General features: G+C 34.6%; 6 protein-coding genes, 2 long non-coding RNA genes and 3 pseudogenes across 15 annotated transcripts; 3 read left to right on the top strand and 8 right to left on the bottom strand.

Moving 5' to 3' along the window:
• Positions 1-836: 836 nt before the first annotated feature.
• LOC147950002 (F-box protein At2g21930 pseudogene) lies at positions 837-1,358 on the bottom strand (annotated as a pseudogene).
• Positions 1,359-2,413: 1,055 nt separating this feature from the next.
• On the bottom strand, positions 2,414-3,132 carry LOC147950001 (F-box protein At2g21930 pseudogene; annotated as a pseudogene).
• Positions 3,133-3,591: 459 nt separating this feature from the next.
• On the bottom strand, positions 3,592-4,732 carry LOC104742593 (uncharacterized). Its single transcript, XR_015562648.1, has 4 exons — positions 4,463-4,732; positions 4,252-4,381; positions 3,988-4,159; positions 3,592-3,816 (listed from the first exon to the last, which is right to left on the bottom strand). It is a non-coding gene; the product is annotated as an uncharacterized LOC104742593 (long non-coding RNA).
• A 2,034-nt stretch (positions 4,733-6,766) lies between these two features.
• LOC104793409 (F-box protein At2g21930-like) lies at positions 6,767-8,297 on the bottom strand. Of its 2 annotated transcripts, XR_015596236.1 has the most exons (3): positions 7,894-8,291; positions 7,228-7,469; positions 6,767-7,132 (listed from the first exon to the last, which is right to left on the bottom strand). XR_015596236.1 is itself a non-coding variant. In XM_010519765.3 (2 exons), exons 1-2 carry the CDS (start codon positions 8,192-8,194, stop codon positions 7,017-7,019), a joined length of 1,083 nt encoding a protein of 360 aa, XP_010518067.2. In that variant the 5' UTR covers positions 8,195-8,297; the 3' UTR covers positions 6,767-7,016. The 2 variants fall into 2 exon arrangements, 1 of the variants encoding a protein (XP_010518067.2); XM_010519765.3 differs by having other exon boundaries at positions 7,228-8,297.
• Positions 8,298-9,564: 1,267 nt separating this feature from the next.
• On the bottom strand, positions 9,565-10,945 carry LOC104793399 (uncharacterized). The gene is made up of 2 exons (XM_010519755.3): positions 10,613-10,945; positions 9,565-10,057 (listed from the first exon to the last, which is right to left on the bottom strand). The coding sequence occupies exons 1-2, from the start codon at positions 10,862-10,864 to the stop codon at positions 9,719-9,721; spliced, it is 591 nt and encodes a 196-aa protein (XP_010518057.2). The 5' UTR covers positions 10,865-10,945; the 3' UTR covers positions 9,565-9,718.
• Positions 10,946-14,326: 3,381 nt separating this feature from the next.
• Positions 14,327-15,959, top strand: LOC147950000 (uncharacterized). 6 transcript variants are annotated; one of them, XR_015562644.1, is made up of 6 exons: positions 14,329-14,413; positions 14,494-14,582; positions 14,665-14,763; positions 14,856-14,998; positions 15,236-15,481; positions 15,690-15,959. It is a non-coding gene; the product is annotated as an uncharacterized LOC147950000 (long non-coding RNA). The 6 variants fall into 6 exon arrangements; XR_015562642.1 differs by having other exon boundaries at positions 14,856-15,019; XR_015562647.1 differs by having other exon boundaries at positions 14,330-14,413; positions 14,957-14,998.
• Positions 15,960-25,646: 9,687 nt separating this feature from the next.
• Positions 25,647-27,299, bottom strand: LOC147949999 (uncharacterized). The gene is made up of 3 exons (XM_087511804.1): positions 26,908-27,299; positions 26,119-26,669; positions 25,647-26,025 (listed from the first exon to the last, which is right to left on the bottom strand). The coding sequence occupies exons 1-2, from the start codon at positions 27,267-27,269 to the stop codon at positions 26,270-26,272; spliced, it is 762 nt and encodes a 253-aa protein (XP_087367930.1). The 5' UTR covers positions 27,270-27,299; the 3' UTR covers positions 25,647-26,025; positions 26,119-26,269.
• A 5,720-nt stretch (positions 27,300-33,019) lies between these two features.
• On the top strand, positions 33,020-33,358 carry LOC109127714 (uncharacterized). The gene has a single exon (XM_019233076.2). The coding sequence runs from the start codon at positions 33,020-33,022 to the stop codon at positions 33,356-33,358; it is 339 nt and encodes a 112-aa protein (XP_019088621.2).
• Positions 33,359-44,019: 10,661 nt separating this feature from the next.
• Positions 44,020-47,222, top strand: LOC109124640 (uncharacterized). Its single transcript, XM_010519730.3, has 10 exons — positions 44,020-44,393; positions 44,725-44,792; positions 45,086-45,111; positions 45,407-45,497; positions 45,592-45,687; positions 46,042-46,110; positions 46,306-46,364; positions 46,443-46,565; positions 46,652-46,723; positions 46,813-47,222. The coding sequence occupies exons 1-10, from the start codon at positions 44,304-44,306 to the stop codon at positions 46,875-46,877; spliced, it is 759 nt and encodes a 252-aa protein (XP_010518032.1). The 5' UTR covers positions 44,020-44,303; the 3' UTR covers positions 46,878-47,222.
• A 251-nt stretch (positions 47,223-47,473) lies between these two features.
• On the bottom strand, positions 47,474-49,990 carry LOC104793377 (triacylglycerol lipase 1). 2 transcript variants are annotated; one of them, XM_087459980.1, is made up of 10 exons: positions 49,648-49,963; positions 49,451-49,555; positions 49,187-49,327; positions 48,876-48,986; positions 48,630-48,773; positions 48,514-48,554; positions 48,341-48,417; positions 48,141-48,236; positions 47,966-47,992; positions 47,474-47,507 (listed from the first exon to the last, which is right to left on the bottom strand). In XM_087459980.1, the coding sequence occupies exons 1-10, from the start codon at positions 49,792-49,794 to the stop codon at positions 47,488-47,490; spliced, it is 909 nt and encodes a 302-aa protein (XP_087316106.1). In that variant the 5' UTR covers positions 49,795-49,963; the 3' UTR covers positions 47,474-47,487. The 2 variants fall into 2 exon arrangements, with proteins under 2 accessions (XP_087316106.1, XP_010518035.1); XM_010519733.2 differs by lacking the exon at positions 47,474-47,507 and having other exon boundaries at positions 47,548-47,992; positions 49,648-49,990.
• Positions 49,991-50,558: 568 nt separating this feature from the next.
• On the bottom strand, positions 50,559-51,409 carry LOC104793363 (uncharacterized; annotated as a pseudogene).
• Between the last annotated feature and the right edge of the window lie 10,061 nt (positions 51,410-61,470).

Here is a 61,470-nt window from a genome sequence, read left to right as displayed (position 1 = left end):
ATGAGAAGAAGAAATACTTCTTAAGCTTTTTAATTGCTAGCTCTCATATTAGATGATATAAGACATTGCATATGAGTCGAGGGTTTGGTCATGTACGATTTCATGAAGTATTAGTTGCAAATGAAGGATGCACATTTCCTAGATAGGGTTTTAACATGTAATCCTTGAGATATTTCTATAACGTGATCAAGCAGAATCTGTTTTAAATTTTCTCCAAGTGTTCTTCGATCATATATAGGAGATAAATTTTTCCTTGTTTGACACCAAATTAAAGTGATCTCCCACGTTACATGTTTGAGATACCATATAAAATTCTCTGATCCCTAATCTCAGGGAAGTTGAACAAGCTTAACTTCTTAGTCGTTCAGAAAAAACAATTGGAAAGAAATAAATACTAGTTTTGATACTACTTTTTTCTCAACGGTTATTAAAAATCTGTTGAATCGCCAAAAACAGAATTTATGCAAGTCATACTAGTTTAAAAGATAATTTTGCTACCAATTCAAACTTAGTTAGCTCATTCGGAATTGAGATGGTTTGCTATATTTATTGATCTGTTACACGTATAAGGATCCTTAGATCATTAGGCACAATACTCGAAAAATTACTATTAGTAACTTATAATTAGATATGCATAAAAGGTATTTAATAGACGATGAAGAGCTTAATATCCAAGTTTAAAACAGAAAGACTACATACTACATACATGACGACACTATCAACATAAACAAAATGTCACCAAAAAACAGAAAGACAAAAGATCATCAAACCAAGTAAGTAGATGAAACACAACTATAGCTGAAGAACAAAGCATTCCAGTGGAGGTGAGAGCGCTCTTAGAGAAACATGAGATTATTAAACTAACCAAAGAAGACAGAGATTATGTTATGATATGGATCCTTATCCGAAAGTGGAACTTCAAGTTCTCTGATTCCTTCTATATAGACTGTTCTAATAGTATATTTCTTTGGATGATAGTAGAGAACATAAAATGGTTTTGAACAATCTCCCATGCATCATTGGTACAAAATAGATGGTGAAAAAGTAAGTGTTACGATCTATTGTAGACAAAACATAAGACTTCTTGGACCATTCGTGTCTCACAGGATCCTTTAGAACCCAAAATTTAATTCTAAAATCAGCAATTCCAGAGAACAAGACTGCAGACTTTCCCTCGTAGCTAGTCTGTTTGGTAGCACATAAGAGCCAGGTCCTTCTATAAGATGAAATTTTTCAGATCTAACATCAAAAATCATGACTACATGATTCACGGGTGTGTCGAACAAAGCCACATAATAGAAAACATCGTTGATACATAAATCAAGAGTTTCATGAGTAATGAAATGACCCGACCCATTTTTTAAAAAAATGCAATATTAAAGTAGTGATTGCATACTCACTAACATGCTAACCCCAATCATAACAAAACAGCAGAAATAATCATTAATAAACCAATAACAGTCAGCAATTATCGAATAACCAATCAACCAATAATAAATTCCATAAAAACTAACCAATATATCATTCCAACATAAACAACATTTTAAGGACTTAACTGTAGCAACCTCACAGAAGTCAGACTGCAACCAATCGAGCCTCTAGAAAATCTTCCTCTTCATCGCCTTAATTCCACGATCACACTTTGCCTTTACCTTCACCACAACACATATGAGATGCGTGAGTATTATCATAAATACTTTGTGAGATAATCCTCCCATCTATTGGGCTACACACACAAGCGAAAAGACAAGCACACGCAATACACAAAGAAAAACAAGCAAACCAGACACACGCGTCGACTCTGCACACTCGCGTCGACCAACAGATACCTTGCGTCGACTGATGCAATGTTGTTGCATCAACCGATGCACTCCTTGCATCGACCGATGCAACGTCTCTTGTCTCGACCGATCCAATGTCCATCGTCTCCATCAAATCCCTAATTGCATCGACCGATACACTCCTTGCATCGATCAATGCATTCGTGCGACACATCACGGAACACGATCTCCTCTGTCTCCTCTCGGCTTTGTGATGCCGAAAACAATCTTCAAAGGCCACAAAACTCACAACCAACACTCATATACGACCACATAAGCATTCAACACTCAAAAATCACATGAAACACTTATCAATTCGCTTAGTCAGCCATGGTCACACATTCAATTTTGACAATAAAGAAAATTGGATCTAAACTCATGAAAATGTCTTCTCAAGCTCCTACCATGATCCTAGCCTCAGATCTCCACTCCACAGGCAATATCTCAGAAAAATCATACTCGGCCAAGGAGTTTGAGATATCTCTTTTATACTCGACTCCAAGGGTTTCCCAAACCCACAACACGACCAAACGAGCGTTTCACTTAAGTCGTCCCGAAAAACCAACATTGCATCCACTGATGCATCACCTGCATCAATCGATGCACATTCCAAACCGAGATTTTGGTTCGCGGTTGTTACAAGTAAATAGGCAGTAAGGAGGAAAATCTCCAGTCGTCATCCAAAATTTTTCCTTTCCCAAAGTGAAAACACGAAGCTACTGAGCTAAATAGCGTCCATTATTAACATGCATGCCTTTCATCATACACAATACTTTGTAATCACCACTATTATGATCATAACCCTATTGGCGGTACATAGATACACTCTTGGTTTCAATCTTGGGAAGAGTAATGGATAGCGCTAGGGTTAGATACCATTAACCTAGAAGGAGGTCCATGGAAAATCAAACCATGAACAGAGGGAGCAATGATTAATTACGTTAGAGCACAACATTCATAAGGTAAGTTGGTACAGAAGATGATGATTCACCCTTATCTCAAAGATGAGGCAATGAGAAGAAAAAGTGATTCTCGGAACGCTCTCCTTCAAACGTGAAGATGAGGCTTTTCGGACGAGTCGAGGACTTGATCAAGTAAGATCTCATGAAGTATTGGTTGCGAATAATGGATGCATACTCTTTTGATATGCACATGAACCAGCTAGGGTTTTAACAGGAAACCCTCTGAGTATCTTCGGTATGAGCTTAAACTGAATCTGTGCAGATGTTCATTTGCATGTGATCAGATCATCGGAGATATTTTTCTTCTTTGTTATATGTACTAGGTTGTTTAGCCGCGATACTCCCGGCATGTTGCGTTTTGACTCTTTTTTTGTTATATTTGATATAATTTAAGTTATAGTGATAAGTTCATATCAATGATTTAACTTTTAGATGACTTTAGTACTAATGAAATAGTGAGGTTTCTGGATCTCAAAATTCCAAGATTTTGGATCACTAATTATCTAAATTTTTTTATTAAATTCATTTTTCTGACAAAAAAAAAAAGAATCCTAACCACACTATTTTATTAGTACTAAAGTCATCTAAAAGTAATTGTAATATTTTATTAAAATATATGTTGCATTACAAAAAAAAAACAAAATTAATTAGTATGTTTGTATTACACTTAGAGTTTTAAATTTGAAATATTTCAAGACATAAAAAGAGTAAAATTCATGAATGTAATATTGTCAAATACACTTACTCTTACCATAGCAATTGAACCATTAACAAACATAATTTTATATGCAAATGCCATAGATGATAGATGGATTATAAATTTTTCTTTACTACCGAATGTCCTACAACAAATAACATCTTGTATTATTAGATTACCATTATTTATACTATTACATATGTAAACGGATATTAATTCCATTATTGGCTCATCTGAACTAATCATTTAGATGATATTTATCTGTTAAACTATGATGCAACTTTTCATCTCCCAACTGCTGAATCTTCTTGACCCCAAATTTGACAACCATCCCCTTCTTCAAAAGTCAAAACATACGTCATATAACATATTAAAAACCTCATTAACATACTGGAAAATGTGAGCAAGAGTAAGGTAAGAATATTGAGATCTTAGGAAAACAAATTTCCACATGTTATTTTCAAATTTATAATTTGAGAAAAATATTGAAAGCTAAATGATGATTCACCTCAAAACTCTGCCACATATCTCTTTATCTATATGAAACGATCTCTTGAGAACCTCTCTTATACGGTCGAGTTCACACTGCATAAGTAAGCAAAAAGCCTCGTCCAATAATCAAAAACTTGAGAAGCAAACCCCTCTTTGTGAGGAGCAGCAAGTGTCTTAAAGAACTTGCTCTGCAAGCAAGCAAAGAACAGAATAACAATCAAAATTAAAAGTCTCAGAATTTGAAGAGCATATAGATCTAGGATTAAGTGTTGTTATAAACCTGAAGTGGGTTGTAACTTGTAAGGAGAGGAAGCATCATATCCACATACATCCCATTTTCCTGTTGTGTTACCCAAATCTTCTAAAACAAAGTAAACACTTTTGTCTCCATAGCCACAACAACACCAGCTCTACAAAAAACCCAAACCTTTTAATACCTATTTTCATCAATCTCAATCGAAGATTCCAAATTTAAAAGCTTTAGATTTTACCTGTGGATTTGGGTCTGAAGCTTTGACAAGAAGGGTCAATGAAGAGCTTAGCTCCGGCGAAAGAGCTGCCCCCAATCCTTTCAAGGCAGCAGAAGGTTGAACGGCAGGTGTTTGTTGCAAAAGACGCCATGTTTCTCTACTTGTTGTTATGAGTGGACTATGTATTTTGTTTAGTTGGAAAATCTGACTTAGCTCATTTGATGGTTTCTTCGTTTAGAGGTGGAAACATTTCGTTTACTTTGGTTAAGCAAACGAAATGTGGTGATGTCTTAATGTTTACTTACTATTTATAATTAAATAATGTAAAGCATTCGGAATTAATGCATGAGTAATGAGAAAAATTACAAACGGATAGAGACGTTCATAATTGTTAATGGATTGGTCTTTAAGGTTAGTGCATCCCACTTAAAAGAAAACAATAACTTAAATTAGGAGTAATTATGAAATTAATGTCTCCTTCTCTTACGACTTAATTACAAAAAAATAAAATTTCAGTTACACAAATTAGTAAATTACTACTAATAAGAAAATTAATTTGGACATTTATTACTATAAAAATTAGACAAAAATATAAAAATAAACAAAAAACCAAATGAACCAATAAAGAGAGAACAAAAGCTTACTTTTATATATATGATTTCCATGGCGGTGATAAGAACGAGAGAGAGGTCGATTTGACTTCCACTCACAAAAGACTTAACCAAAAAGAGAAAGAAATCAGAAAAAAAAAAGTTTGGGGAAATATGAGTAGACGTGGTGCCGTTTTCAATCATAAGGGAAAAACTCTTTTGTCGGGTGTCGGAGAGTTAAAAGGTACACGTTTAATCACTACTTAACACTAAAATTTGGAAATTTTTATACTAAGTAGATTCTTAAAAAACTATTTTTAGCTTTTTAATACAAATATCAACAAAAGTTAGAATTCATTTAATTTGATATTTTACGAAAATTTTACAATACTTCTCTTTTTGTAAATAGACAAAAATTCAACCAAAAATTAAAATCTATTATAAAATAATAATAATAATCAGAATTTATAATCTAAAAACAATTTAACTCAACCATTCATAACTTTTATTTCCTTGCATTGACTTTTTTATTTATATAGTTTAATATAGTATTCTTTTTTTCTTTTCTTAGTGTAATGCTAAACTTTAACAATCCATATAGCTATTATAAAATGTTTCGAAAGAATGAGGAAAATTTGAAAAATGAAGAGAATGAAGAAAGAAGTATAGAAGTACAACGTAGCCCCCGCGTATCAAAACCAGGTCTTTAGAAGGTTATCATACCAATGAATCTCCTTGGCCTTTGGATGGAAATGAGTTTGTTAAGAACTGTTTATCAATAATGCTCACGAGCGACCTACGGGTCTTGGGTACTGTTTTCAAAAATTCTGCAAAATTCATAAGTCAAGTCAACCAACCGAGGATTGAGACTCCGGAAATATCGCCGAGGAAGTATTTCAAGAATAATTAAATTAAATTTTGTAATAGAATTATAATATATTATAAAATCATTTGAAAATAATAAAATAGTTTTAAACTATATATTAAAAAAAACTCTTATTTTTCTTATCCTAATAATTGTAATTCTCGAAAGTAATTGTTGTTTCATATTTTACTTTGATATTGTTTTCTTTTTGTTTATATTTTAGTTTAAATTATTGTAATTATTTTTTAGTAATAATAAAATATTACAAAAATAAGTAAATTAATCGTTGCATTAACTTTAGATTTTAATATTTTAATTATGTGAATTAATTTGTTAAAATTGAAAATAAAAAGTAATTGGGTAGAAGAAAGGAAAGAGAGAAAAACCGACTTTATATATATATATATATATATATATATATATATATATATTAAGTATCAAATACTCCCCACATATAAGTGCGGCTCCAAATCTAGTTTAGATTTAATTGGATACCTTTAATTATCTAATATTTAAGCAAGCATGACATATGGCTATGAATGTGCATCTGGTAAAGACTGTTTCAATTTTGCCCTGTGAATAAAACCCTCATTTGTCGCTTTATCTCTCCTCATATTTTGACCGACTAAACCTCTCTCACCCTCCTTGCCTCCTTATCTCTCTTTAATATTCATGCTATGAATGTGCATGTGGTATGAACCTACCCTCTCTTTAATATTCATCTCTCTACGAACAAAGGGAAGCTAAATACATCTTTCCAAATTTTTCTATCAAATAAGACATTTAGATGAAAAAAGAAAACTACATGAGGCCTACAAATTAAATGAGATGAGGCAGCAATACACAAGTTCAATACATAGAGGCACCCCATGAACATTCAAAAGATGCAACACTAATTAAGCAAAACCAGAGACAATGTCGAGAGTATGAATACATAAACAAAGTTTTGCCAAAAAAAAAAGAAAAAAAAAAGATCATGAAATCTCCCAAGTAATTATTATAACTTAATTAAGAACAAACATTTCAATGGAGATAAGAGCGAAAAAACTTAAAGAAACATGGGATTATCAATCTGACCAGGGAAGATAGATTGTGTCATATAAAATGGCTCCTCATCCAGTTATGTGAATATTCCTTCTATGAAGACTCTTTTCACAGCATTTTTCTTGATATCATAATAGACAACAAAAAATGGTTCTTCAATATGAAACAGTCGGGGTGCCAAAACAAATTCCCCTGCATCATTGGGAGAATGGGGTCGAAGCTAAGCCATGACATCTTTTGTAACCAAAACATAAACGTTTCAAATGCCAAAGAAAAAAGAAGCTTACCTCCATCAGTAAAACAAAAGGCAAGAAAATCATCATAAGTATGGCCATCTAATGGAGGTGGAACGTACAAGTGTTTCGACCATTCATGTTTCACAGCATCCTCTAGAACCCACAAAATGAAGTTAGAATCACCATGTCTTATATTGCAAAAGAATGTAAGCCTTCCCTCGTAGGTTGTGAGAATTGGATGCATGAGATTGTCTGGTAACTCTGGTAGGTTTATGAGATCAAATTTTTCGGACCTAACATCAAAACTCATAATCACAGGAATCAAATGATCAGGGTGGAGAAGAATTCCATCATGGAGATCATGATAAACTCCATAATACAAAACACCATTGAGAGATAGATCAGGAGAATAAGGAGAGCAACGAAAGTGAGGAGAAAAATCTTGAATCTTCCTCCAAAAAGTATCCTTTACCACAGTCAAAATATGTAAGTCTTGTGCTTTTACCAGACACAACACTTTGTAATCACCATTGATGGGATCATAACCCAAGTAAATGTAATCTGCGGAATTATTAGGCAAAGTAATGGATTTTGTAGTGCTAGGGTTATATATCTCCATCTTACCATGGCAAAACAAACCATGAACAGAAGCAGAAGAACTTGTGTGCAGTTGATTTAGGCAACTCATATGGTAAGTTGCTGAAGAAGATGATTCACCTTGATTTTGAGGTTGACTGGCTGAGAAGACGAATTGATTCCCCAAACCGTACATCTCCATGAATGTGAAGATGAGGCTTCTGAGAGGACGAGTACAAGACTTGATCAAGTGCGATTTTATGAACTCTCGACTGCGAATCATGGATGCATATTGCGTCGATACGCAGCGAAACCTCGCTAGGGTTTCAACACTCGATGCTTTGAGTATCTCCTCGATGGAGTCATCTGGAATCGGGTTTGTGCTTGTCACATCAGTACAGATCTTCTTGTTTGCCTCTTGTTCTTGTTCTTGTCTTTCCATGGCGGTGATACCAATGAACCGTGTTGAGTGGTCTCGCTCCACAAATCTTATCTTCTAAACCAAGAGAAGAAGGAAATGAAGTATAATATCTAGCAAATTTGAGACCATTCAACTTTATATTAATAAATAATCAATTCCATGACACTATCTATAAAATGCAACTGAGATTATTTTTACATAATCCTTTTTAAAAATGTGAAACTTATTATTCAACAAAAATAAATATTTACATGGTAAGAAATATAAACTTGTATGGAAAGGAAGTCTAAATATGTAATAAAATCAATAGAATCAAAATGTGTTGACTAAGCATATACTTCACCATGTAAAAAAGACACAATTCCAAGTTAAAAATTATTAAATGGAAAGTCATAATGAATCGAGACAACCTTTTAGAGTTTTTTTGTATGTGTTAAGTATTAGATATTTTAAGAAAAATTTTGGTAAAGAGTAACAAGCATCATAATATATAGTGATATTTATATTACTAATAAACAAATATTATGACGAAATGATCCTAAATGAAAATATCAAACAAAATATTATAAAAAAATAAACACAAATTTCTGATAACATAATTTAAAAAAAGAAGTGAAATTTCATCTTGATTGAAAATTTATCAGCCAATAATTATAATAAAAATACAAACTGCTAAAAATAAAAGATTAAATAGTTAAATCTTAAAAACACATATTTTAAAACAGATTTAAAATAAATAAGCGCAACTATAAGTTACATAATTATAGTTGATTGAATTTATATATTACCAAAATCATTTCTAAAATCTTTAAGTTAAATTATAAAATAATATTGGATATTGGAAATTAAAATTCATATTATATAGAATCAGCATGAAACGAGATTTATGTCAGCGAACAATGTTTTGTTAGTTATCTAAGAAAAAACAATATATATATATATATACATTTATATACATAAACATTTAGATAAACATAATTATTAGAACGAAAAGTTATGAATAAGATATGATGAGAAGACACAACTCTGTCATAAATAGAAGCAACCATATGATTTTCTTTATGGTAAAAAACACAACTCTAAAATGAATAGACGCAATCGTATGACTTTTTTAATATTAAATAAATACAAATATTTAACAAAAATGCACGACAAAAAATCTGAACTGTATTTGACATTTATTCAAATTGTTATTATATACAGTTTTTATACATACGTATACAATTTAAAAAAAAATAATTTGGAATTAAATCTTATGTTTGGTTCAATTTGAAAAATTTTGGTCCACTTTCAGAATTTCATGATTTTAGTTTTTTAAAATAATAAAACCAAACAACTTATAAATTTCTCTACTAAATCCTGATTTGGGTTTGGTTTCGTTGCAATTTAGCTGCAGGGATAGCCGGTAATATTACACTGATTAAACAAACCTGCTCCGTTTGTTTTTCCCCATAATACATTGTTGAAAACAAAAGGAAAGAGAGAAACTCATCTTGCAAAGAGAGTTTTGGATTCATGTAACATGTTTTACAATTAAAAAAGCTATTAACGGTTCTCTTGGAACTTGATATTAAACATCGGACGTAAAGGTTCTACCACAGATTCTTCTTCTTCTTCTTCTTCATCGCCACCGTTGTCAGATGATAATTCCTCTTCTCTAGGTTGCCTTTCTTGTTCCTCAGCTGCAGTGTTTGGTTTTATCTTCTTCTCCTGCTTTTTCTGCTTCTTCTTTTGGCGTTTCAAACGCTTCTTTGATGTTTTTTCCTCTGCAGCTTTCAGTTTCTCTTCTCTTCTTATAGTAAACTCAGCCATTTTTAACCGCTTGTTGTAGTCAATATCCATCCTTGTGAGTCGGTCTTGTTCTCTTCGCCTCATTTGCCGGTACTGTAAAAAGAGAGTGATTCATCCGTTATCACACAAGTCAAGATATCTAGTAAATATGCAAAGGATGTACACAACCAAGCCATAACCAATAGACTTAAAACATAATAATGCGCACTAATCAATTACTTAACCAAATGAGCTTTCAGCAAAGACTCTTGAGTTCAAGCTCTATCAAACTTTTAAAACAAGGCATAAAGACATTGTGAAAAAAACAAAGTCAGAAACACACATCTCGACTAAGAAATTTCAGATTCCTGTTATGTACAACAAGGACTTCTCTTGATTAATCAACGGTAGCTTCAAAACCACACCTAACCATGCTGAGAACAAAAGACCAGGCACTGAATCCAGCCATTTCGAGTTACGAAAGAACAGGATTCGTATTTTTGAATTAACGTTTACAGTTTTCGATCCTAGAAGTTGAAATCTATCCCAGCCGATTCAAGTAATTACATTCCTTCCGAGTTAATCTACAAGCTAGTTTAGCTACTCTCACATGAGCATCCCCCATATAATACTCAAAAGTCCATATTCACACGGCTAAGATTAAATTACCTGATGAAAATCGCCGGAACCAGAACCAGCGGAACTTCCAGAAGTATTGCTAACGCGAACAGGAACGTTCTCGAGGATTCGTCTGAGCTTTACTTCTAGATCTTCTTCGTCCTCAAGCATCACCGGCGGTTTATACTCAACGATAGATGAAGATCCTCCGTGCTCAGCCTTCTTCGCTTCCATCAATGCTGACGCCGTCGTGGCAGCAACCACCAATCGTGTGTCGCCTTGCTTTGGCTTCCCGGACGACATCGTCAAAACCCTAATTCCGTCACAATTTGGGGATTTTTTTTGTTTGTTTGTTTGTTTGCGATTTCACGTGGGGGGGACGATAGATAGTTTTTGCTTTTAAGGTCTATAAGAGTATACCAGAAGGGCTTTTTGGGCTTGGGCTGGACTTTATCTTCTTTTTTTGGGTTGGTGTATTGGACTTAGCTCCCCCTCCATGGTTTTTTTTTTTTTGTCAAGATATTGGGAAAAAAACATGTATAATTTTTTTTTGGAAAAATAAGTGAATTTTATTTATCAATAAAGAAGAAAAAGAAAATGTAATATTTTTCCCAAGATAAGTCTTCTTCAGAATTTGCTATTTTGAATTAATCTTATAAAGCTCAACCAAAAGGTCTAATTTTTGTCATAAAAGAAAGGATTTTGTGCAAAATACCATTTTTTTGCAGCTTCAACTTCTATTTCTAAAAAAATGCAGATTAATCATATGTATTCAAAAATAGTATGCGATATAACTCTTATATGTATCTTCTAAACGTGTTTCTACGCTCACATACATTAGATTTTTAAAAACTTCAAATGTAGATTTGATATATTATTTATCAATATTTTCAATATTTGACGATGATGACATGGGATTATATTACGTATTAATTTTTATTTTCTATAATTGTTTTGTATATTTCTAAAAGACAAAATTGCAAAAAAAATGGTGAATTAAAAGGTTTTTTGCACAAAACCCTTAGGATTAGGAACTTCTCTTACGTCGGTGGTACCTTGGCTAATGGCTACTAAAATAAGAACTCTCATCGCAGCAAAGGATTGAGGGGTGAAAGAACATTCTACTAAAAGAAAACCTTCATGGGAAAATATGCTCTAACCCAATAGATTTGAACCTCTTTAACTTTTTAAGAGAAGACATGAAGTTTTAATTTTGCCTAAGTTGTAAAACATAAGAGTTGTTTTAAATAAGGAGTGGGGAAGATCCTCTTAACTACCCCTTACACTCAACAAACTAGACGAGAAATTAAACAACATCACCACAAAACAAACAAGATAAAGAGGCATCAAATCGATGGAATAACCTAGGGTTAAACCCTAAGAAGAGATCCCGATGAGTCCATGAACCTTCAACACTTGAGACAAAAAAAAAAAAAAAAAAAAATCTAACCAACAATACCAATAACATAAACCAAGTCATAGAACAATAAATCAGCAACTTAAATAACCGTTTTAGACCATTACATTCAATTTTAACAACCTAACAGCAGCATAGATTAACAACCAAGTCTTTAGAACATTTTCCTCTTCATCGCCTCCGAAAATTCGTTGAATGGTCACTTTAAGTTGTGATGTCGAGAAACCATTTGAACCTCCGGTTATCAACTAACAAAGAACCGTTGCATCTGTAGAACATATGTAAAGAGTATAAATGTAACCCCCAGTTGATGTAAATATTACCCGAAAGAATAGAGCTGTCCTAAGCGTTCATAAAGTCTATAAGATACACAAAACATGATACAAAGAATACTCTACACATGACCTAGTTAACCAAACATCCATGAAAATGTTGTTTTGGGTTTTTAGCATTAAAGAAAAACGATATGTTAAATATTTTAGATGAGGTCAATTGTAATTAAGACAAGCATCGTTTTTGTTGAATGACGTCATTCATCTAATTTAAAACCTGAATCAAATGTTACCAAATCAGTGAAGAATCCCGGATCAGTTTCTTTTTTTTTTTTTTTTTTTTTTGACAACTGGATCAGTTTCTTCTTCTTCTACAATAATCCAATCCTCGTCATTGAAACCTGGGATCGAACGAACACCACCGGTTGCATACCGCCATTGACCTAGTTCTATTTTCCTACAGTTTGGGCATTGCATTAAACTCTTTTCATTGACCATTGAAAGTTGATCCAATACAATACGTACACAAAGAAACCTAAAACATCAAAACTAATTAAACTCGTGATACTGAATGATTATGATATAAAATGAAGTTAAAAGTACTATTAACTTATGCTGCAAACTAGCTTACACTGATTAGGTAAATAATCCTAATTAAAATATCTTTGGACAATTGAGGTCGTCTAAAACCCGGATATAACTGTTTGAACATCCAATATTGTAGTACAAAGAAATGAAAGAATATTAAAAAAAAAATCATATATTTGTGGATGATTAGAAATGGCCTAATATTTCACATCATAAATAACAATTCCTGAAAAATAATTCTTTCAAAGTATGTATTATTTACAACAAAAAGCCTAAAAAGCTATCTTCAACACTTGAGAAATTAAGGATCCATACAAACGAACTAAAAAGGGAGGCAATTTATATTACACATCAATGATTTTTTTCCGTTTTCAAATGAAAATTCCACAAAATAAAATAAAATTATTTTGTGTACAAAAAAAAAGCTTACCAAAATGAAACTTGTGATCATATTTAAGTATAACAAATGTTCGATGATCATCATTATTGTTAACTAACGCGACTCGAGACAAACTGAACACAAATCTGATCCCTCAAGAGGAGAATCACAATTGGCATCATCAACCGTTTTGACTTTGAGGTCACTACAAGAAAAGTTCACATTGATAGCAGTAGATTATAGCTCATTTTCTCTAACTGCTATGAAAAATAAATTTTTTTTTAATTACTATACAATAGCATTAGAAAGACGCTAAGATAAAAATTCATTAAGTGAGAACCTAAAATCGTTTGTTCCACCACTACTTTGATGAAAATTTTCGTTTAAGCGCATTTCAGATCCAATTTTTTTTTGTGTCAATAGAACCAAAAAAGATTGTTTTTGTTTTTTTATATCAAAGTGCCAAGTTTACAGCAAAAATAAAACCTTATCTCTTCTCTGTACGACGAGACGAACAAAACATCAAAAAAAAATTTCTTCCCCCAAATTGAAATCTAGGTCTTTTGAGTCCACCATAGACTCCACCGTGAAGCTCGTCGGCGGCCTCATTTCGCGTCCATTCCGATTTCATATCTCGGCGAAAAAGTGATTAACACGAATCGTTATGTCTCCCTCTACCTCAATTTTTATTTGCTTCCTTCTCTTATTATCTTTCTCTATCTAGATCCAAGTTTGCGAGATTTCAAGCTACCTTAACAACAAATTCCTCCATTTTTTCAAATTTCTTTCAACTATTTAAGCTCCAGGTTCTTATTTATATGATTTTTCTTGTTTCTTCTTCTCTGTGATTTGTTCCTTTTTGTGTTTAGATGAACGATTAGATCTCGAGTCTGATTTAGTCTCTTTGCGATGGATATGGTTCGGATCCGGTTTCAAAGTTTTAGTATTTTGATTGCTTGTAAATCAATAGGTGGGTTAAGCTTTTGATTGTTCAACATTTCTCTTTATTATATGTTTTTCTGGAGAGGTCGATATATTGAATTGTATCTATGATATTGGATGACATATATGATATGCTTATTTCTCTCATGACATCGAATTAAATTCATAAGCTTGTTATTTTTTTCTTGTTTTAGTGCACAACGCTTGCATGATTTGGGTGATAAGTCGATTCAACAATAGTTTTGTGTACAGAGGTATTGTAGATTGTTTCTCGAGGACATACAGAGAATGTGGATTATATAACTATGGTTTTTGTTTACTTGTTCTTATTTAGGTCAATGGAGATGGAAAGTATGAGCGGATAAGTGGAACAAGCCTTTGGTGGAGGCACAGTTTTAGGTCCTCAAAAGCTTTTAAGAAAACGTAAGAGATGAATTTTCCGTTAACTCTATTCATGTTTGTAGTTTCCTCCTTGCCTGAGTAACTATTAATCTCTTAATTTCAGTTTTGATGAATTGCTTTGAGTTAAGTCAACATGGAAATAAGACAGAGTTTTTGACATGCTTGTGGTGGGGATATCTACGGTGGAACAAATTCTTTAAAGGTAATTGATTAATTTTGGTTTGCTAAAGTTATAGATTTGATTCATATATGTAAATTTCAAACCTTCTATTTTCATTATCTTTTTTTTGGTAGATTGGTCTCTCCTCTACAAGTATCACTTCGAGCTTTGGGAAAGCAATTTTCTGAATCATTTGTTTGGATTGCTAAGTGTAATGAGTTGTTTCATTCGTTAGGATCAAGATGGAGCACAGTTCAGAGGATACCTCAAGGAGAAGGTCTTACCTCCTGTTGAGCAAGTACTACCTTTTCCATTCTCACAATTGGTTTGATGCAGTTTTTGATAACAACAATCACGGAGATAAAAATTCTAAAGCTGCATCATGAGAATGTTATTCAGCTGAAAGACATTTGGTTCCTTTTTAGCTTGTTTCAAAACTTTGATGTTTTTACATGTTTTTTTTCTCCGTTATGGATCTATCTGCATTTTCTTACTGTGTATTGACAACAATCAGATATATCTAGACTTGAAGCCAAAGCACAACTCCAGCATAAGGATAGGGAAATTGCAGCTCAAATTTCAGGTAAGATGTTTTTTGCTTAGGCTTTTGATTGACATTAGATTGTTTTCTCTTCCTACGAGAAGCCAAACGAAGCCTTATGATCTTAGCAAAGCAACGATGCGCACAGCTGGAAGAAGAAAATAAGGTTTGAGGGAGAACCGTAGTGGTGGGAACAGCCAAATGGATGATGATGATTTGGTATTAATTCCTTATACTCTTTATTGTTCCTTAAAGGTTAACAATTTTCATGTTTATTTCTGATATTGAATTGTGTCTCGTATATTTTCGCTCATGTATAGGTAAGACTTACAATTTATGGTTTATTTATCTCTATGTGATTGATATGTGCTTATAGGGTTAATGGCATATTGTGGCTTCTCACGATTCTTTTGTTTCATATGAGCAGATACATATGGAGAGGATAACTAACATGTCTTTTTCATATATTCAAAGTGAACTAGTAGCTGTTCATTGGACTGTTTCAAGAAAGGCTGAGTGAGCAGCTAAAAGAGAGTCTTTGCTACAAGTAAGAAAGGCTTGGATGGGTTACATGTACATGTCAAATAGTGTTTTTATTTTATTTTTAATGTTAGTTTTATTTTGTTTAAGACTTGGTGACACTTTGTTATGTAAGACTTATTTTGGTTAATGTAATTTATGTTATGTATGTTGATTATTTTATGAAATGTAAAAATATAAATATATTTAAACAAATTTTGAAAAAAAAAATTATAATAATAAATAAAACAGCATGAATTTTGTGATCCAATAAAATATATTATAGCATTTGATTAGTGCTATGATATAATTACGGTAAAAACTCCTAACATAGCGTGTAAAATGACTTATAACATTATCTTTAAAAATTTGAAAAGCAGGATAACATAACATTTCTGTACTGCTATGGTATAATACTATACCATAGCATACGAATTATGCGCTATCATATGTGAGGTACCTACAATAACAGTGACCTAATATAGCGTTTGTAAAAGAGCTATGAATTACATATTATAGCGTTTCTCTCGTGCTAACAATGTACAGATTTGTTGTAGTGGGTTAAACCCCAATTGTTTGCTCTCATTTTCACTCTCTGAATTCAAAGTTCTAAATAGCTTTTTGTTTTCTTTTCTCGAAATTGAAATGAAAAACAACAATAGAACTCCAACCCAATCTCAGATTTTGTTTTAATTAGATAATCATAACAAGCTATTTTAAATCAAGAACTCTTCACAAAAAAAAAGAAGAAGAGAATATCTCTCAACTCTTGATAAAATGTATGAAAATCCAAAACATACATATCATGATTATATAGACGGATGTTACAGAAATTTTTTACTCTGTTTTTCACACTCTTTTGACACTTTTGAAAGATGTACTTATTACTCACTAATCCGGAAAATGGCCATTTCTAACATGTACAATATTGAAAATGCCTATTTCTATTTGTACAAACTATCGGTGTCAATTTATACTTGCACTCGAATAAAATTAAAATTTCATACCCAATTTTAAAAATAGTGCCAATTTCAAAGTCAACATCAGCAAATATTGGTCAAACGCTGACTCAGATGATACATGGCTGGGGAGGTGGCATCATATATCAAAACGACGCCGTTTTGGTGTTTTAATTTAATATTTTTTGAAAAAGTAAGACCGGGGGTACTATTCATCCCCTCCGGGGAACTAATCATTCCCTAGGAGAACTAATCATCTCCTCTGCCGCTCTCAGGATCGAAACCCCTCAAGCCCATGGTGAATTAGGGAAACTAATGATCCCGTCAGGAGAACTAATCATCTCCCCAGGAGAACTAATCATCTCCTCTGGAGAACTAATCATCTCCTCCAGAGAACTACTCATCTCCTCATGAAAAAACAAGTCATAACGTCTATAAGCATCTCCCGAATGGAACTACATCCCGTGGTTTGCGTAGAATATCGCAATTTCCTACCAACCACCATATTCTTTTACCGGAATATCACCGCCACCATGACTACTCTTCAGGCCAACTCTAAAACATCCCAATCACTCGGGTGTTCACACACGTCCATTCCAAAAATATACAACTTCTAACTATTCATAATACTTACTATTTTAACATCCATACTTTCCAAAACTAGCAAAGCTCTAACTCCTAAAAAATTTCCATTTTTAGAAACACTACACAACTAAGAACAAAGAAAACAACTTACCGTGGAATCTCATTGAAGGCTCGAAGAGGATGACACTAGAACTCCATACCACATGCAAATTGACTAACTACTCATAATCAATTCCATCACAAAACATCATGCATCAAGCAATAGGAAAATAATTCCACCAATTAAATTCCCTTAAACCACTCTAACACCAATCCACTTAACTGCCATAGAACCATAAGGGCTCTGATACCAAACTGAAACAACCCGACCCGTCTTAATTTTTTTAATTAATAATAATAATATACCTAAATACCCTTTAATATTTAATTAAAACTCAACCAATAAATCAATGATAACCCAAAATACACCGCAAAAGATATTATCAAACCAACTCCAATATATTAAAATACAATACCAAATATAACCAATATAAACCAGCAACCTAGCATGGTTCTAAACCAGGTTCCAACATAAGTAGCATAACCAATAATACAACCGATACCCTACATCATCCTCCTCCTCATCGTCATGATTCCACGCTACACATACATTACTTGCACCACAAACACAATGATGCATGAGTATTACCAGAAATACCCAGTGAGGCGATCCTCCCATCTACGAGCTATACTCACAAGCAAATCAAGAGTACACCCAAAAATAAAACATAACAAACCATTCATTAAATAGAACACCCAATAACACATTCACCACACCTACATCATCACACAAAACAAGTCATACAACCCAATTGCTTAGATAAGCTCATGGTCCCGCACTCACCTTAACAAGCTGATTCTAACAACAAATACAACAAACAGAGACTCTCCTTCCGTCTGCAACAGTCCAGCCACACCCTACCACAAGCCACACAGCCAAAAAAAACCTTGAAGCAAACTGGACAGAAACATCAGAAAAGAACAGTCGCAAAGACGAAACCCTAAAATAAAAACAACCTGTTAACTATCAAATCCCTCCGGTGAAAAGTTACCCCTAGACGTCATGAAGCTTCCCACAAAATCAGAAACCAGAAAATACCACGATCTTATTTACAATCTCTGATAGTCCTAACTCGCGTCTGAGAAAACGTGTCTCACGAAACTGCCAATAACTCATCGAGTTTAAATCCAATTCCACTTCTGTAAAAAGTAGAATGACGATGAAAGTATTGGGAATAATTCTACCAAATTTCGTTACTTTTGACGACGATTTGATATGTCGAAACGATTCTGCTCCTTCTCCTTCTCTCTAACACACAGCTTTGTTGATCTCTTTCTCATTCTCACCAAATAACCATTATTTCTCTTTGTGTCTCTCCTCTCTTATCAGCAAAATGTCAACCACAACACACCCAAAAGAGAGAAGAAGAGGTGTAGACTTGAGAAAAATTAGGGTTTTGGTTTAATTAGATTAAACCAGGATTTAATTAAACCGAAATTAATTAAAATTCATTCTTTTGGTTTAATCAACACAATCCAAAATATAATCCCGGATCATGGATGTTACAAAAATTTGGATGAATTTGTTGTAGATCAAATTTATTTATGGATGGAATAGTCCTCCATTGACTCTCTCCGCATCTCCGGTCTTGTGGGATGCCACTCTTCGTATTGGAAATGTCGCCTCGGGACACCTTGTTCTGGTATGGAAAGTTTGTTAGTGTATCCTGAATTATTGTTCAGAAAAAAATCATATTAAAAATTTGTTTAAAACACATGTTTTAATTTAAATTGGTGCTTAAACAAAAAGAGAGAGACATTTAATTGAAGTAAAAAGAAATATGCTGTAAAAAAATAAAGTAAAAGGAAAATATGGATGGATGTATAAACTTATTTTTTTACTATCTGTTCATAACAAATAATAATTGCAATTACGTTTCTCATATTTTCTTATTAATTGCACATATTTTTTTTTATTAATTGCACATATTTTCCTAATAAAATTAGTAATTTATTAAAAAAAATTTCCTAATAGATTTAGTTATATAATAGATTACTTTTGGTTGTATAAACTTTTAAAAAATATTAACTACAATCCTTTTATCTTTAGAATTTTTGAATTTTTCCTATAATTTTTAAATAAAATTTATTTTCACATGTGTGAAAATATAATCGATATAATTTGACATATGTTGCGATTATATGAATTAATAATTATAAAAACTCAGTTTATATAATGAAATAACATATAAGGACAAGCAAAGAAAAAATGTTATGTGGTACAAAGTCTATATACTAGATGGCAAGTCAAGTAATTAATAATAGAGAATCGAAGAACCCTGAGTGAACCAGACAAATCCTGTTTAAGAACAAAAAAAGTTCGATTATTAACCAATATAAACCAAAAACACAATTTTAAGTTTTCTAAAATCACCAAAAAAAAAAAAAAAGAGATTCCTAGTACGGCTTAGTCCAATTTGTAACTTTTTCACGGGGAAGTGTCTGAGGTTACCAGAGCTACAAAAGAACTTCCCCGGCGATGACACATTTTTTTTCTTGGGTTGCCTAAAATCTTCTCACCAGTTTAAGGTCTTGTGTGTGCGCATGGAGAAGACACCTCGTGAGGTTCTTGTAATGCCTCAAGCTTTTCTTAGCCATTCCCTAATTTGATGATACTCTCGTACTCTGTGTCTAAATGAAAGCTGGTTTGATCTCGTTCTGGTTTCTTGTTTTTTTTTTTTTTTTTTTTTTTTTAACTAGGTAATATCCCGCCCATGCGCGGATTATTGTATTAATTATGTTAATTTATTTTAGGTTATGTTATAATCATAAAACTATGAAAATTTCTGAGGAGATCTTTTTAATAAAGTTTTTAAAAATGGTATTTTCTGAAAAGCTGTATTGAAAGATATACCAGTTATATAAAAAATATTTCTAATGATAAAAAATAAAAATTTACTATGATAGTGAAAATTAACCTCAAAAATTTAATAATTAAATTGCAAAATTATTTTTTAAGTATCAATTAAATATATTTCCTATAAAATCATATGAAATGCAATTAAAAAATTCCAAATATTAATTTAATTTTTAATCTCTTTTATATTCACCTTAATTTAAGCTATATTGCTAGGTTAAATTTTAATGATTTCTTCTTTGTAGTAAAATTTTGGAAATGGAACATCAAATTGCTTTTTATAGAAAATTATTAAATTAAATTTTTTTGACTAAATAAACATTATAATGGTATTTATATAATTATATTTTGGATCACAAGAACTAAATATAATGATGAGTATACAAATCAATCTACTCTTTTGGATGTAAGAGAGAGTTAACAATTTTGATTTAATAATTCTATTATAATATTTTATTTTGTTAAAACATTGCATGCTTTTAAAACTAAAATAAATTTACATGAATGAAGATGATTTCTTTAGCTTGATCTTTGATCAAAATTAGTGTTGATGAATTTGTATCAATAATTATTTTTTACAGCCACCAAAAATTTATTATACATATGTAATTGAAAATTGAAAATAATAAGAAGAGAAAGAAGGAAGAAAGAAATACATAAAAACAAAGAAATAAAATTGAATAATAAATCTAACAAAAGCTATAATAACACTCTTACCATGAGTTTTGAACTCATGCAAGAACATAAACAAAACAAAGAAAATATTTAGAATGGCTTAGGGTTTAGGGTTTTTAGGTTTAGGGTTTAAATGAAAATGAATGAAAAAAAAATAGTCAATTTATAATTTATGTAATTTCAGTTACAATTTAGTAGTAAAGTGTATATTTAAAGTATATATTAATGTACATTATTACAATTTTTATTTAATTAAAAATAAAAATATTTTTTTAGAAATTAAATGCTAAATAGACCAAATAATAAGAGAGTGAAACCATACTTTTGTAGATATTTTTATATGCATACAACGGTATAAGTCCACATTAGATATATTCTTACTTTCGATTCTCTTGTTTTGTTAGAAAATATTATAGCAAGTGGCTCTCCAACCTTTACTTACCTCTCCTTTTCGTTTTATAACAACATTTATTTACTAACCACAACATAAATTAAAGAGAACATAGATTTTTTTTTTTTTTATGGCAGTGAGAGAACATATATAGATTATATATATATATATATACGAAATTGCATTTGGTATTATAGAGCTTTTAGGATATATATAGTTTCTTCGGTGTTAATAAAACAAGATAAAGATGCTTAGTACGGCTTATTACAGCCACATAAGCTGCTACCACAAACTTAGCTTTAGCCACTTATCCCATTGCCATTGCCATATCCACCAAAGTTGCCAATTCCTCCGTTTCCATTGGTTCCTCCACCTCCATCGCTTCCGCTTCCACCTCCCATAATGTCGTTTCTGTTGCCACCGGTGTCGTATCTGTCGGTAGAACTGTCACCATAAACCATGGTGTAGATCTCGCTTTCCATCTTGATGTGTTGCACCGGCTCCAAGAAAGACTGATCAGTCACCCATACGTTAAATGGGTTGGAGGACCCAATGCTAATGACTTGGTTCGAAATAACAAAACACATAAAACATCAAAACTAATCTCATGATACTAACACACAATAGTTAATGTATGATATAAAAGGCCCGATATGTAATGAAATTAAAAGTATACTATTACCTTTGGCTGCAAGCTATCTTACACACTGATTAGGTAAATAATCATAATTAAATATCTTGGACAATTAGGTCAACGAAAATCCCAGTATTATTGTCGGAACATCCAATATTTAATTGTAGTACAGAGAAACCAAAGAAACCAAAAATTGATGTACTTGTGGATGACTTGACTAAGAAATCCTTGACAAATAATTCTTTCAAAGCACGTATGTTTTACAACAAAAGCATATAGAGGGAAATCTTTTATATTACACAATCAACAAGAGCAAATCAATGATTTTTTTTTTTTTTTTCCTTTTTCAAATGGAAATTCCATTTCCAAAATAACATAAAATTATGTTGTGTTCAAAAAAAAAAATTACCAAAATGAAACTTGGTGTCGCATTGAAGTGTAACAAATGTTCGATGATCATCATCATTGTTAACTAACAGTTCGAGACAAACTAAACACAAATCTGAGCCCTCGAGAGGAGAATCACAATTGGCATCATCAACTTCTTCGACGTTGAGGTCAAAAGCGCGCTGATGGTTTGCTCTCATTTCCACTCCTTCAATTCAAAGTCATAGTATTACTATTATCTTTAAAAAATCACAACCTAGTTCTATATAGCTTTTCGTTATCTTTTCCCGAAATCGAAATGAAAAACAACGAAAAACTCCAACCCAGTCTCAGAATTTGTTTTAATTAGATAACCATAACAAGTTATCTTAAATAGAACTCTTCAAAAAAGAAGAAGAATAAGAGAATCGCTGGACTCTTGATAAAATGTATGAAACTCCAAAAGATACATATCATGATTATATAGATAAGATTTTACTAAAACTTTACTTTGTTGTTCATACTCTTTTGACACTTTTGAAAGATCTAATTATTAACAATTAATAACATATTTCGCGCCAATAATTTGTTTAACAACTTTTTCTGCAAATCAGATTTTCATTAAATGCAAACAAAAAGTAATTAGAAAGACGTTATACAGAATTACTATAACATAATTTTTACATACGCTGATGTATGTGCCATACACTAAGAAAAATACAGCATAAGGGAGATTGACAATGCTTTCCGAAGAGTAGACTTACTCGCTAACCGTTCATAAGATCGGTTATTGTCCAACTTCATATTTAATTTTTTTTCCTCTTACGATTCGTACACAGCATCTTGTGGCTGAACTTTTTTTTTGCGAACCATAACTGTAAACCAATGTGTCCAAACATAACTCTCGAATATAGGCATAATGGTACCAATGATTCCGTACCAAAGTCTTTATGATATATCACGACTTTGTAATATTTTTCGACATATTCACAAATAGTTTCAATATAGTAGTAGTCTCCACCATAACATCCTTTGAGAATATTTTCTTGATAAAATTCAACAAAACTCTAAAACTAACCGGAGAAAGCCACAATACTTTGTTTGATCTCATACTTCGACCAACACCATCATCAACAACACCCCAAAAGCGATGAATTTGAGTAGCCATAGAACGAAGTTTTTGATTCTGCAAATGTAAAATCATTCCCACTAGAATAAACCAAGTAGTCTCCATCTCTTGTACAAACTCGATCAACAACGTAACATGAACATCAACTAACACAACACAAATTTCGCGTGACATTATCTTGACAACAGAGTCCCATCTAAGCTTTGTTAAAACATTTTTCAAACTCCAGATCTGACCATTAATACCAATAATATATAGTCGCATATATGTGATCAAGCACTCATTCAATTTTGATAAGCCAATACAACAATAGCCAAATCGATGTAGTCCTAAATTCATCACCCAAACCGTGGAATCACCAACATTCACTCCCGGATCTCAAATCCAAATTTGATCTATGTTTCTCATGTTGTTAAGATACAAATTAGATTGAAACATCCATATATGGGAGATGAAACAACAACCATCAATAGATGGAAAGAAACTGACACAATTACTGTTGGAGTGAGGCTTGAGTAAGGTCAAAAATACACTCTTCTAGAAGAAAAAGAGAATGAAAACGTGAGTCTGAATAAAACTCCAGCCTCGATAGAGACAAACGACACAACCCTTTTCCGCCTCAAAAACATGACTTCCAATGAATTTTGGGTGTGATGAAAAACTACATAAGTCGAGAATGGTGCTAGTAAAGTCGAGAATTTATTTAACAACTTTTGCATGATAATTTTACCTAAAAGAGATCACTAAGTACCCTTCAAAGAAAAAAAAAACAAATAAAGAGATCACTAAGTCAAAATATTTTGTGCCAGTTTAGCTAACAATTATTAGGTGCTAATTATATCTAAGAAATATATAGCAGATTTCTATTTAAATTATTTTGCACCACCTGTATAACAGACGAAATCATATGCATATTATATCGAACAATATTACACCTTGATTTTGACAGTATATATATATTACACCTTGATTTTGATTACTAATTAATCAGTATAATAAACATATACTAAGAAATGATATTAATGCATTTTTTTTTTTTTGAAATTTCAACTTGTTGCTTGATAAAAATAATTATTTACAAAGGAGGGGATGAATGAATTATGAATAAAAATCTAAGTGCAACAAAATTGGGATAGAGAAAACATTGCATCGTGTGAATAAATTTAAGAAACAGAGCAGTCCCTTGTACATATCATTTCCAACCAGTCTAGGTTCAAAGAAGAGCACTCCACCTAGTGATGATCAGATTGTGTAGTTTTAACTTATAAGGGAAAATTAGGAGGAATTTTTTGTAGATCAAATTTATTTATGGATGGAAGAGTCCTCCGTTGACTCTCTCCACATCTCCGGTCTTGTAGGAAGCCACTCTTCGTATCGGAAATGTCGCCTTGGGACACCTTGTTCCGATATTATGCCATATTTTCCAGTTAATTTCATCTTTATTTTTTGTCATCTTTGAAAATTTTGTTAGAGTATCCTGACTTATTGTTCAAAAAAAATCAGATTAATAATTTGTTTAAAACACATGTTTAAATTTAAATTGGTGCTTAAAAAAAAAGAGAGACATTTAATTTAAGTAAAAAGAAATATGCTGGAAAAAAATAAAGTATGAAGAAAATATGGATGGATGTATAAACTTATTATTTACTATATGTTTATGACAAATAATAATTGCAATTAAATTTCACATGTTTTTCTTATTAATTGCACAAATTTTTCTTTTTAACTGCATATATTTTTCTTATTAATTGCACATATTTTCATATTAAAATTAGTAATTTATTAAATAACTTTCCTAATAGATTTAGTCATATAATAGATTACTTTTAGTTTTATATACTTTAAAAAATATTAATTGCAATCATTTTATTATTAGAATTTTAGAATTTTTCCTATAATTTTTAATAAAATTTATTTTCACACGTTTCAAAATATAATCAATATAATTTGACACATGTCGCGATTATATGAAATAATAACTTTGAAAACTAAGCTTCCACATAACAATTTTAAGAACAAAACATTTTTTTTTTTGCGTAGTTGATAACAATTTAAAGAACCCTAAGTGAACCAGACAACTCCGAATTAAGAACAAAAAAATCAATTATTAACCAATATAAACCGAAAAAACAATTTCAAGTTTTCTGAAATCACCAAAAAAAAAAAAAAAAAAAAAAAGAAGACAGTTCATTTTATTTAATAAGACAAGATAAAGATGCTTAGTACAGCTTATTACAGCCACATAAGCTGCCACCACGGTTTCCATTGGTTCCTCCGCCTCCATGGCTGCCGCTTCCACCTCCATGTCGTTTCCATTGCCATCGGTGTCGTCTCTGCCGGCAGTACTGTCACCATAAACCATGGTGTAGAACTCGCTTTCCATCATGATGTGTTGCACCGGCTCCAAGAAAGTCTTATCAGTCACCCATACGTTAGAGGAGCCAATGCTATTGACTTGGTTCGAACCAGGTAATATTGTGCTGCTGCTTGGATAACACTGAACCATTTGTGTATTAACTGCCTTTGAGTTGTCGGTTCTTCCAATGGTACTACAACAAATAGAAAAGAAAAAAATGAAGGTAAATATATATAGGGAATTTTATTGAAAATAGTCTATCGAATACGTGATATATTTTGTTTACCTGTGATTGAGATATGGATGGCAAATATAATGCCTAGCTATCATCACCCCAGGACGTGAGAGCCTCCAGAAGATTCTTCTCTCAGATGGTACAGGAATATGCGGAAACAACGGATATGAGCCAGAGCTGCGATTAGAGAATCTTGGTGGAATCACAGGTGATACATTGCGATTAGGGACTTCTTCAGTGTCGATGTTCCCTTGCTCTCTTGGATCTGAAGCCTCAAAGACTCGAGGACGAGGAACAGAAAAGTGTTGAGCAATGAAGAAAGAACACTCCACATACATACATTGTAGACCCCTACGATGTTTTGAGAGAGAGAGAGAGAGAAGAATCCAGAATCATTGTCAGCTTCTTCTTCTTCTTCTTCTTCTTCTGCTGCTGCTGCTTCTGCTTCTGCAGCATCAATAATCTCTTGAATCAAATCGCCGTTTGCAAACCGCCATTGACCTGGTTCGACATTCCTACAGTTTGGGCATTTCATTAAGCCATTTGCATTATAGGCTGAGCCAAGACAATCTGCATACACATGAAATATATCAACACAAAATTGTTAGATGTCTATGAGATAACAATAACGCATCAGACAACAAAAACAAAACGTACTAAGCTAGTGGTACCAACACAAAAGAGTGCATGATCTATGGTATATGATTGGGAAATTAAGGATTTATGTATATGACTCATATCAACAAGAGAAAATTGTATTTGTTTCCTTCACCACAAATAAAAAATTATATTCAATAAAAATAAAATAATTTGATGTGCAAAGAAGTTCAAAGAAATTACGTATCCAAGTGAAATCTGTGAGCACACTTAAGCGTAACAAGTGTTCGCTGATTACCACCATTATTATTGACCAGAGCCTCATGACATACCGAACACGAATCCGGATCACTGGCAGAATTCGAGTTATTCAGAGAACCACCATTGTCTTCACCAACAGGATTTCCTTGTTCAACAGGATTAGCTTCGTCAACAGGATTTTGAGAATTGTGATTCTCTTGATGAGCAGGTTCCACGTTCAGGTCCTCTTGATGAGCAGGTTCCACGTTCAGGTCAAAACTTTCATCAGCAGGTGGTGCTACGTTGAGGTCAAAAGGGAATCCCTTGCCTTCATTAACAATGTTGCTGCTTGAATTCTTAGCCATATCTACTAAAAATCTCAAACCCAATTCTGAAATCCCTTTTATCTCTTTACTAATTAAACTCTATGGAACTATGTAATGGAGAGTTTGAGTTTATATAGATGGGCGTTACTCAAACCTTTATTTTTCTTTTAGTCTATTCTTCCACCTTTTTCAAAGATGGAAACCTTATCAATTAGTATTTAATACGCGCCAGTATGTATCTAAAGACTATATGTTTAGTGTATTTTATTTAATAACTCGTCAAAGATATCATTAAGTATCTTGCACCAATTTTAGTCAAGTATCTAACTCCATATTTATATACAGTGACTAGTGTCATATTGTATTTATTGTATATGTAACACGTATCTTTTTAATTATTAACATCTAATTAATATATATTAATTAGCTAAAACTAATTTTATGAATAATTAATTAATGTATGCTATTTTTCAACTTTTTTATTTAATTTTATTTTTATGTAAAGTATTTCTAAAAAGCTAAGATTTTAATAAATAGAAAAATATTATAAATCATCTTATATTTATTATGAGTTGGAAAAAAACACCAAAATAAGCTTCAAAAAAATATTAATGGTTTTACCTTCTTTCTATTTAAATGCATTGAAAATTACAGAATTTATTACTGCAAATAGAAATAGCTGTTTGAAGCCTTTCAATATTTCCACAAAAGCAAAAATAAAATTAAAACAGCTCATTGTTTTCTTTCTTTGTATCGACCTACGTGAATGCATCATTGAAAAACCTAGCAAGAAAAAACTAGCAAGTTTATTTAGTGACTCTCATTCCCGTACATGCCCGGTATAGCCCAGCAAACTGGTGCTTCAGGTATCATATTATATGTTCACTTTAAGAAGCGTCATTATAACAAACGTCTTATGATACAGTGCTTATTGTCATATATATTGCGCTAGAGGTGGCATGTTCAAGTAGCAGTAACTTAATTTTTATTTGTAAATGGGCAACCAACTTTTATTAGGCTTTAGGAATCCATATAGTTTGGCCGGCCTAGCCATGTCCCTCCAAGCCACAAAATTTCTCATAACATTTTCTTTTTTCTGGACATAAGTGTGTTTTTTCTTTAATGACGTAAATGTTATATGAAATGTTTAAATCACAAGTTTTGTCCTTACCCACAAAAAAAAGAGAGAGGGAAAAACATGTATATCACATTTGACATATGTTTCAAACAAAAGGCTTCCGTCGTATCGTATCGTCAAGGTTCTTCTGTTTTCTCAAGTTCTATCGTGGATTTGATCACAGATTAAACTATGGGTAGAAACCTCCTTTTACATGGATTGTTCATGTTTCACTGTTCAAATCATTAGTTGATTCCCTCCATTTTTATATGCTTGTAATTGGATTTCTAGCCCTTATGATTGAGAGGTAAAGTGCCATTTGGACTACAAACGCTCATTCATCTTAGAACAATATGTAATGAAAATTAATTAAGCTTAAAGAATCTTAAGGACTTAGATACATTTATATAAATTCAAAGTTCTTAGAAGAACTCTTGTTGACATGCAATTTAATATAACAAAATCTAAGTCTAAGGCAGCTTTTCCTCATAGCTTCCATGATATCCACATTCAACCTGTATATGAGATTGACATGTGCTGGAATATGATGGAGGTGATTGAAACTGGGGAACACGATATGAGAAAGATGATGACCTCTGTAAGCGGGAACAGAAGCGAGATTTGTCTGACAAACGCGACTGGAGACAATTGTCATCATGTGGAAGAAAACCATGAGCAAAACGATCACCTGCAAACTGTATGTTTTAAGATAGACAAAGATAACTAGTAGGATATGAAAAGATTGTGAGGTGGTGTAGAGTCGTACAAAGAGTAGAACAGAGTAAAATAGAGTAAAATAGAGTAGAAAGAGTGTGTGATTTGTAGAGTGTAATGGAGAAAGAGATGGTCTCTCTTCTTACTTCATTTAGTCCATGGATACAAGCTAAATATAGACAAAATACAAAGGGAATATCCTATACAAGATTCTACGCACAATTACTCATGGGATAGTGACATCTCCTTAACATAAACATCTGATAGTTAGTTGACTTTGGTTCCCACTTGTATCAACTTGCAAACGGCTCCAAGAGGAAGGATCTAGAGAGTTTGTGACCGTTGGTGAGGCTTCTCTTCATGGGCTTAACTTGTTGGATCTTTGAACTGTACGGACGGCCTGTCTTAGCTCCTTGTACGGATGATGGTGTGAATTCTAATACTCCCCTTCAAGCTTAATTGATTGGAATCTTTGATTATGCTTGGATTCACGACCATCCACCTCGTTAAAAACCTTCGTAGAGAAAACCACATGGGACAAACTATACACAAGGGAAAAAGACTGTAGGTGTCATGACCAGAGATTTCATGGCTGAGTGAGATCCATGAGTCCAAGTTTAGAGTGAATATACTCACAAACTTGTGGACTAGCTGCTTTGGTGAGAACATCAACTAACTGTTCCGAGCTTTCGGTGTAGCATGGGAGTGTGACGCCGAGTTGAATTTGTTCTCCAACCTTATGGCAGTTGACTTCAATGTGCTTTGTTCTTTCATGGAATACCGAGTTAGAGGAAATATGAACGGCAGCTTGATTATCACAATGCATTGTTATTGGCTTCGATGACTCAACACCAAGGTCTTTGAGAAGAGCTTTAAGCCACATCAATTCGGTAGTGAAATGACCCAACCCGTTTTTTTTTTTAATAATAATAACTAATTAGCTAGTGGTCCCATACCTACTAGCCACCTAACCACAACATTCAACAGCGGAACAACCAACTCAAACCAATATTCAATAAATAACCAATAATCAATATTAAAACATAATAAGTATCCAAACATCATGAACCAAATAACCTGCAATCCTAAACAATGTTCTAATGACCCAACTCTAGCAACCTAGCAAGCCAGACAACAACCAAGTGCATGAACATCCTCCTCTTCATTTCCTTGATTCCACGATCACACTTTGTCTTTACCTACACCACAAACACAAATTGCAATGCATGAGTATTTTATAAACACTCAGTAAGGCAATCCTCCCATCTACTGGGCTATACACACAAGCATAGAGACATCTCTAACCATCAACCAAAAATCAATAACCAAACAACAACAAACCAGGACTCTGCACCAACCGACACCAAACATGCATCGACCGACACCAACTGGGGTTGCATCGAGCAACACAAGCTTGCATCGACCGACACAAGGTTCACTTGCATCGACCGACACTCACACTGCATTGACCGACACTCACACTTCATCGACCGACACTCACACTGTATCGACCGACGCATGCTCGACATTACGTGAATTCCCTAATTGCATCGACCGACGCCTCCACATGGCATCGACCGATGCTTCTAGATCAATCCGCACCGTCCTCGCATTGCATGGAACGACGCACATGCCGAGCATCGTTTTCCCAGAAGTTTCTCGTCGGATCTTCGTTCCTACAACCATCAAACTCGATCCCAAGCCACAAGAAAGCCTCACAAAGTCCAAAATAACATTCTAACAAGCCACACAACACATAAACAAGCAGATCAGAGAAATCTCCAGCTTAGATAAGCCATGGTAATACACTTACCTTTACCTCAAAAGATTTTGAACCACAAACATGAAAAAACACGCTCCTAGGAAGCTCTTACAACGATCCAGCTACAAATCTCCACAGAAACCTCCTCGAATCTCCCAAAAACCTCAAGAACAACAATAACTCCTTTTTCTCTCTTTTCTTTTCTCCAGAAACGGCCATAACTCGGCCTCAACACGACAAAACCCTTTTATAAGCGGTTTCAGGGTTTTTGTAACGTCCGTCTCCACGCACCCTGGGGCATGGCTGGCGAGCATTGTCGAGTTCTAAACTTGACCCTGTTCGAGGGAATCCCAATGATCGAGAGATGGTCGATCATATGAACTGATCGAGTGATGGTCGATCGAGACGGTCGATCGTTGAGCTGAACTCCGAGATATCCGCATCAAGTCTCGGACATGCGAGTTCTGCGGAACAGTTGATCGGGGAGCTGACGAGCGGCTAACGGTGGTACGTGAAACCGCGGGTAGACTCTTGATCTTGTACCATGGTCCACATGTATGTACTTGATTTTTAGTAAAATTACAGATAGATGCGCGGAAATGGTTACTCATGCGGGAGAAAGGACGTGGAGCGTGTACTGGGCGGTTTTGAGCGGTTTTCTTTGGTGTTAACTGTCAAGACTCGATTATAAAAAGAATAGAGTGTCATTCTTTGCGAGCTTAACCGAAAAACATAAGAACTCAGAAAGAATAGAAGTTTTTACAGAAACCAAGAGAGATCGTCGAAGTTTGGGCATTGATCGTTGGTTAGTTCGGGTAAGTATCGACTGAACTGTGTGTTCATCGAAAGTTTGTCAAGTATCAACTAAGGGAACGTTAATATGGTCTCTTTGTCTTAGATTTCTGGGAAGCGCGAGCGGTTGGGAGATCTGGTCGAGTGTCTAAGCGACAAGCGGTGTCAGAAACTGTATCCGAGAGACTAAGGTGAGTTGTGTGACAGTGGCAATGAGTCTTGTATCGTTTTATTGCGTAGATTCACTTAGTCTCTAATTGTCCTGTATAATCTGTATGATTGCTTGTCCTATTCTGATTATATGCTGCTTAGTCTTGGTGATCGATGCGGTTTATCGAGGATCTAGACCGGCGCTATGCTTGGGGGCAGTAATGCTTGCTAAGGACTGCTCTATTGCGGGAAGATTGCTTGGTAACTCCGAAAGGTTATCCTGGACGAGTTTCTTTTCGCGACTTGCAATATTGACTAATTGAATATACTGTTTGATTGTGATTGCTTGCTTGTGGCCTGGTTAGACGGGAAGACCGATCTCACTAAGCAAATCCTTTTGCTTATGCCTCCTTTGTGATGCAGGAAAGAACTGTGATCGGAAAGTAATTGGGACGCTGAAACCAGTTCACGAGACTAAGGCAAGGAAAGGAAGGATGGTTATCTATGGGTAGTTGTACTTGGTCTAGTATGTAAACGTGTAATAGCTTATTTTCAAAATCACCGTTGTACTGGAACCTCGTTATTAATTCAAGTAATCTGTTTATGCTTAGAAATGACTTGTCTACAATTTGAATCGTCATTGGTAAATAGTTCAGTTAATCGGAAAATGTTAAGTGTTCAATTAACATTTAACATTGAGACATTTAACAATTAACAGTTAACGGTGAGAATGTGGACGCAGCTGCTGTCGATGATGGTGCTGGTGCAAATGTTGCTGCTCCTGTTCAGTTGGGACAAGTGTTAACTGTACTGGCGCAGACCTTGGAGCGTTTTGTCGAACAATCGAAGTCATAGGAGTAATCAAAGTCATAGGAGGAATCCTGAAAATATTGATGAGAATGCTGCTGAGAATTTGTGGACGCGGCTGCTATCGATGATGGTGCTGGTGCGAATTCTGCTGGTCCTGTTCAGTAGGGACAAGTGTTCACTGTATGGTAGGTCTTGTCGAACAATGCTATGTTGGACCCAAGTAGGGGAGCGAAGTGTTTATGGGTGGGACTTTGTGGAAGAAACAATAGAAAGAATCAAAGTCTTAAAGATTAAGATGATGGAAGCTTAGGACCGCCAAAAGAGCTATGCGAACAAGCGTCGGAGAGAGTTGGAGTTTGAAGTGGGAGATATGGTTTATCTCAAGATAGTCACATATAAGGGTAAAGACCGTGCTCCTTGAACACGAAGTTGACACCAAGGTACATGGGACCGTACAGGGTTTTGGAGAGGATCGGACCTGTTGCGTACAGGCTGGAATTGCCACCAGCAATGGATGCTTTTCACAAATTTTTCCCTGTGTCCTTGCTACGGAAATGCATAACACATCGGGAGAATATTATCTCTGAATCGCCGCCAGACTTGCAGGAGAATATGACTATTGTAGGCAGACCAGTTCGGATAGTGGATCAGAAAATATGGACCAACCAAAAGAAGATGGTTAAGCTGATTCAAGTAGTTTGGGATTGTGATGGCGGAGAGGAAACGACTTGGGAACCGGACGAGGTGATGAAGGCTAACTTCAAGAAATGGTTTGTAAAGTAGAAGGTTCCAAGGAAAAAGGTTTGGATTCGAGGACGAATCCACTCTAAGGGGGGGGGGGGAGAGTTGTAACGTCTGTCTACACGCACCTTGGGGGAAGGAATTTGAATGATCGAGTGATGGTCGATCGAGAGGGTCAATCATTTGAACTGATCGAGCGATGGCTGATCGAGACAATCGATTGTTGAGCTGAACTCCGAGATAATCCGCAGCAAGTCTCGGACATGCTAGTTCTGCGGGACAGTTGGTCAGGGAGGTGACGAGCGGCTAACTGTGGTATATGAAACCGCGGGTAGACTCTCAATCCTATACCATGGTCCGCGTGTATGTACTCGATTTTTAGTGGAACAGTGTCGTTTTACAGATAGATGCGCGGGAACGGTTACTCATGCGGGAGAAAGGACGCGGAGCGTGTAATGGGCGGTTTTGAGCGGTTTTCTTTGGTGTTAACTGTCAAGACTCGCTTATAAAATGAATAGAGCGTCATTCTTCGCGAGCGTAATCAAAAAACATAAGTACTCAGAAGGAATAGAAGTTTGTCGAGAAACCAAGAGAGATCGTCGAAGTTTGGGCAGTGATCGTCGAGTAGTTCGGGTAAGTATCGACTGAAATGTGTGTTCATCAATAGTTTGTCAAGTATTAGCGAAGGGAACATTAATCTGGTCTTTTTATCTTAGATTTCTGGGAAGCGCAAGCGGTTGGGAGATCTGGTCGAGTGTCTAAGTGACAAGAGGTGTCAAAAACTGTATCTGAGAGACTAAGGTAAGTTGCGTGAACGTGGCAACGAGTCTAGTGTCGTTCTCTTGCATAGATTCACTTAGTCTCTGATTGTCCTGTATGATTGCTTATCGTATTCTGATTATCTGCTACTTAGTCTTGGTGATCGATGCGGTTTATCGAGGATCTAGACCGGCGGTACGCTTGGGGACAGTAATGCTCGCTAAGGACTGCTCGCTTGCGGGAAGATTGTTTGGTAACCGCATGGTTATGCCGGACGAGTTTCTGTTCGCGACTTGCAATTTTGACTGATTGAATATATTGTTTGACTGTGATTGTTTGCTTGTGGCCTGGTGAGACGGGACGACCGCTCTCACTAAGCAAATTATTTTGTTTATGCCTCCTTTGTGATGCCGGAAAGAGCTGTGATCGGGAAGGTAATTGGGATGATGGAACCAATTCGTGGGACTAAGGCAAGGAAAGTAAGGATGGTTAGGGCATCTGCAACCCTACTCTCTTTTAGAGTCAAATCTCTATCATAGAGCAATATTTGCTCCAATATTACTCTATATTTTACTCTAAAATAGAGAAAATGATAGTATTGCTCTATATATAGAGCAACTCTATTCTCACCTCTATTTTTTTACACTACCTCTATTTTAGAGTTGTAAATAGAGTAATACATTGGAGTAAAATAATGCTCTATTTTTGAGTTACTCTATTTTAGAGAAAAAAATAGAGATATAAATTGGAGATGGTCTTATCTATGGGTAGTTGTACTTGGTCTAGTATGTAAATGTGTAATAGCTTATTAGCAAACTCATCGTTGTACTGGAACCTCGTTATTAATTCAAGTATTTTGTTTATGCTTAAAAATGACTTGTCTAGAATTTGAATTGTTACCGGAAAATAGTTCAGTTAATCAGAAAATGTTAAGTGTACAATCGGATTAACTTAGCAGTGAGTTGTCGTGGCGAGGTAGAATACGGGTTGGGGCATTTCAGTTTTCCTAACCCCAAAACGCAATGTTTAACTTAAACTCGTCCACACAAAACCAACATTAAATCGACCGATGCACCCTCTAAACCGGGATTCTGGTTTGCGTATGTTACAGGTAGTGAGTTTTCTCATGGCCTGATACTCTGCTTCAGCGCTTGGTAGGGATACCACCTTTTGTTTCTTGCTTTTCGATGTGACCAGGTTTCCTCCTAGAAATGTACAGTAACTGGTGGTGGAGCAATGGTCTTCACGATATCCGGCGTAGTCAGCATCACAATATTCGACAAGTTCAGTGCTCTCATTGCATCCCATCCAAATTCCTTGTCTCGGTGATCCCTTGATGTATTTAAGAATCCGGTTCACCATGTTCCAATGGCGCATTGTTGGTTCGTTCATATGTTGGCTCGCGTGGTTCACTGCAAAACAAATGTCAGGCCGTGTAATAGTGAGGTATAAGCTTACCTACTAAATGACGATATTGTGTGACATCTTCAAATGTAGTCCTTTTCGAGTGGTGTCGAGACTGCCTTTTATCCAAGTTTTCCTGCTTCACTTAAAAGATCAAGTACATATATTCTTTGTGATAAGAACAATCCTTCCTTAGACCTATATACTTCTATTTCCAAGAAAGTATTTTAACTCTCCAAGATCTTTGATGTCAAAAACTGATTTGAGGAATAATTAATTATCTTGGATCCCTACCTTGTCATTCTTGGATATGATGATATCATAACATACACTAGAATGACTACAATATGTTACTTGTTAGTGTGAAGAGGGTGTGGTCGGCTTCTGATCGCCGAAATTCTCTTCCAACCAAGGTGGTGCGTTGCTTGTGATACCACGCCCTCAGTGACTCTTTTAAGCCATAGATAGCCTTGTTAAGTTTCAATACTTTTCCTGGGCCAATGGTGTCTTCTAAACCCGGTGGAGGTCTCATGTATACTTCATCTTCTAGCTCCCCTTGTAAAAATGCATTCTTGACATCCATTTGCAAAAGTTCCCAATCAAGGTTTGTGGCCAAAGAGAGGACCACTCTAACATTATGGAGTTTAGCAACCGGTACAAACGTATCTAGATAATCCTCCCTATACGTTTGTGTAAATTCTCTTGCTACAAGCCGCGCTTTATAGCGTTCAATCTCTCCATAACTCTTGTACTTGATAGTGAATATCCAGCATGATGTCACGCCTTTCTTTCCCTTGGGTAGATCAGCCTCATCCCAAGTGTGGTTAGACTCCATTAATGACCGTTCATCGTTAACAGCATCACGCCACACTTTATGATCTTTGGCTCATCATAACTCTGTGGTATCCAATGCTTATCAAGCTGACCAAGAAACGCCTGATGATCCAAGGGAAAGTGTGCAAGAGTGCAAACAGCTTGGGTAGGATGAGCTACGACAACATTGTTGTAGTAAACTCTTGTATTACGCCTATTCTGGATACGTTCACTCTTTCGTAATGGGACTATAGATTCTTGAACGCCACTCTCCTCATTGTCATCTTCTGTTGGCACGAATTCAGCTTCACCGGAGTTGTCATCACCATGAACCAAGTTTAAATCATTTTCATCATCGATTGGTATTTGTGGTGTGTTTTCGATTTGGAGATTGTTGTTCTTGATAGGTGTTTGGTGAGTGTTGTCGCAGTCTTGGTTAGATGTTTCAGGTGGTGTCAGCTCTAGTGGAATTGGTCTGTCGCTAGTAGTCTCAACACCAAGCTTCTCAAGAATAATGCGGAGGTTGTTGGCATGATCAGATGAAGACGTGTCCAGATCCTTGATGTTGTTCCAATTCTTCTCATCATAGTATCCCTTTGATTCCACGAACTTAACAACTCGTGAGACAAGAACTCGCTTCATTTTAGGTTCATAGCACTTGTATCCTTTTTGAGTTGTAGATTAGCCGATAAACATACTTTTGGTGTTGTTTGCATCCAGTTTGTCTCGCTGTTCACCCAGTCTCAACAAATAGCATACACAACAAAAATCTCGTAAGTGATCAAAAGTTGGTTTTTCTTTGTTTAATACCTCAAATGGCGAGATGTCCTAAAGAATCTTAGTCGGAGTTTTGTTGATAAGATAGCATTCGGCCAGTACAACATCTCCCCAAAAACATTTTGGAACATTGGTGTGAAACATTATAGACCTTGCAACTTCTATGAGTTGTCTATTTTTCCTTTCAGCTACACCATTTTGTTGTGGTGTGTAGGGATAGCTTGTTTGATGAATAATTCCATGATTGGCTAGATGTTGTTTGAAGGCATGACTTGTGTACTCTCCACCATTATCTGATCTCCAAATTTTAATCTTGGCATTATAGTGGTTAGTCACATAATTTTGAAAATTAGTGAATGCCTCAAGAACTCTATCTTTAGAAGGAAGTAGTGTTAACCAAGTATGTTTAGACTTCTCATCAATAAAAGTGACAAAGTATTTTTGATTTTCTCTAGATAAACAAGGAGATGTCCAAACATCTGAATGGACCAAATCAAAGCAATTTTCATAAATTTTCCTAGACTTAGTAAAACAGACTTGCAATGTTTACCAAGAATAGAAGCTTCACATTGATAATTTTAAAAGATATGTTTGGTAACATAATCTCTAGAGAACGAAAATGAAGGTGTCCTAGTCTAGCATGCCAAATAGCACTATTAGCTTTAACGATAATTGAACAAAAACAAGAAGATAAAGACGGAGATAGGTTCAAATTCTCAAGCACATAGAGGTCATCTTTTGTGACTCCTTGGCCAAGCACTCTACTTGTGTCAATATCCTGAAAACGTACATTGATAGGACCAAAAATTGCATAATAATTTAAATCAGTAGTAGCTCTTTTGACTGATAACAAGTTTAAAGTAAAGCTAAGCATGTAGAAGGCTTTAGAGGTTTTATCAAATAATTTTAGGTTCTCAATTCCTTTTACTGGTACTTTTTCTCCATTAGCTATAATCACATTCCCTATAGATGGTTTAATTTCACTCATTAACTTAGACTCACTAATCATGTGATGAGAGGCTCCTGAATCAATAATAAGAGGTTTAGTAGAGTTAAAGGCAAGATAGGAGTTACCGGATGCCTCTTTGAGGGCTTTGATGAGGGCATCTAGGTCTGACTTCTTTACTAGCTCCGAAGACGCTGATAACGCAGCTCCGTTAGTTTCTGGAGTGTAACTGTTTGGTGTGGAGGCTGTTGTATCTCCCACCATGTTCGCTTGCTGAGCTCTTGGTCCTCCACGGCCAGTCATTGATCTGTTAATACGAAGATGGGGATGGAGGATCCAACATCGACTCTCGAAGTGACCAGGCTTCTTACAATGTTCACAAAAAGGTGGGTTCTTATCATCATGCTTGTAGTATCCTCTGTTTGCAAATGCAATTTCCACCTTGTTTGCAGTCACCAGTTCCCATTTGCCTCCAAATATCCCAATAGAGCCATGTTCTTTCTGAATCTGATTGCGTACATCGTCAAGGCTTGGGATTTTGTCCGATCTCAGAATATGCTTAATGAGATCGTTGTAGGAGGGGTTCAACGTCAAAAGTAGGACCAATGGTAAAAAAAATGAGCCTTGTCTTTTTCACGCCTTTCGTTTAAGCCTGCAGGACCAATGGTCGCCGGTCGGAGCATCTATAGGTCAGCCCAAAGGGATCTGAACTTTCTAAAGTGTTTAGTGAACTCCATGTCTTCTTGGTTGAGATTGTTGATCGCTCGCTTAATCTCAAAGATTCGGTTTACATTAGTGACATTCCCGAACACGTTTTGAAGTGTGTCCCATAGATCCTTCGCAGTTTCACAATAGGAGTATGCTTCGAGAATGGGAGCATCAAGAGAGTTTTGAATGATGGCTAGAACTCCTTGGTCTTCTTGAAACCACTTGTATTCTCCACTAGTAACAAGATCCTTGTTGTCTTCAGTGTTTTTATCTTTTGGAGCTTCAGTTGTAGTGATATGAGACCAAAGCCCTCGGCCACATAGGGCTTTTTTTGTGGTTCTTGCCCATAATAACTAGTTCTCTCCTTTGAGAGTAACTGGAACAGTCAAAGTTTTGGTGTTCTCTATGATAAACTGACTATTGGTTAAGTGTATTGCTTAATGAGTATAGAGGAAGAGAGTAATTTTAGCGGAATAGATGAGAGAGTTTTAAGCGGAAGTGTTTGGTGGGTGTGAGATCTATAGAAAATGAGCGTTCTGCTATGATACCATATAAGTTTTAAGATAGACAAAGATAACTAGTAGGATATGGAAAGATTGTGAGGTGGTGTAGAGTCGAACAAAGTGTAGAACAAAGTAAAATAGAGTAGAACAAAGTAAAACATAGTAGAGGAGTGTGTGATTTGTAGTGTGTAATGGAGAAAGAGATGGTCTCTCTTCTTACTTCATTTAGTCCATGGGTACAAGCTAAATATAGACAATATACAAAGGGAATATCCTATACAAGATTTTATGCACAATTACTCATGGGATAGTGACATCTCCTTAACATAAACATGTGATAGTTAGTTGACTTTGGTTCCCACTTGTATCAACTCGCAAACGGCTCCAAAAGGAAGGATCTAGAGAGTTTGTGTCCGTTGGTGAGGCTTCTCTTCATGGGCTTAACTTGTTGGATCTCAACCGTACGGACGACCTGTCTTAGCTCTCTGTACAGATGTACGGATGATGGTGTGAGTTCTCATACAAACAAGCCAGAAATTCCATCAAGACCTTTTGCGTCTACTTTATTTGTATTAATAAAGTATTTCGTGAATCCATGAGAACCATGAATCCAATTTCACATTTCTTGATATTTTATTTATATTAATAAAATATTAGATAATGTATTAGATGTTTGAAAAAAAGATGAAAAATCAAATGAAACTGAGAACTTCTATTGAAATTTTATACGAAATGACTTTTTTAATGAACTAACAAAATGTTAACGTGAAATTAAAAAAAGAAATAGTATGACATCTGTAAGTCTATTTTATTTGATACTAGGTTAACGGCCTGACTGGTTTAAACGCAGCATTTGCGGTTGCAGTTGCGGGAGATTACGGAAGCGGGTGGTTGCGGTTTCAAGCGTTATTAAGCGTTTTGAATTACTGGTTTAATGTTTTAAAATGGGTGCGTTTGCAGGAGTTTTACGACTGGTTGACCAGCGGGTACAATAGCGGTTAAAACATAATAAATGTAATATATAATTATATAAATGTTTTAAAACACCAATAAATTTATTAAACTTGATTTATAATTATAATTCATTAAAAATACTAAAATAATTATTCAAAAAACAAATAAATTTCATATTGAAGCGAGAGTAGAGAAAAGTTATTGGTGATTTGTTTTAATATTTTTCACAAATAATTTTATTTTCTTAAATTTCGGATGAAATGTTATATTTATTTAGATTTTTTTAAACTTATGTGTGATGCACCATTAAATTTACATCAAGTTTTCCGGGTTATTGTTAATTGAAATTTTATTTCTTTGTATAATTATTTACTTTCTAATCTCCTCAATTGTATCCGTACTTCATTTTCTTTCATCCTTAATGTATAAAATGGTGTTAGAAGATATATGAAAAAATATTTCAGCATCATTGATTTGTTTTAAGTTTAAAAAAAAAAACCAACCGCAAACGCTTGCGGGAAGCAGTTTTTGGAATTCAGTGGTTTCAAGCGGTTGGGAGCAGTTTGTGTGATTGGTACCAATCGGTAGCAACCGCTACCACCCGCAAACGCTGCGTTAGCGGGAGGTAAAGGGAGAACCAGTCAGGCCATGAGTCTTGTGCCTTGGATGAGATTATTATATTAGTTTTGATTTTTTGGTTAAAAGTCATTAAGGACTTGGTTATTTTTTTTCCAATTTTTTTGAGAGACTTTACAATGTAAAGAGCATACTAACAAAGTTTATTTGTATTGAGAGACTGTGTTTTTCTTGGTTAAAAGTCATTATGGCTTTGGAATTGTTTTATTTTTTTCACTAACTGTACAATTAATTTTAAATGATCAGCTTATCATTTTCTAAATTTTGACAAATTTAAAAACTCTTTTAATAGTTTAAATATTATTATATTATTGATGTTTGTTTTATTGAATTTTAAATTATATTAATTTTTATACTCTTTATATTTTACAATTAGGAAAAAATATTTTGAGATACATTTTTAGTTTTATGATGTTAGAAAATTGGTTGAGGGAATTTTTCTATAGAAAACGGTGATATTAGATGCTAAATATGTAAATCATAATTGATATATTTCGAGAACTTTCAGCAACATGAAAGTTCTCTTTATCCACATTTTTGGAAAAGAAATGAACCAGTTTTTATGTGAATAATATATATATATATATATGTATATATATGTTCAACATTTCGAAGAACCACCAAACAAATTACTAATTTGCTGTCATATATAAACAATCACACCTACAATTTATATTTAAATATAATTTAATATAAACAATACTCAATATATGTATCAAACAATCAAACCATGTATATCTATATATATATATATATATAAACATAGATATATTGATTCTATCGTAATTATAAATCAATAAAAATATTTAAACAACTAAAAATATTTAATAAACTAATATTTAAAATACATCATCTACACTTTGCGGGCAGTCATGTTGTTGTTTATAGAGAAAATTATGGTTCAAAAAAAAATCATTTAATTTAAATGTATAGATAATGAACAGGTGATGTACCAACACTAACATATGAGAGTTATAAAAGTGCAATAAGTGTATATTAATATATTTTAACATTTTTAACAAAAATCGTTAGACCATTACTATGATAATAATATGGGGGTTACAAATAAATATATTTTTATATTAATCTTTAACATATGATTATTTTTAAATAGTGGGCGTTAAATATGTTATGCAATGTGGTTTTTGTTTATACTTTTCCAAAAAAGAAAAGTAAAACTATTGAAATATTACATATTAAGAAAAAGATAAGTGAATATGGTAGAAAATATAAGAAAAAGATAAGTGAATATGGTAGAAAATAATAAAACATCGAAAGTACATACATAATGAAGATGAACTTTTCAACTTCATTCCCTTGTTGTGTGATGATTGAAATTTATATTTCTTAATCTCCACCAATATATCTAATTTTTTTGTTATAGCTATCTAATCTTTTATTTGACATATGGGAATTTAAATTAACAATATGAAAATTAAAGAATAATTAAGTATAATCTACTTAGGCGCTAGAAATAAAATAAATGTAAGTACTATACTTTCAAAAATAAATTTAGAATCAATTTCTTATATTGATGTTTTAATTAATTTTCAACCCATATAACAACATAAAATTAATAGAAAATATCTGAATATATTGGAAGATGAGAGAATGATTGTTGATAAGACGATCATCTAAAATAGACAATAGAGATGAAAAACAATTTAAATTACAAATCATGAGATACAGAAAATAATTAAAAATTGGAATTGAAATTTTACAATTATGTTTTAGTTGATGTTTTAAACTCATACAACAACAACAACAAAACAAAATATCCTTATGTTGTTGATGAGTTGTTGAGGATGATCTCTCTTAGACAATGGCTTTGTGTCTTGTTTCACTATGATCTTGAAGCCTATGCTGATCTCGTTACACCAGTCAATACCTTGAGGACTTCCTTCAATTCACACTGGCACTTCTTCACAATTGATGAGGAGAAGGATCTTTATGATTTAGACCTTACCCTTGCAAGAGATACTGCTGCAAATTCTGTCGTCGCTTTCCTGACAGCTTTGTCCAACTTGAAATTTCCAAAATCTTCTCAATACCTCACTGTGCGTCCACCGGATCCCTTTAATCTGCATGTCTTTCCTCCAGACATTGTTGAAGATGTCTTTGTGGAATTTTCCACAGACTTGGAAGAGGAAGAAGAGTTCAAGTTAATTCCCACCGACTTGCAGTTTAAGAATGCTCTCGTTAACTCAATCTTGGCCTGGAGGCATCTTCCATGGCGCCTTTGTTAGATTTTTTCTTTTTATACTTGGAATTTTTTCCAAACTATGTTATCTTTTTTGTCGGATTTGATTCTTTTTGAGTTTTAAGAACTTATCTTTAAATAATCAGAATTTTTAAAAAAAAAAAAAAAAAATATTTCACATTTGAGTTATGCGGAAAGAGGGCGAGACTATGAAAACGAGAAATATGAAAAGAACGAGAGAATGAGAGAATTGAAGAATAAAATATTTATAGGAAGAAAAATGAAAATTTACATTTAAAAAAGTAAAAGTTATGGAAGTTACAATTCAAATTTATTATGTCTTTGAATAAAGTTAAATGGAAAAAATGTAGTTAATGTATAATTTCTATGATTTCAGCTTTGTATTTATATTAAAGTGTGAGTTAAATATATGATTAAATGTGTTTTATTTGTAGTTTGAATGACTCTTTTTTTTTCCAAAATAAGTTGTATTGCCAAATAGACCAATAAAGAGAGAGTAGAACCTTAAATTTTTTTTTTCTCGACCATTAGACCACAACTGACCGGTCCATTAGCCAAACCGCTATATTCGTAGGGAGTGGGACTCAATCGCGGGTGTGATGATGCTTTGTGTATTAAGTACTTACCATTTTAGAACCTTGATTTTAAATAGCTACACAAATGAACTGTATTGAATTTATAGATGTGCTAAATTATATGCACTTTTCAGAAATTTGAATTTCAAATCCAAAAGTTAATTTATATTGTGTTAAAATAATACCAAAACATCCAAATCGTTTCACGTCGTTAAATCCACCGTTATATTTTGATGACATGGAGTCTATGTATGCAGAGATATCTAATACGACGTCGTTTTAGTCGTTCAAATAAAAGAAAATATTAATGTCGCAAGCTAGGTTCGAACCCGTAGAATCAAAGACTCGATAACCTCACGGTGAGGTCCTCACCATAACCAACTGTAGTTTAAACCAAGTAAATTCTTAGACCGTTTTTTTTTTTTTTGTCGACAAATTCTTAGACCGTTTTGAGGGAAGAGTTTTATCTTTTTTAATGGAACGGTTTGTAAAAACGCAGACCGCAACAGCCAAAAGAAGCAAGCGTCTGAGTGCGATTGCGGTATAAGCGAACAAATCCCTAAACCCGTAAAAATAACCAGAAAGGAAAAAAAAAAAAAAGAACCAGAGAGATCGATCCTTGGAGTCAAAACGATCTCAAGAAGAAGAAGAAGAAGAATCAAAATCTGGATCAGGAACGAGGGAGGAGAAGATGTTGCCTACCACTTCGAGATCTCGTTCTTCATCTTCTTCATCCCGAGCTAATCCACTGTTCCTTCAGTATTTTCGCCGTATCGTCAAGGTTCGTGGATTTTGATCTCAGATTTAGACATATAGATTCGTCATTTTCCTAGATCAGATTTAGCTGAATCGATTCTTTGGCTCCGCAGTGTCACTTAGCTTTTAGCAATTTCTGATGTTGTAGAGATTCTGTTGGGAGTTTCATGATCTGATAATCAAACAAGATATTTTCAGGATACTGATGTAGAGATAGAGGTCATGTAGTTTGGGGGATTTGTAAGCATTGATAATGCAATTTATAAATGGTGAAATTGAGTCTGATGCATTTTTACATCATGTTCGAGTTTGACTTTTGGGCTATGAATGAAACTTTTGTTGTTTGTTCATTGCAGTGGCAGCAAATGGATGTTGAATATACTTTCTGGCAAATGCTTAACCTTTGTACATCTCCCAAAGTTGTGTAAGTCTTTTTAAAATATGTTCCAGAAGTGGATAAAGTCACCCAGGATTTTACTAGAGAGCTGTACTAGCATGGAATTACCATTTGACCGTTTAAGGTTCTAGGTGAACTTGATGAGAGTTTTAGATTTGTGCAAGGCTTATATGTACTATTGAGATTGAGAAAATCAATAGTGTAGTCGAATCCAACATGTTGGAATGTTTTTAGTCAAGTTACTATGTGGTGAGTTAATTGTTATTTCTTATTCTCGTACTTTTTGTCTGTTTGTTTGCATGTGGGCGCTTTGGCATCAGCTATCAACACACTAAGTATCACAAACGTAAGCTCAACTTTCATTAGCAAACCCTTATGCTACTGCAACCAGCTTTTATTTTTGCTTCTATATGATTTAGCTTTCTCTTCTGAAAGTACCTTGAGACGTCCACTTTTACAATGAATACCTAGCAAGCGGAGAATCCTTGTGATATTTTCTAGTTTTGCAGCTTTTTTGCGTTATGTCCTCGTCTTTACTCAAAATTTAATGTTAGTTCATGCTAAAGATAAGCTTAAGTTTCGTATGGCCTGAGAGTTTTAGTGCAGTTGCTTTAATTTCTCTTATTCTCTCTTTCTCTCAGAAACTAAGAACCAATGGGCACGTGATGACCCTGCGTTTATTGTGATCTGTAGCCTACTTCTTGCTGTTGCAACTGTAGCCTATTGTGCCACGTAAGTATTTTGTATGTGTAGTTATGTTTGATTATGACCATAATACTATTTAATTATGTTTCTTGTTGATTTTAATCTGATGTTTACACTTCAGATATGACCATAGTGGCTCTCATGCTGTCGTCGTAGTCGTTTCAGTTTTGCTCTCACATTTCTTAATCACCGGAGCAGTTATAGCTACATGCTGTTGGTAAGGTGTTTCTATCATTGCATAGACATAGACATTTGTTGGTGTAAAATCTTACGCGGCTTAAATGTTATGCTTGCTTGATATGTCTACTAGTTTCATTCGTGCTATAAACACTGTTACTCCCTTTACTACTAGAATTGCTTATCGTATCTTATTCTTGTTTTGCTCATTATATCATGCAAGAAAAACAATCTTAAGATTTGGTACTGAAATCCCTCTTATGAACATTGCCAGTTTTGTGACAATCACTCTTCCACAAATTTGAATCCTTCTCTACAGTTTTCTTCCTTGTAATTTTACACCACAGTTTATCAAATATACACTGTTTTTCTGACTTAAGATATGGATTGCCAGGTTTTTGACAAACTCTTACCTTCGCGAGGAGGCTCCAAATAGTCATGTGGTGGAACAACGCGTTGAATGGTAAGTTTATGGACTATATCTTATCTTTTCACCTCCTTTCTTTTGGTTACTTTGTTCCCTCTCTAAGATGAGTTAGAACCTCCAAAACAGAAAATTTCATGTTCGTAGTTCAGTATTCATATTATAGTTTCTCCTATTTATAATCTCTACCTGTGTGAGTATGTACATGAATAACCTCTATCCATTTTTCTATAGGCTGTATACATTTGATGTTCACTGCAACTCGTTCTTTCCAATGTTTGTGCTGCTCTACGGTAATTACACCTTCAAATACATTACTCAATTTTCAAACTGGGATTATTTATGACTTATACTTTCATCTTGTGTGGTAGTCATACATTATTTCTTATCACCACTCCTGATAACGCACGGATTCATCCCTTTACTGTTATCAAATCTGCTTTTCATGGTCGGGGCTTCGTACTACCATTATCTTAACTTCCTAGGATATGACGGTAAGTCTCATAAATTTCTTTCCATCCTTAATAAATCTGCTGTATAATTTGGGGCTAACAGCATTGTTTGTTGTGAGTTCATATAGTACTTCCATTTTTGGAGCGAACAACATTCTTCCTCTACCCAATCGGGGTGGTGATTGTCCTGTCCCCTATTTGTAAGTTCAATGAGATTCATTGGTTTCACAGATTCCTCTTCCTCAAAAAAGCGTAAACATCGTCTCAAGTTTGTTCTCCATTTTTGCAGTGATCTTAAGCGGATTCAACCCGTCAAGATACTTTATGAACATGTACTTCAGCCAAAGGTTATAAAAAAATAGCCACATCAGAGGAATCCCAAGGGCTTTTGCACTGCACATACATCATTCAAGTAAGGAACAAGAAGATTGAGAAAGTATGATTTTCTTTTTTTACCCCGTGACAGATCATCGTATTGCTCAGTTTCTGGTACAACTTCAAAGGCTACTTACTAGGACCAGAAACATTTTCTAAACTTGACCCATTTTAGCAAGTGCGCTGTTAAATGTAGTGTTTTCTTGGTATCTTCCTTTTCTCCCTCCTTTATATTTTCAGTTTGCGGTAATTTATATGTTACATGTTGAAATCGACTGCTTGCTTCTTTGAGCCTTAAGTACAAACTGATAATCTTCGCTGAAACTGGAAAGGTGTAGTTAAGGATGGGTCAGTCAGATATTTGATTTGATGAGCATCTCTGTAAGGGCAACAACTCATTGTCATCTTTGGATGCCAAATTCGCATCCAACGCCATATAAATTTCAACAAATTTATTTGTTTTATCACAATTGATTTTGCATCCAAATACAAATAACGAATCAGCCACACGAACAATCTCCAGCCAGAAGTCAGAAGATGTACATGCTTAATTTTAACTGGTAACATGAAATAAGTGTGGTAATATTTCTTAACTCATTGACGACCAATTTTCAGTCACTGGACTATTCTATCTGTGATCATATCTAGATTGGTGTAATGTAGCTTTCTCAAACCACAAATTTAGTACATAGAGGAAATATATACAATAAGATGTGCGTATATATTAGTGGAAAATAATTATGTGCAAAGCAGAGCAGTGTATCGAGTATTTTACCAACTAGTAGACATTCTCCTTGCCCTGAAAAACTGAATCATGTGCTTATAGACATCTTCATTGGCACTTCCGCCGAGCACAAAGTCAATGTGACCATAATTCTCAAGATATAGCAACTCTGGTCTGGAAGGTAGTTCCGCGAGAGTATGTTCCACATCTGTCACATCTGCTAAACCATCAGTTCCACCATACCCCATCCACATTGGTAATGATCCCGGGATGAGGTTGAGTTTAAATTCTGGAGGTTTCGACATCCCATAAGTCCGGAGATTTTTGAAATACCCGTAGTCGTATTGTGCAAAAGTCCCCTTCCGAATCACTGGAGTAAATGATTGTAAAGATTGAAGGCATTATAATTGAATCAAAAGAGAGTATGAGTAGGTAGGCTAGGCCATGTAACACACAAGAAGTTATGGCATTTGACCAAGTTATATCAAGGTTTAAACTTAAAGGATTAGAGATCTTACTTTGGAAAAGGTGTCGAATATTCTTGACAGATGATGGGTGAGGCTCATAATCTAGATAGTATTCTATCTTCGAGGCATTGAAACAACAATTCGTCCCTGCCACTCGTTGATATTAGTCCAAAAGAAAGATTAAATAGGCACAAAATCATACAGAGAAAGTATCACTACAGGGAGATTAGAGGAAAAGAGAAAAAAAAAACCAGTTATGGATGTGAGGAAGTCAGTGCAATCCATATGCCCTTCACATAACGAGTCAACAAGTTTAACTAACATATCACTGAAAGCACAGATTGAAAATAAGCAGACCAGATGGTTAGTAAAGAAATGTGTCACTTTAACAACATACACGAGAAAAAGAAAAAAAAGTCACAACCTTCTAAAGTTTATTTGATGCAGCCCAAGAGCAACTACCATCTGTAATTAGTAGCAAACGTGTTTAAACTTGATTCTCTGAAATCGCTTTAAATGACATTTGAGAGGCAAGAGTACCTGATCAAGATGCATAAAAACCATTCTTTCAACAAGTGGAGCTGTGACATGATCCAAATATGATATTGGACAAAGCAACGCTGCTGCTTCAACCATTTCTGCGACATGCGGCTGAGTAAGAGCAGCAAAAGACATGATAGTCCCCTGTCAAACAAATTAAACAAAGTTAAATTACTAGAAATCAACAAAAAGGAACACACTTATATATATATATATATATATATATATATTCAGTAGAATGATGACCTGAGAATGTCCAACAAGGAAGATTTTGGAGTTTGAAACTGAATACAGATACTGAATCATTGCTGCTAAGTCATACATGGCCAAATCTTGCCAACTCCAGTCCCAAAATTCCTGCATATAAAAGCATTACTTTTCTTATCCTCCTTTCTCCACACTATAATGTCAACAACATTACCAACATCACCTGTTCTTGCCAACATTAATCATTTTTATTAACAATAAGTGGTTGTTGTACCAAAACTAAAATGAACATTTTTAGGTAAAGCTCATACATAGAGAGAAACAAAGACAAAGATAAGTCTTTGGCATACCTTATCACTTTCAGATAAAGTAACATGTCCATAACTGTAACGTGTACCACGAACATTACCAACCCATACATCAAACCCATGATCAGCAAGAATGAAACCTAGGGACTCTTTTGGTGAATTCAAGAACCACGCATCTCCAGCCTTCTCACACACACACACACACAAAAAGACCCACAAAAAAAGATTAAATTTTTAGCAATTTTATACCTAAATATTACCAAGAACAGAGATGATAAAGTTAAAGCCTTTAAAACAAGATTTTACCATAAAGAGTCCATGCTGAAGCAGAACAGGTGGACCATATTCAAGTCTTGGACCATGAGAGGCCACACGTTGCAAAGCTAATATGTAACCATCCTTTGTTTCAATCTACAAATCCAAAAAAATATTTCTAAAAAAGCCTTTTTTGCGACTGGTTCAATGAAATCTCTGTTCTAAGATAAAAGATGAGACTACAGTACAGTGTGTTCAGTGCAGGAGTAATTAGCAGGATGAATGAGATCAGCGCAGAGAGAATTGACCGGAGATCCACGGAGGAGATGGGAATGTGTCACGGCGGAGAAGATCGTTGATAAAGCGGTCAACACGGCGACGAGCAACCATTTCATCGTCGCCGGAGACGAGACTGTTTCTATCTCAAATTTTGTGAAATAACTCTTTTGTCCTCTTCTTTTTTTTTTTTTTTTTGTCAACGAGTGTGAATCTTATCTTCTCGTGGATTTTTTAAAAGTTAAGTGTTAGTATTATTTTTCTTACAAGTATAGCTAATGGATGATTAACAAGAAAGTGTTTCTATTCGACCACGACCACAAACTTCAAATGTCATCATTATCTTTGACTGAATTATCAATAACTTAACTTAAAGTATCAATTTTCGTGGAAAGTACTAGGCGATTACGCATTATAGCCGATTAATCTTCGTGATGATGTCAATGGCCGGTTGAATTCTCCATACAAAGATTAGCAAAAGCACTTTGAAATAAAGCAAATATAACTTCTTTTTTTTTTTTTTCAGCAAGCAAATATAACTATGGATGAGTATTTGCACTATAAAATTTTTTTGTTTGATGAACGAAATGGATAAAAAAAAATATGTTTTAGACGATGTTTTATCATTATGCATGATTTCTTCTAAGGTAGATCATCTAATTAACTTTTAATTATGTCGTTTAATTGTTGCAAGACGTATAACTTTTACATTCCCATAGATCTTGCTTTCTCTAGAATAAAGATAACTTGTGGACAACTTACAAGAAATAGTTTTCTATTCCACCAACGGTCACGAACAAACACTGATTAATTATCTGACATAAAATGTTCTAAATCACCTCTCAATATACTTATCTTTGACTATTTAACTTAACAATACCAATTTTAGCAAGACCTTATATTTTAATGCAAATGCGTCCCAACGTATTACGTATATGTGTTGTCCAATAGCAACACCATAAGAGATTACAAATCATTTTATTTTTGTTACTAAACGTTTTATTTTGAATACATTTCATAATTATTTTCATATCATTTATTGACCATACTTAGCCTTGTACTCTCTCCATAGCTGGTTCACGTCTTTCCCAAGCAAATCAACAAAGAAGCCATCACTATAACCATTCCTCATCTTCTTGTTCAGCTCGGCCACAAACCCATTCCTCAAACCGTTACAATAATCCAAGAACCTCGCGGTAACGTCGTAACCTTGGTCCCATCTATCACCACGACCAGGTCCAACCCAATGGCTCGGAGCGTAACCTGCTTTCAGCCTCACGTAATCCGCTATCCCTTCGATAAGTCCACCAGGAGCGCGACCCGCACCGTTCCATTGCCAAGAATGAACCACCTCGTGATAAACCACCCCGGTAAATTCTCTCTTGACATCGCCCGATACACCCGCGAGATATCCCGTTTCCCGAGTTGTACGCTACACCGTTACCGTTCTCCATGAACAGTGTGATCTTTGTAACGGACTTTCTGTCTGAAGGGTTGGTTTGTTGGAACAAACGCCACACGAATTCTGTGGCAGATCTTAGTGACTGTGTGCCGTAGCTTACACCACCGATCTCTCCTCGGAATCTTCTTCCTCCGGCGGAGTCACCGGTGTTGTCAACAACCGAGTAGTCAACTGCATTAACTAATGAGACAACGAGCATCAGAGAGATTAGAAAAAAGATTTTGTGAAACGTCATCTTTGTATATTTTGGGAGAACGATTTGTTTCGAGTTAGATGGAGGTTTTATAGAGAGAAGAGAAATGGATAAATGAAATAAAATAATAAAGACTGGTGAGGTGGAAGACGTTTTCTTCGGCGGTGTCCCATTATCTAAGTTGTGTACAAATACGACTAGATAATTTTACATATTATATTAACGGTTAGGAAACAAAATAAACTGAAATTAATTGTATATTGTATTTGTGATGAGACGTTCGTTTACTCAAGCATCACGGTTGGTCTTTTCAGTTTTCATCTACTTAATTTTAAATAATACAATTCTCACTATGTTTCTTATATTTACAAGTGAATGAGTTGCTACATATTTATGAATGTTTCTTATATTTACAAGTGAATGAGTTGCTACATATTTATATAACAGAGGAGAAGATTAGGGTTGAGATATTTACACTTAGATTCCTAAACTTATATTTACATATATTTATGTCCTATACGTCCCCTCAAGATGGAGGGAGCTTTGCTACACCCAGCTTGAAACATGCGTCAGTGAACTTTGCTTGTGGGAGTGGTTTGGTGAGTGTGTCGGCCAGCTGATCGTGAGTCGACACATGAGAGACTCATAACATTTTGGACTGTATCTGATTCCGAACAAAGTGATAATCGAGAGCAATGTGTTTCATCCTTGAGTGGAAAACAGGATTTGCGCAAAGGTAGGTCGCTCCAATGTTGTCACAATATATGACCGGTGTGGTGGATAAGACAATGTGGAGATCAGAGAAAAGAGAACATAACCACCGTACCTCAGCCGCCGTGTTGGCAACAGCGCGATATTCAACTTCTGTGGAGGAACGTGCAACAACCCTGTGTTTCTTTGAAGACCATGAGACCGAATGCTGACCATTGTAGACAACATAACCATTCGTAGAAACATAGTCATCCGTGTCACCAGCCCAATATGCATCAGAGAAGGCATGAAGAGTAACGGGAGAGGAAGCATTCATGTATATACTATGTGTGGGAGTGCCAGCGAGATAGCGCAGGACTCGTTTTGCTGCAATCCAGTGGTCTTGTGTCTGACAGTGCATGAGCTGAGACAGGCGGTTTACCGCATAGGAAATATCAGGTCGCGTGAAGGAGAGATATTGTAAACTTCCAACAACAGACCTGTACTGAGAGGCATCCTCAAGAGGGGTACCACCATGAATGGTTAACTTTGGAGAAGTAGGAAGTGGTGTTGCAACGGGTTTTGCTTCAGACATGTTGTTTGTGACAAGAAGGTCCATAATATACTTACGTTGCATGAGATGGAGTCCATCGGAGGATCGTGAGACCTCGATGCCGAGAAAGTAATGAATGTCGGTAGGATCCTTGATGGAGAAACGTTGAGCAAAGGATTGAAGAACTTTCTCAACAATAGCGGAATGATTGCCAGTGACGATGATATCGTCGACATAAACAAGTACATAGGTGAGAGTGGAACCCGAAGCGCGAATGAACAATGAAGTGTCCGCAAGTGAATTAGTGAAACTAGTATCAAGGAGATGTTGTTTTAAAGACATATACCATGCACGCGGGGCTTGCTTGAGACCATAGATGGGTTTCCGTAACCGACAGAAATGATGCGGATGGTTGGGGTCAACAAAGCCAGGCGGTTGGGACATGTAAACTTCCTCAGTTAATTCACCTTAAAGAAAAGCATTATTGACATCCAACTGTTTGATCGGCCAAGCAAGCTTCACAGCAACATCAAGTACTACGCGGATTGTTGTCGACTTAATAACATGGCTGAAGGTCTCTGCATAATCATTTCCGTACTTTTGGTGATATCCCTTTGCAACTAAGCGAGCCTTGTATCGGTCAAGATCACCATTAGCAAGATATTTGGTTGTGAAGACCCACTTACAACCAACAACCTTCTGTTGTGCATTAGGTGGAACCAAATCCCAAGTATGAGTTCCTATTAAAGCATTATACTCCTTTGAACTTGCACGTCGCCAGTTTGGGTCTTTAAAAGCTTGGATTATTGTTTTCGGTTCTTTGGAAATGGTCCGAGAGGTAACATGAAGGCCGTATTTACGGTTAGGTTTTATAATGTTGTTTTTGGCTCGAGTTTTCATTTTGTGGTTATTTTGTGGTGGCTCAACAATGTTATTTTGGTTCTGTGGTTGTATTGGGATAGCTTGGCGTGATGGGGGATGGAGAAGAGGTTGCGGCTGAGTTGGGGGTTGCAACTCATTTTGTTGTTGAGCAGTGAGCTTGTTAGGAAGAGGGTGAGGCTGAATCGTGGGTTGTGATTCATTTTCATGGGGAGTAGTGGGCTCCGTGTTAGAAGTGGAGGAAGAAGAAGAGGTAGAGTTAGAGGGTAATACATGGGATGATGAAGACGTCGACAGGTGAGGATCAGAGTACAAGGGTCCTATAGATGAAGGTCGTGACACCGTGGAGGAGGACAAAGGAGTTGCACCAGAGGACGACGATGAAGATCGGTCTTGAACCTGATTGTGGTGTGGTTGGTCGTGTTGTGGGGCTAAAGTTGATGGTAGTGGACCGTGTTGGACATGGGGATTCCGTCGTTGATATGTACAGCGTATATCACGGTTAAGAGACAGCGGATTATCAGAACCGCCGGGAGCTGGGGCCGCTGGACCAGGATTAGATGTGGGAGCAGTTGTCGGTGGTGGAAAGTGGACAGCAACAGGACAAACCACCAATGAGGACAACAAGAGCGAAGGTTCGGTGGTAGTGGCAGCGGAGTCTTGTGGAAGCGAAGGCAATTCACGAAACGGGAACACGTGCTCGACAAACTGGACATATCAAGATGTATACATACGACCAGTCGGAATGTGAAGGCAGTAGTAAGCACTTTGAGTTGCCGAGTACCCAAGAAAAACACAGCCTCGAGACCTATCATCAAGCTTATGTTGTGTATAAGGGCGCAACCAGGGGAAACACAAGCAGCCAAACACGCGAAGTTTAGTATAATTAGGAGGGGTACCAAACAGCTTCTGAAACAGTGACTGGAGAGCAAGTACAGGTGTTGGTATCCTATTAATTAAGTAGACAGCAGTAGCAAGAGCATATGGCAAGTGTTCTTTTGGTACCGAGGCAGTGGACATGAGGGTGAGGCCAGTTTCGACTATGTGACGATGCTTCCGTTCTGAAATCTCGTTGTGTTCCGGAGTATGAGGAGGAGACATAAGGTGGGAGATGTCGTGTGCTGCAAGAAAACTACGCAAAGCAATAAACTCGCCACCATTGTCCGTAAACAATGTCCCAACCTTGGTTTGAAAGCGATTTTCAACAAGTGCTTTGTAGGTGACAAACACTTGCTTGACATCTGATTTGCGTTGAAGCAGATACAGCCATGTATAGCGAGTAAAGTGGTCTATGAGGACAAGGTAATATTTGTAGTTTTGTGTTGATAAAATTGGGGATGTCCACACATCAGAATAAATGTAATCAAGAGGTCGAATCGAAGTAATGGAGTTGTGAGAAAAAGGAAGTTTATGTGTTTTATTAATGAAACAATCTGAGCAAGATAAGGTTTTTGAAGTGGAAGATGCAACAGGGAGAGAAAAAGTAGAGATAATAGTGTTTAAGATAGGTGGAGAAGGATGGCCCAATCTTGAATGTCACGAGAGTAGGTTTGTGCGCGGACCAGATGAAGATAGCATGGCCATAGCTCGTGGATTGGTGTTCGGCCATTCATACAACTCATTATTGGTGCGACCTTGGAGTAATAGGACCCCGTACTGAGATCCTTCACCTGAAAGAAGGAAGGATAGAGGTGAACAGACACAAGATTAGTGTTACATAGGCGGTACACAGAGATAAGGTTCCTGTGTATATGAGGAACACAAAGCATTTTATCCAATTTTAACGGACGAGAATGAGAAAGAAGAAGTGAAGAACCCGTGTGAGTGATGGTGAGGTTCGAACCATCAGCAATGGTGAGATCATCACCACCATTATAGGATTGGTGAAGTGTGAGATTGTTGAGATCATTGGTTATATGGTGGGTGGCACCACTGTCAAGGATTGCAGGTGAGGAACCGGCTGCAACCATGTTGGCACGGGGCTGCCATGGCGTGAAAGGACTCGACGGGCGAGATGCAGATTGAACAGAGTAGAGCTGCGGAGAGCGACGTGCATTGTGTCCTTGTTCCTGACATAGTTGGCATTTGCCTAAGTAAGGCTTGGAAGGCCGATTGGTAGTGTTGTCGTGGTAAGGCTGCCAGTTATTGGTGTTGTTGTTGGGCGAAAAACGTTGGGGTTGAGAGCGATTGCGATTGTTGTTCTTGTTGTTGTAGGTGTTGTAGTAGTTGTTGTTGTTGTTGTTGCGATGTTGAACAGCATTGACAGTAACAAGAAAGGGAGTTGGAGTAACAGCAGCAATAGCTAGAAGCTTGGCTTCACGATTATGTAACCGTTCATGAACATTAGAGATCGTCGGAGTTGTATCCTTACTCTCGATCTGATCAACAACAGGTTTGAAATCTTCTGGAAGACCATCAAGTATCTTCTCAATTTGATCATCATGATCCATAGGTTTACCAAGGGCTGCAATATCATCAAAACGGATAACAAGGCCACGAATATATTCATCAATGGTTTTGTTCCCCTTGGTCCATACCTTGAGTTGAGTGTGGATCCCTTGGACATGACCACGACTTTGGTTTGCAAAGGTTGAAGCAAGAGTCGACCAGAATTCACCGGCAGTGTCTGCACGTGAGACCAGCGGTTGGACAGACGGAGACATGGCTCCAAGCAAGGCGCTGAATAGTAAGCGATCTTGGCGTTTCCAGAGAATAAACTCTGGATTGGGAGTGGTAGTGGCTCCAGTCGTCCGTGGGAGCTGGAGGAGGAACATATCCATCAAGGAATCCAGCGAGCTCATAGCCATCCACCAAGGCGTGGATCTGAAGACTCCACATCAAATAGTTTGTATCAGTAAGTTTGGTGACATTAGCAGTGTTCACCATGAAGAGAGGCTGAGCTGCAGTCATGATTACGTCACCAGTGGAAGGAGAGACGTTGCCAGAGCTAGACATAGCGGCAGAGGCGTGAAAGAAAAAGAAAAGAAAAAAAAATTAGTGTTATATTGATTGATGCTCTGATACCATATAGAAGCTGAATGTTTCTTATATTTGCAAGTGAATGAGTTGCTACATATTTATACAACAGAGGAGGAGACTAGGGTTGAGATATTTACACTTAGATCCATAAACTTATATTTACATATATTTATGTCCTATACTCACAGCTTCCTTTCAATGTTTCTCTAGCTCAGAATTTGAGATGACAAATATGGGTTTTCTTTCACTATTTTCTCGGGATATCATGAGTTACATGACAGCTTGCAATCCCTGCGTAAGAGTTCAAGCGACTTCTGTCTGAATTTCAGCATTTTGGGCTTTGGTATGTTAACTATAAGCAGTGGCTCGATTTTTCTGAGAAAGTATTTTGTTTATAAAATATGTACATTTCAATTTTTATATATTATAGCTTGTAATTATTATTATTTTCTGTTTACAGCAGTGTTATTATTGGGTTATCGTTCACGACACGATGTGGAAGAATTGTTAGAAAGACCAATGCCATCATGATTTGATCAAGAAAGTTATCAACAAAGAATGGTGCTACACTGCTACGTCCAGTCAAGAAAATTTGAAGAAAAACATATCATAGTACTGGACAAGAGCCCGCACTCTGATATGCCCGGTTTCAAATTATTCAACAAATTTGAAGTAAAATATAGATTTTGCAACAAATGAATATCAGAGTTCTTTGTAAAGCTAAGTGTCACTTAATTTAGAGTTCTTTGTAAAGCTAAGTGTCACTTAATTTATTTGATTCATTTTAATTTTTATTATATGTATATGTATATATATATATATATATATATATATATATATTAATAATACAATAAGCAAGCCCGGTCCACAGAGGAAGCAAGTGAAGCCAAAGAATCGGGCCCAAAATTTTAAAAGCCTCTTTCATTTAAAAATCTGTTAAACAAAAAGCCTTTTTTTTAAGGATATGTATAAAGTTTTTTTTATTTACATGTAAAAGGCCTTTTTCATTTGTACGATATGTAAAAGGCCTTAAAGTATTAATTGGTGGCCTTTTATAGAAAACCTATAACTTTTGTCATAAGTGAAAAAAGATACATTTTTTAAATTTTGCGTAGGGCCCTCATTTTAAATTTTGCGTAGGGCCCTCATTAATGTTGGGCCGGCACTGACAATAAGTTTACTTTTCAAGATAAAATTTTATGGCTGTGGAAAAATATACACCGATAATCATGGAATTAATACAAAAGATGCATATGCGAAATAATGATTATTTGCCAATAAGTGAATCCAGTAGGTGTTCGATGATGTTGAGAGTCCTGTGAAGCGGCGACCCAACAGTTTATTACGGAATGAGAGCGAGAAGTCGTCGGTTTAGCTTTACCTCGGTGTCGCTTGAAAGATATTAGAGTACTTTGGTAAAATGATCTTATTTCTCAATAATGTGTACAATGGTCTAAGTAGCCTTTATATAGATTACTAGATTATGACCCGCGGTACACTGCGGGGTAAGATTTTTTTTTTTAATTTTTTTTTGTTAATGTACTATTTTAATACTAATTTTCTAATACAGTATACTCTTTTGTTAATTTTAATTATTTAATATATAAATTGTAGCATACCACACAATAATTTTTGTTTACTACAATCTTAATTAAATTAGTTTGATTCGATATATTTTATATTGGTGTTATTAAAACATTAAAATGAAGATGTAACCCGTATTGAAATATTATATTACTGATAGTTTATTTTAGTATTATTAATACAATCTTGTAATGTCATATAACCCGTCATGTAATATAATTCGTTTGTGTAATTTTGAAAATTTAATATGTTTAAATATTTATAATTTTAAACTTTTTATTAAGTTTAGATATATCAGTTATAAATTATAAACTTCTTAAAATTTTATAATTTACTATATAGAGTAAATTTACTATATATGTATGTTGAACACACACTTTTATATTAATTGAGTAATATATGTTTGTTTAAAAAATTTCAAATCACAATATATGCAGGAAAATACACATTTTTTATTAACTTTATGTATTATATGAAGATTCACTACATTTAAAATTTTAAATCAAAAAGAGATGATAGGAGAATTTTTTATTTTAATCTGGAATGAATCTTCTAAATATCTATATTTATTATAGAACATTATATATATGAATATATGAATATTTAAAGTATTTTAATTGTGTTTGGTTATAAGGATAGTAGAGAAAGTTAACTAAACTTGTTTGGATATGAATATAAGCATTAAATAGCATTCAATGTAAAAACTTTCCAAAAAATATTTTTGAGCAAAAATACTAGTATAGATAGAACATTCTAGACTTCTCTAGGATTTTTCCTATTCTTATCCTTGGTGGACAGCTGGTCACAACCCTAGTCATCACATAAGGTTAGGCCAAGTCCAATGGGACGGCAAAACTGTATAATAGGGTGAAAGTGATGAATTTTTGTCTCCAACCAGACTGTATATTTTACACTATAATAGTGTGATTCCTTTTTGTTGTACAATACACCACTATATTTGGTGTTTTACTGTAGCGATGCCAAACACTATAATATTGTTTTTTTTTTTTAAATGTTATTCTAATTTAAAATAACTTAGTTATAGTAAATTAAATATAAGTTTAGTATTATTATATAAGAATCTAGTTAAGTTTGTAATAAAATGTAATAAACCAAAACAGTTTTGTAGTTTTTAATCTTCATAATATAAATTATTAATTTGTAGAAAATATTAAAACTAATTAGTAATTTGATTGATAATATATATAATAAAATTCAACTAACCATTAAAAATACATAAAATTCAAAAAAACATGGAAAACACAAAATTACAAAATAAAAACCAGAAAAAACATCTTCACTTAAGATAATTGTAATATGGGGTATAATCATCTTGATCATTTGGTGATCTTTGATCTTCACCTTGATCTCCATCTCCTTGAACTTGTTTTCCATGAGACTGACCTTCTTGATAATGAGATGCACGATATTGTGATCCATGATATTGAGAACCTTCACCATCTTCTTAATGTTTTTATTATTTTTATTTATCCTTTGTAATTTTATATTCATTAATAAATTAAAATTATTATATAATTCAGAACATCTTTATTTTAGTAATATAATAATATAGAATAGTATTTTTAGTGTAATATTTGGTGTTGTGGTTGGAGATGAAATTTTATTTAGTGTTAAAAATACACCAAATATAGTGTTATTTCAACACTAAAATGGTGTTATGGTTGGAGATGCCCTTAGAAGAGCTTTGAATATGTTCCCTTGTAGTTGCTGCTCCATCTTTTATTTAACGTCTTTTGAGGTACAAAATGATTTGTCTTCTTATGTGGTTGAGTAGGTGGGTTTGACTTGTATTGGGCCTTACCTTGAATTGTTGTTGGGTTCGACTTAGGACCTTCACTAACATCACTTATTACAAGGTACTGTTTTTTCTTTTTCTTTTCTTTATAAAAAGTTTACATTGTACAACACTAACTAGGTACATAACCCGCGCGTTGCGGGTGAAAATGTTTAACTATAAATTATATCATATAATTTTTCTTTGTTATTAATGTATTTGACATACTAATATTCTTTAACAATTATTTTTTCTTATTTTGGGTAGAAAATATATTGTCTTCTATATATATGTATTATCGTTTGTATTTACATTGGAAAACTATAATTTCTTTATTTCGTAAAAGTATTTTATGTTGCAATATTGTAGTTTCCATAGTCTGATCGTCACCTTTATTTTTCACATGTTTTTAAAAGGTTTCCAAACCATAAACATTGTTGAAAGAAGCCGCGAGAAAATAAAAGCTAAATTGCTTTGAAACTTGGAATATATTTGATTGGTGAACCAGTGGAAATGTGTGATAGGAAAACATTATATATAGGGGTATTAATTTCCATGAGGGTTTTACTTTTTCATTTTTTTAAAATTCACATCCCTCCTATTAAGCAATTTGTTGATTGCAAATCTTGGATTAGGATCATATTTTCGGATTTTTAGGCAAAATTAGTTTACTTATATTAAATATGTTTAGATGTTATTTCCTTTTTTGATTCGAATCTAGGATTAAGTTTTGTATATATTTTTCCTTTTCGGCAAGTCATTATTTTGATATTTTTACGTGATTAATTTTTATTCTAAAACTTAATATTAAAATTTGTGCATTTAATCACTTTTCAAGAATAATACAATATCACGTCATACCTTATTTACATCTTTAATCAAGGAATACGCTTATTGACATCTAAATTGGAAACAGAAAATTAATTTTACTAATTTGATATTATGGCTTTTTTTAGGGCATTTAGGACAAACTTAGGTAACGAATATTCCCTTTGGATTTTTTTTTTTTTTTTACATTTATATACTATAGGGAAATTAAATCCTTAAATATAGCACTGTTTTAGAATTAAAAGGAACATATATCGTACTCGTATATAATATCTTTTAATCAAGGAATTACTTTATTTTTTAAAAATAGAACAATAAACCCGTAGGTTGTTAAAACAGAATAATAACACAGTTGTTACCATAAATTATTTTTTAAAAGATAACTTTTTTCCTTTTCATTTATATTTCCTAGTATATGATACATTGGCCGAGAAAAAAAAATTGGTAGACAAAAGCAAATTATTATCTATGGACTTTATATTTTGTGGGTTTTACTTGTTGTGTTTTTGGTGTGAGGCTAATATGTAGATGATGAAAATAGATGTGCTTGATGAATTTTAAAATTAATATGAAATAAATATAAATTATCCGAATGAAATACATCTATTAATTGAATTCTGCAAATCACATTATTGTGCTTATTCCTGTTTCTTAATACATATGAAATAATTCTAATCTAGAACAATATTTGTTTCCTAATTGTCATGGCTTATTTTGATTCTATTTCTTTGACTTTTGTGAGTCCGTCTTCCTTGATTAAGTACTGAACCAATATCTTCATCATATGAGTCTGATCAATTGGTATGTGGAGTACATCTTTTGGAGCATGTTC

This window comes from Camelina sativa, chromosome 1 (genome assembly GCF_030686135.1).
Source record: "Camelina sativa cultivar CO46 ecotype springtype chromosome 1, ASM3068613v1".
NCBI classification, from domain to species: domain Eukaryota; kingdom Viridiplantae; phylum Streptophyta; class Magnoliopsida; order Brassicales; family Brassicaceae; genus Camelina; species Camelina sativa.
This window is presented reverse-complemented; position numbering and strand designations above follow the sequence as displayed.

What these genes read in the sequence shown, in the direction of transcription:
- LOC104793399 (XM_010519755.3), bottom strand. Translation starts at nt 10,864, where the DNA reads ATGTCGTCCGGGAAGCCAAAGCAAGGCGACACACGATTGGTGGTTGCT. An exon ending in GTTCCGGCGATTTTCATCAG is followed by an intron (nt 10,058 to 10,612) that starts GTAATTTAATCT and finishes CTCTTTTTACAG; the next exon opens with TACCGGCAAATGAGGCGAAG.
- LOC147949999 (XM_087511804.1), bottom strand. Translation starts at nt 27,269, where the DNA reads ATGGCTAAGAATTCAAGCAGCAACATTGTTAATGAAGGCAAGGGATTC. An exon ending in CACAGATTTCACTTGGATAC is followed by an intron (nt 26,670 to 26,907) that starts GTAATTTCTTTG and finishes AGACATCTAACA; the next exon opens with ATTTTGTGTTGATATATTTC.
- LOC104793409 (XM_010519765.3), bottom strand. Translation starts at nt 8,194, where the DNA reads ATGGAAAGACAAGAACAAGAACAAGAGGCAAACAAGAAGATCTGTACT. An exon ending in CTTTTGTTTTACTGATGGAG is followed by an intron (nt 7,133 to 7,227) that starts GTAAGCTTCTTT and finishes CCAATGATGCAG; the next exon opens with GGGAATTTGTTTTGGCACCC.
- LOC109127714 (XM_019233076.2), top strand. Translation starts at nt 33,020, where the DNA reads ATGGGACCGTACAGGGTTTTGGAGAGGATCGGACCTGTTGCGTACAGG.
- LOC104793377 (XM_010519733.2), bottom strand. Translation starts at nt 49,794, where the DNA reads ATGAAATGGTTGCTCGTCGCCGTGTTGACCGCTTTATCAACGATCTTC. An exon ending in CTTTATCTGAAAGTGATAAG is followed by an intron (nt 48,987 to 49,186) that starts GTATGCCAAAGA and finishes TTTTATATGCAG; the next exon opens with GAATTTTGGGACTGGAGTTG. An exon ending in TCCTTGTTGGACATTCTCAG is followed by an intron (nt 48,774 to 48,875) that starts GTCATCATTCTA and finishes TTTGTTTGACAG; the next exon opens with GGGACTATCATGTCTTTTGC.
- LOC109124640 (XM_010519730.3), top strand. Translation starts at nt 44,304, where the DNA reads ATGTTGCCTACCACTTCGAGATCTCGTTCTTCATCTTCTTCATCCCGA. An exon ending in TGTACATCTCCCAAAGTTGT is followed by an intron (nt 44,793 to 45,085) that starts GTAAGTCTTTTT and finishes CTTTGGCATCAG; the next exon opens with CTATCAACACACTAAGTATC. An exon ending in GATTGTCCTGTCCCCTATTT is followed by an intron (nt 46,724 to 46,812) that starts GTAAGTTCAATG and finishes CCATTTTTGCAG; the next exon opens with TGATCTTAAGCGGATTCAAC.